The sequence below is a fragment of the Leuciscus leuciscus genome (genome assembly GCF_965113295.1).
Source record: "Leuciscus leuciscus genome assembly, chromosome: 7".
Taxonomy (NCBI): domain Eukaryota; kingdom Metazoa; phylum Chordata; class Actinopteri; order Cypriniformes; family Leuciscidae; genus Leuciscus; species Leuciscus leuciscus.
This window is the reverse complement of record NC_138731.1, coordinates 5803785-5875873: the sequence shown is the minus strand read 5'-3', so window position 1 is coordinate 5875873 and position 72089 is coordinate 5803785. Positions and strand designations below refer to the sequence as shown.

Below are 72089 nucleotides of genomic sequence, written 5' to 3'. Positions count from 1 at the left end.
GATCAACCAAAACGCCACTGCCTTAAAAAACTTTTTAGCATTATTAGAAATTCACGTCTGAAAAAACATTGATCTTATGAAAAATGTTAAAAGGCAGATGTGGAGGGTTGTTTTATACCCCTTTATAATTTTTGTCATGACTTTTTAAAATATTGGATCTTTAAATATTAATGGTTGTCGTAGTACAGTAGAAAGAAATGATCTTTTCAATTATTTAATTCTTAAAAAGGCTGATGTGATCTTCAGGAAACACACACAGATTTGCAGAACCAGTCACAGTGGTTTAGTGACATGGCACAAATGTTAGTGCAGGGGTAGCAATTTAGTTTTCACATCGGGTTTGTGGTATTTTAAAGAGTTTTGAGATAATACCAGGGAGAATATTATGATTATGTTTAGGTTTTTCTCTGTTTAATGTGTATGCTCCAAATGATGGCCGGGAGCAAATTGCTTTTTTGGAAAAACTATCAGATGCGTTATCGTACTTGTCCCTGGGATAATATTATTATACTGGGGGGATTTTAATCACACTTTAAATCAGCAATTGGATCGGAATCATAATGAACCACATCCTCCTTCAGCCAAGATTCTGAAAAGTATAGTTGATTGTTATAATTTTGTTATAAATTTGTGGAGAGATGCATTTCCTGGGCTTAGACTGTCATCAATCAGAGTTCCCTCTTTCACAAACGTCCCGAAGCCGATTCAACATGTCGAATCGGCCAAAAAAAAGCCGACGAGGACCAATTTCAGCCGACGGTGCGGAACACACTGAGGAAACTTAGTCGGCCGACACACAAAAACTGCCCGACAGCCGACCGTCGGCTTGATGTGTTCCAGGCTTTAGACATTATTTGAATTCATTTACATCCAAGTATACAATGTCTGGAGCTAGACTTGATCGTTTTTATACTGAATTATGTAATGGGGAAGGTTTTTTAGAAATTCTATTCGCCCACTTTTCTCTCAGACCATCATTATATTTCTATGGCTATTTCTGTTGACTCCACAAATCTTATAATTCACTTTGGCAGTTTGATAACGGGTTACTTCAGGATCACTTCTTTATCCACTCTTTCCACCTCTTTTGGAATTCTTGAAGAGAGGAGAGAGTAAATTTCCCATCTTTGAGTCAATGGTGGGATGTGGGCAAGGTGGAGATAAAAATCTTTTGTCAGCAGTGTACTGCACATACCAGGGGTGCCCTAGTGGAGAAAATGAAAGCCCTTGAACAAGAAATCCTTGGACAAAGCAGTCACAGTGCCACAGGATTCATCTGAGTGATTTACCACAATTATCAAACAGGGACAAGATGGATCTTGAGAGCCCTTTGACAATGGCTGAACTTTCGAGAGCTGTCAGGAGTTGAATCCCAGAAAGTCACCTGGTTTTTGGTTGCAAGTATAAACAGTCATGGCGCGAACAGTGTGTGCTTGCCAATTTTTTAATGGGCCGAGCTAAGTTAGCAATCCTGAAAACACATCAATGTAAAAATGCTGGTCAAGATGTTGATTTGTTGTCTCTTTTTAAATCATTGGTAGAATTTAGAGTTGCAATTGAATTTGCATATTACAAACACACTTATAATTGAAAAGGCTAAGGAACTAGTTGATAGTTGATAGTTGTTGATGATCTTTTTAACCCTGTGCTTCCACTTTCTACACCATCCAAGAGTCACATTATCCAATGTACCACCGCTCTTAAGTGATGAGATATTAGCCAAAACTTTGTCTCGTTAAGGCAAACTGGTCTCTCCCATTAAAAAGATCCCTAATGGCAGTGAATCGCTTTGTTACTGTTTCGTTTAGGCGTTTCGTTTACATGATTATGAATGACGGTGCTGATTTAGATGTTTCCTTGCATTTTCGGGCTGATGAGTATAATTACATTATTTACGTAACAACTGACAAAATTAAATGTTTTAACTGTGGGCAATCTGGTAATTTTATCCGTGCTTGTCTCCCTTGCAATCTACTGTGAGAAATCTGTAATGATACTCAAATGGAAACAGGGCAGGCAGATTTTAATAATAATAATAATAATAATAATTCATTACATTTATATAGCGCTTTTCTCAGCACTCAAAGCGCTTTACATAGAAGGGGGAATCTCCTCAACCACCACCAATGTGCAGCATCCACTTGGATGATGCGACGGCAGCCATATTGCGCCAGAACGCCCACCACACACCAGCTTACTGGTGGAGAGGAGACAGTGATGAAGCCAATCAGTATGGGGATGATTAGGAGGCCATGATGGACAGAGGCCACTGGGCAAATTTGGCCAGGATGCCGGGGTTACACCCCTACTCTTTCGAAAGACATCCTGGGATTTTTAATGACCACAGAGAGTCAGGGCCTCGGTTTAAAGTCTCATCCGAAGGACGGTTAAAGAGGAAGAAGGCTGGAGAAGCATTGATTGTTAAGCATGCAAAGAGAGCAGATATAACCAAGTTAAGTGATGAGGATGAAACGGAGAGTGATAGTGAATCGTCCGATTCAAGTGTTAGTCTTTCTCAGAGTGATTTTTTTGGATGTCATTATGAGGTATATGACATTAAACTGTTCCTTAGAGCTACTAAAAATAAGAGAGGAATGTGTGTTAATGAATACTTTCTAAGTGCTTCATGATGGAGGGCTTATAAATAGGTCTATCGGCTGAAAAAAATAGAGAGGAAACTTAACTCTGAGCTTTTTTTATACGTCTGCGTCGAACTCACGCCATAGCTACGCCGTAGGCTGTGTGTAGCGTACGTGTACCCTTATTTTTGGAGAGGCGCCTCTCCAAAAATGTAACAACGTGTCAATTCTACACGGACGCAAGCGCTGTGATTGGTCTGCTAGAACCCCTCCCTCAGGTTTCACATGCTCCCTCTCCATGTGTAATTGCGCGTCAATGCGGACAACAACGCAGAAGTATAAATGAAAGCCTCTACGCTGTAGGCTACGCTTTGGTTAACTCTGAAGGACTCTAAGGTCCAATGCAGAAGTATAAATCAGCCTTTAGATAAGAAATCACATTGAACCTCATTTACCTTCACGTCAACGTCTTGTTCAGCTAATAAAAACGGTATTGGGAGACAGCTCATTGGAGAACAAAAACAATACACAATAAACATGATTTCATTGGTAGGGGTGGGAATCTCTAGGCACCTCACGATTCGATTACGATTCAGAGGGCTTCGATGCATCTTTTTTTGTGTGTGACTGTTTGGTACTTTTAAGGCAAAGTATTTATAATGACCCATAAAGAATTTACTTCCAATATATTTTATTAATAAAACAAATGGAAGTGATTTTGCGAGTCAACTGTAAGGTTACATTTGCCAGCATATGTCCCAACATTGCAAAGAACCAACAGGAATAGCCTGTACTATCAGCATACTTGTAGTAAATGAATACAAACTTCAGCATATTCTGAATCTCTAATATAAAATAATAGACTTCTAACCAACATCCTCCTGTAATGTGCAATGAGCAATATAATCCTTCAGACAAAAATAAAATAAAAAATAGAATCACAAGAATAAAATCACAAACAGCTTTCATACAAAAATATAGAATTATGTACCAGCAGCTCTCATACAAAAATAATGTTTGTGGACTTCCGCATATTCTGAATAATTAGTGACATACAAAGCTGCGCAATAAAAATTGAATCTAAGACTTTTGACTTGAAATTGTTGCAAACAACAATCAATCAAAAATCAAAAACAGCTTATGCAAAAAAAAAAAAAAAAAAAAAAAAGTACATGATCATCTGTAGAGAGCACAGTCAAAATGTAACTTTTTGTGACTGGCATTGCACTGATACACACTGTGACTGTGGAGGGCAGTACAGTAAACCTACGTATAAACGTACGTATAACAGATATTTTTACAGCATATTGATGTGAAAACTAAACAATAAAGAAAGCAGCACTTCCGCGCTTCAGAGTTCCGCCTTTTACATTTTACATTCTTTTTTTTTTTACCCCTATTCATTGGCAAGACTGGATAGGTTTTATGTTTTTAAACATCATGGTAGTTCTGTCAGGACCACTATCATCAAATACGATTGACAATTAGCATACAGTTTGGATTGGCAGTATGGTTCTGTTCTGGGCAAGAATTCCCTGCGCACCCATGCAGCCTAGCGTGGATAAGAGCAGGGAGAGAAGCAATAACCCCCCTTAGGGTAAACAGAACAGAACCAACATGAATGTATTGCAGATATCATTGATTCAAGATTTTAAAATACAACATAATTCGAGAATTTATTCTGATTCAAAGGGCACTCAGAAGGCCAAATCCTGACTGACGAGAGGTGGAGCTGGGGATGGAGAAGGGTAATTCGCTGCTGAGAAACGCTATAGCTGCTGATAATACTGAAGGAGTTTATATATGTATACAGTGCTAGGCGTCTTATTCCTATAGGTAGACATGGATCAGCTGATGCGAGCTTGACTAACGTGACCTGCCAGAACTGACGCTACGCTTAATTATTGTTTTATATTGTTTAATAGTAATATATATTTATATTGTTTTATTGTTTAATAGTTGTTTTATTACTCCATCATGTCTTTCAGATCATAGTATGGTGCAGTGTCATATCTTTTTAAACTCTATTAAGCCAGAGAGTGCTTATTGGCATTTAAATACCACTTTATTTGGTGATAAGTGTTTCAAAGAAAGTTTTACATTTTGGGGGGGATATTTTTAAAACTACAAAGAATTATTTTAGAACACTGCATCACTGGTGGGATTTCGGGAAATTCCGGATAAAGCAGTTTTGTCAACAACACTCTCATAATGTCACTAGAGAGGTAACTCTGAGATTGAACACCTTAGAGACTGATACTTTTAAAACTACAAGAATTGGCTTACTTGCCTGGAAATCAAAGCGATGTGGATTCTCTCATGAAAAATAAGAAGACTCAGTTATCTGACCTATTAGGGGTTAAAACACAGGGTACTCTGGTCAGGTCCCGATTTTTAAGTGTAAATGTGATGGATGCACAGTCAAGGTTTTTTTTTTTTCAGTTTGGAAAGAAAAAAATGAACAGAACAGGGTCATTCATTCTTTATGTTCTGAATCTGGAGCATTATTAACTGACCCCAAAGACATTCATAAGAGAGAAATCATTTTCTGTGAGTATTTATATAAAAATGAGCTTGGTCCAGATTATTTAGTGTTTTTTTTTTATTTATTTTTTTTATAGTCATCCTCAAGTGTCAGAGGAAGTCAACGCAATGATTTCATGTGCTTTGACTATGGGGAACTGTGTAAAGCCCTCCAAGGTATGGAGCTGGGAAAAGCACCAGGGATTGACGGTCTGCCAGTTGACTTTTATAAGTCATTTTGGTCGGAGCTTGGAGAAGACTTGCTGGAGGTACTGAATGACAGTTTAGCCGGAGGGCTACTGCCGTTGAGTTGCCGAAGAGCAGTCTTGACTCTCCTACCCAAAAAGAGTGATCTGACAGACATCAAGTGCTGGTGGCCGATCTCCCTCCTCTGCAGTGACTATAAGCTAGTATAAGGACTTAGAATACACATATGACCAGAGAGCGGGATGCATATGGAAAACTCAGAGGTACCCAGCCCGCAGGGTGGAATGTTTCAACCTCGAGATGGCAAGAGGGGTCTTGCCGAGGGAAAACACGTGCTCGGAAGAGACTTACCGTGGAAATAAACATGTGGGGGTTGCCCAACAGGGGAACCATGTACAGGAGGAACCATGCACATTGAGCACCTAGCCAATCACGAGGGCTGACCAACTGGGCATGCACGGTATCAACCGTGCCGGAGGAACTCAGGGTCTAAGGAGAACTCATCTGAGTGAAATAGTGCACGTATACAGTCCGCGGAGTGGAATGGCGCAGCAAGCAATGACATCGAGCAGGTCCTACTTACTGGCTAGTGGAAGCAAGTAAATGAGAGGACACTGGCTCTACGTGGAGATTACAGAATCTCGTGAAAGTGTTGGGTGTCGCCCAGCCTGCAGCTCTGCAGCTCTGTAGATGTCTGTTAGCAAGGCACCATGCGCTAGAGCCCAGGAGGAAGCCACACTCCTGGTGGAGTGTGCCTTCACCCCTGGGGGACATGGTCGACCCTGCGTCTGGTAAGCCAAGACAATGGCGTCCACTATCCAGTGAGACAACCTTTGCTTGAGGAGAGCCTTTCCCGTCAGCTTCCCACCATAACAGAAAAAGAGCTGGTCTGAGGTCCTGAAACACTGCGCTCAGTCTATGTAAGCACGGAGGGCGCGTACTGGACAGAGCAGTGCCAAGGCTGGGTCTGCCTCCTCCAAGGGCAGCGCTTGCAGGTTCACCACCTGATCCCTGAAAGGAGTGGTGGGAACCTTGGGCACGTATCCAGGCTGGGGTCAAAATTCTAGGCACGCTTCGTCAACAGAAAATGCCTGCAGGTCCCCTATCCTCTTGATGGAGGCCAAAGCGACCAGGAGCGGTGTCTTCATTGACAGAAACTTAAACTCCACTGATTGCAATGGCTCAAAGGGAGCTCTCTTCAGGGCTGATAAGACCACTGCGAGGTCCCAAGAGGGTATAAGGTCGTGGTGCGCAGAAATGGCAGTCACGTAAACCTTCAGGGTGGAAGGAGACAGCCTTCGTTCCAAGAAGAAAGGAGAGCACGGACAGTCGATTTTCTGGGGTCTTCTCCGCAAGAAGAACACCAGGTGATGAAGAGGTTCCACTTCAACACATAGGTGTGTCTCGTAGGCAGGGCCCTAGTGGAAGTGATGGTAGCCACCACCTGAGGTGGTAGGGTATAGAGGGCTGCATTGGGATTGAGTCCCGCCGGGTCCCGCGGGACCCAACGCAAATCTCACGGGAGCGGGCGGTTTGAACTTTGCTGCGGGCGGGAATGGGCGGCTAAAAAAAACACTGCGGGATCGGGAGGTAGCCTAGCGACATGATGGAGATGTCAATAATGGCGCTTTTCCACTACACAGTACCAGCTCGCCTCGGCTCGACTCGACTCGACTCGCCTTTGTTTGGTTTTCCACTGTGTAAAAGTTGTAACTGTATCTGCTTCCAGGTACTTTTTTTCGTACCACCTCCGGCGAGGTTCTGGGCGAGCTGAGGCGATACTAAAATGTGACGTGAAAACACGGCAGACTGCTGATTGTTCAGAGAGAATCATCACTATTCACTGTCATCATTGCACGCGCCAGACAGAGTATCCTGAATAAAAAACAGCAAAAACGAAAACAAAACCATCCAAAAACAGCATACACTCGTTTTTTCCTGCGGGACGGGAGAAGACACAAAATCAATGCATCTCTATTATTGTGCGGGAATAAATTCTCAGAGTTTTGCGGGTGCGGGCGGGAGGGGACATACATATTGCGGGAGCGGGCGGGAGTGTAACACATACGTTGCGGGAGCGGGCGGTAATGGTCAGAAATTCGGCGGGCGCGGGCGGGAGCGGGATGAAGAAAACAGTCCCGCGCAGGGCTCTAGTAGGGTACTCAAACCTGACGCGTCCCGTCCAGAACCCACACATGCAGGTTCCACAGATCGGGACGTGGGTGCCAGAGGGTGCCCCGTCTCTGAGAAAGGAGGTCCTTCCTCAGAGGAACTGGCCAGGGAGGGGCTGTCGCGAGGAGCACCAGTTCGGAGATCCAAGTCCGGTTGGGCCAGTGAGGCACAACCTAAAGGACCTGCTCCTCATCCTCCCTGATCTTGCACAAGACGTGTGCAAGAAGGCTCACTGGGGGAAACGCATACTTGCGGAGGATCCGCGGCCAGCTGTGCGCTAGTGCATCCGTGCCGAGGGTCCCCTCAGTCAGGGAATAAAACAAGCGCCAATATGAAGAGTCTAGGGAGGCAAACATATCTACCTGTGCGTCGCCGAACTGTTCCCAAAAAACAAAAACATAATGCGAGATTGCCGCGCTGCTCCTTTTATACCCACGCAGTGGGGCGGAGTTGCGCTATGCAAATTCCACAGACCCATGGCATTTCCCTTGCCATTGGCTCGTTTTGTAAGAATTCGAAGGTGATAGGCTTCTAAACGAAACCCCCATTTCGTCATTCATTGACGTAACTCGTAGTGACTGAACAAAAGGGAACAATAAAATGATGGATGTTTCTATTTTATCTGTTGGGTTTTCAGATCACCATTTGATATATGCTTTGAATATGTAAGAACTGATTTTCCTGCTAAGACAAAAGCTGAGATAAAACTCACCCTGCAATAAAGCAATAAAACGCACCATGGACAGAAGATCGCAAAGAAAGAGCATAGGACATTGTCTTCCCCAAACTTATCTCCTTGTTTATATATGCATTCCCCCTCTCCCTACTCCCCTCCTTTTCCCCTTATTCAAGTCACTAAACGTTCACTAAGAATGTCTATATATCACATATGATGTATCTTGTGAATCTATTGTTTTCCCTTTAATGTTTGGTATCATTTTAAATGTCTCAGTGCGATTGGTAAAATGGTCTTAATTTCATTGCAGTCATTGGTATTATGAGAAAGATTGAGAACTTGGGAAATTCCTGTTCTCCTCTTTGGGTGATGTCTCTTCAAGATATCTCCCCTCTCTCCCGAAACCAGGTGTTACCCCCTTGGGTACATGAATTGACCCAAAACAACTCAAAAAAATATTTGTACAACCCTTTTGTTCTGGTCTGGGTATTTAAGGGTAAGTGGCAGAGCATTCTTGAGGAACCTGTAACCAGGAAAACCCCCATACAGAATCTGGGAGTTGGATACGAGAGCAAGTTTTGTTTTTCAACCCAATAATTCAGACAAGACTTTTGTCATCTGTAAGTGTGTGTGCATGTTTACAAAGACATGGAATTCTGAAGCTGGGGCAACTTTTAAATAATGACTGATGGAAATCCGTGGAAACCTTGAGAGAAGTAACAGGTTTAAAGTCCTCGCACTTGACGGAAAAGCTGGTGGAAGAAATTGTTAATGCATTACCAAGCGACTATAGGAAAAATATTGGACAAGAATTTCCATCAGAAATGAGAGTTGCTCTCAAGAAATGAGAGGATGAATCAGCAGGTTCAATTTTGTCTTTTAAAACTCCACAGCTGGACTTGTTTGAAACGACATCAAAGAAAGCCAAATATATCACTGAGCGAAACTTGATGCAAAACTTTAACTGCAGAGAGCAAAAGATCTCAAGGTGGCCAGTTTTGTTGAAGCCAGAATTTCTCGTAAGAGATCTTCAACGGAGAAGAAGAGAATTTAGAACATTTGTTTTTAAAATGTAAAAGATTGGAAGGTCTTTTTGATGTTCTTAATAGAATATATAATTTTTCAAAAAGAAGGAAGTTGTGTCTGTTAAATTATTTAAAAGGAACTGCGAAATTGGCAATATGGAAATCCAGAAAAAATCAAGGGTTACAGCTTAATAGTATTAATGTTGAAGTGATGTTAATGAAATTAGTAGCTGATAGACTAAAATGTATATATGTGTGAATTGTTGAAGTGTTGTTTTTTAAATAAAGTTTTGTAAACCTCTCTCTCTCTCTCTCTCTCTCTCTCTCTCTGTGGACCTAATCAGTGGAGCTAGAAGCTCCAACAACACCCTACGCTCCACCCCTTAGATCCACAGAGCTCCCCTTTGGCTCTGCACCACTTGCATAAACACATTCAATGTTCAAATCATATGTTAGATCTCATTCTGAACAACTTTCCCTCAAGAACCAGTGGTGTCAATCAAAATTTGAAATAAATATTTGAAATTATATATATTTTTTAAATATAACCAGTGTTGAAAAAAATCGTTAGCCTATATTTTCTATATTTCTATAAATCAGCCTATCTGAAATTGCTAAAAAAAAACGTTCATTTAAATCATTCTTAATGGTTTAATCATTATAAATAATACATTATACTATGCATGCACTTAAAGGTCTTAATGCGCTTGAACCTCGACAACTGGTATTAAATACATTTTAAAGATTGTTTGTAAAGACATGTTTTTCAGAAGACAAAATAAGAACAATTGTGGACTATATATAAAAATCTGTTCTGTAAAATGGCTTATTTATATTTGTGCTAAATAAAAACAACAACAACAACAATTATGATCCCTCTTTTTACTTTTTAAAGAAAAATACATATTATTAATGTTATGTTGTTGAGTTATATTATAGTCTATTACATTATAGTATTATATTATATTAATAACATTTAAAAAACGTTGTACTTCTACATGCGGTTATCTCCTACCTTCAGTGGTCCTGATGCAGAGTGAGTGCAGAGTGATGCGATCAGGAGGAGACTGATAAAGCCTCTCTAGGTTTCTGTTCACTGGAAAGATTCTGTTTAGCACAAACGAAACTTAACACTCCTCCTTCACTCATAGTTCAATCAATGACTTGTCAAATAAACCATTTTTCATTCAAAATAGCACAGTTTTTAACTAAACCAGACACCTAAAGTAACTGTTGCAAACCAAAAACAGGATACTTGAAAATCATGGTTAATTTGTGGTTACCATGGTTCCCTTTTCAGTCCCTGATGGTAATTATAGGTGTGCACAATGTCATTTTACAAATAAATGTCATACTTTTAGCCATCCCCATTCTGGGAAACAGTTAAAAATTAAGGGAATAATTTCGTGTAACACCAAAAATGTAATTTATATGATTAAATGCCCGTGTGGTTTAGCATACATAGGTAAAACTCAGCGTTGTTTGAAAACGCGCATTGCAGAACATAGAAGCAACATACGTTTGAATGACCAAAAGAATCCCATTGCTGTCTATTTCAATGCCTTTAAACACAATCTGTCGACAATCTGGTATATAACTAGTAAGAGTACCCAGAAGGGGTGGTGACATTAATAAGATCTTACTTCAGAGGGAAGCTTTTTATATACATACACTTAATACTCTTTCTCCAAAAGGTTTAAATATGGAGTTTGACTTGAAAATCTTCTTGTGAATATCTTGTGTGTTTTGTGTGTGTTTTTTTCCCCCTCTTTCTTTCAATCATGTTGGTTCATGATCATGTATCAAGTGGTTACAGTATCTGTGTGTGATTAAGTCATTACTGCACAGAATGATTGAGTAATTAGTTCATTAATGAGGTCAGGTGTGATGGTTCACACTGATATAAATTGTATCTGTCTATGATTGTTGCTTGCCTGACGAAGACCCTTTGGGTCGAAACGTTGCTCTTTTTAATAAATCTTTGGGAGCAGAAGTAGCAGTGTGCAGATTTTTGTTTATTTTGAGTTACCATGGTTTAACAACCATAACCTTATTTTTTTGTGTGTGTAGTAAAACCATGGTTAATTTTGGTAAGAGAAATGACACCTAGATGACTAAATGGAAAAGAGCAGAACATATAAAGAACAGGCCTATACTAGTCACTCTTCAAAATCGAAAAGAGAAAGAAACAAAAGAAACAAGGATTCTGAAAGCTTTTTAAAACGTTAGAAGGAGATCCCTTTTTAATTTATTATGATTTACCTTGCAAAAAATACTGTAATAAATGTAACATGCTGGAATCTTTACTCTAGGGGATATTTCATGGTGCCATATTCTACATCCATATCTGTTCATCTGTGGTGAATTAGCTTATCTCACCATAAGTCTGCATCTTGTGCACTGAATAATGTAACGAGATACTCTGTAAAGCTTCAGTTCAGGGAGTGATGATGTTCTGTGAGGAAACTGTGGTGAAAGCGGTGAGTCTGCATGTTTGCATTATTGGATGTTGCGTCATCACGAACAGGGTGAAATGAGGAAATTATATATTCTTCTGCTGAATACAAAAGAAGATATTTTGAAGAATGTCAGTAACCAAACAGTTGATGGACCCCATTGACTTCCATAGTATTTTTTCACTCTCTGTGGTCATAAAAAATCCCAGGATGTCCTTCGGAAAAAGAGTAGGAGTGTAACCCTGGCATCCTGACCAAATTTGCCCATTGCCCTCTGACCATCATGGCCTCCTAATCATCCCAGAATATATATGTATATATGTACATTAGGGGTGTAACAATATATTGTGTCACAATATATCGCAATACAAAAATGTATCGTGGATAATGACTATGTATTGTGATTAATTCACCCAAAAAGTTTGCAGAGTTTTAGTGTCAGTACTACATTAAACTACTATATATAATATTGAATATGATGTATAATAATGCAATGGGGGAATATTTGTGGGTCCTGATAATGCCAAATGTCTTATATTACCAGTAAAAAGTGTCCTACATTATTTAAATATATCTAGTCAGTGACAGAGAACAAGCATATTTATCTGAAATAATTCTGTTTTTTTTTTTAGCTTCAGAATCATTAATAGTTTAATTCTGTTGTCACCATTGTCCTGTGCATTGGGTATATTGCATTGCATTATAAAGCGCTTTGAGTATCGAAACTGTCAGCACTCAGGACTCTGCAAGTTGGTCAAAATGTGCTTGCTAGATATTAAAGACAATCACACCCAAAGTTGCAAACCGGTACAATATTGTCTAAGACTGGATCTCTCACTTACACTGTACGAGTGGGAACTAACAGGGTTTGGCGTAGAAACATTGATCAGCTTTTGGACGAAACCGCAACACAGGTTAACTCTTCTCAAAACACCACAGAGAGTGCAGAAACCTCCCAGTCCTCGGACGAGTATTCCCTTATGACACCAGAGGCTCCATCAACAGTCTCAGCTCACCATCTCTTCCCCAACATGTAGAGTCTCAGGCCAGACGTTATCCTGAGAGTGTTCGTAGACCGCCTTATAGGCTGGACTTGTTGTATACACGCTGTATATGCCATGAACAAAAAGCAAGAGAGGTTATATGAAAATAATGGTCATAATTGTTGACATAGCTCAATAAGCTGTTTTGTTGTCTTGTAGAAGAAAAGAAAGAGACTGTTCTGTATACCAGTGTTCTTTGTGTTCAAAGTAATTCTGTGCAAGTGAAGTGAGTACATCAAGGCTGGAGAATGGTTGTGTATTGAGACAGTAATCAAAAAGTTACTCTGTATTGGCGCGCTCTAGTGGAGACTGCTGTAATTGCAATTGTGCAGTAAAGACGTGTTCAAGTTAAGCTCTGATCTGAGTGACTGTCTTATTGTTGTGTAACTGTACAAACATAACAGAACTGTAAGCAAAATACAGAACAGACAACAGGGTTGACATTTTATCACATCACTTTATTAACAAATCAATTCCAACACATGAGATTTGGTGAAAATACCTTATTTTAAATAAGGAAAAACACTGAATACCTTCAAAAAGTCTTCTGCATAAAAGGATGTCTTGACGTGGTTAGGAAAACCTTCAGAAGCTTCAGAGCTTGATTTTCATAAAATGTTAATATTATAATGACACGTGCAAGTGTCTGACCATAGCTATATAAAGCCACAATACCAACTTCGATGACAGTGTTTGATTAAATACGAGGTTTTCGCCCGACAGCAATTTGTAAATTTGTTGTTTTATCATCAACAATATCATCATACTTATTGTGTTCCTGCCTGACTTACACTTTTACATTAAATGCGAGTACTACTTTTAATATAGCCTAATATCTAGATTTATATGCCACTTGAAGCAATGTGTGTTTGTGAAATTGTTATATTTTTATATAGTGGTGTGCCGTGGGATTTTTTACTTAGAAAAAAAGGTTGGGAAACACTGGTTTACAGCCAATATATATCCATAAGTAGACTTCATATGGCATGGAAATGGTTGTAACTGTGCATGCCCCAAATTAAATTTGAAGGATAAAGGTACATTTAATTGTTTGCGCGCCAGACATGTCAAGTCAAAACTTGTAAAGTAAAAAAAAAATTATATATTTATATATACTATATATTCAATCAATTTCAGTTTACCGGTAAATAGTTCATAAACCACCGATACACAAAATTAATGCAGTCCAATACCCACAATAACACAAAAGAATATGGACCTAAATTACACATTCACAAATCAAAGGTTTTTGGGTAAAAAAAACGATATTTAAGGAAACAAAATGTTCACAATGTTCACTTTACAAACAACATTTGTATTTTTTTTCTTTTCTCAAATGACAAAACAAACAGTACCATTGATATTGCTGCTTAAGTTTAGTTCATACTTTCATTTGATTTCACCAAAAAGAGTCATTGATTCACAATACATCTCAACACAAATTAATTTCCTTTTTTCTTCAAACTCAGTTTATACAATTAAAAAAAAAAAATCCAACAAGCGATTGGTGAGTGTTGTGTGTATGTGTGTGTTGACTGCGTAAAGCAGGCGGCGTATTCTTCCATCACTTTGCGATCACACCCGGTGCTCTAAATGGCAGGGACTGGACTTCAGACTAACGTATGTCCCACTTGGCATGTTTTGACTTTCTTCGCTCCCCCTCTTCCGTTTCGCTCTACCTCTTTTTTATAATTTTCTCTTTATTTCCTCGTTGGTTGTTTTTATTTGATCATCGTTTTTATTTTTCTGTATCGCCACATGGCCTTATTCAAATAGCTAGCTATCTATGTAGAAACGGGCTGTAAATTGAAACGACTCGCTGGATGACACGGTTTCAGGTTCAGACAGACCATAACAAACTTTTCTTTTCAGCTTTTTTGAGCTGGAAGACATGGCAGAAATCTAACTAAATAAAAAATAATAAAAAAAACCTTAAAAAAAGAGAACATTTTATCCGATGTCTCCTTTAACTAGTGATGGCAATTTCAAAACACTGCTTCATGAAACTTCGAAACCTTTACGAATCTTTTGTTCTGAATCAATGGTTCGGAGTGTGTATCAAACTGCCAGAGTCATGAGTCTTCAGTAAACGAGGCTTCATTACGTCATTACTGTTTCAAAACGTTTCAAAACACTTCGAAATTTCTACGGTTCACCACTGGGGGTGATGATCTCGGTCAACCCATGAATCATGAGGAGTCACTGAAAACCAATGAACAAGTGTCTGTGGGTAATTATTTGATCTCTGATGAGTTTTATACATTTGTAGACATTTAAATTAGACATTAGTATAATTAAAATGAATAATGGTAGTTAATTCAACTGTTTCAGTGTTCCACAAAGCCTTGATCTGCCAACCACTACCTTTAACGATGAAAGCTTGAATAAACTGGGCTTATATAGGCAGAGTTAACAAGGTTAATGATACACAGCTGACAGCAATCAGAGATGATGAGTAGTGAGTTCTGGGAAATGTAGTCCATGTTAGAATGACAATGAACAAGAGGAAGTGCTTTCTGGTGGATATCAAGGGCACTTCAGCTGCTGGTTGTGACAACAATACTCCACTAGATGGCATTGGAATGTCACTGGCAAAACTTCTTATGGGAACAAGGTTGAAAACCAAACTGCCAACTTCTAACAAAATTGTTACGTCGAAAAGAAAGAGGAAAAGTTAAGAAAAAAAAAAAAAAAAAAAACTCAAACAGGGACAGTCAAAGCAAAAATGTTACTATGACAAAAACAACAGACTATGTCGGAAATATCGCCAGAAGACAAAGAGAGAGTACAGCCAGGACTAATCTGAAACCCTGCACCAGTTCTGAAGAAACATGATTCGCCAAGATCACACATTCTTTGCACACCAGATGAAAATATCTACCGAAGAAACAGAAAGCATCTGTTAAAGACAAAAGAACAAGAATTTCCATTAACTAGTGATCAAGATGACTTAAACACTGAACAAGAATTTCCATTAACTAGTGATCAAGATGACTTAAACACTGAGTCAAACACAAGTGCAACACTGGAGAGAGAAATGGACCCAGACTCGCCTGTTGTGGTAAAGCAAACATGTCAAGAAGAGTCAGAGCAAGCCAATCATCATCACCACAAGATCAGGAAGAGAGGTTCAAATTCCCTCAAGATTTAGAGACTATACAATGCACTAGAATAGTTACTGAGTAAAATGCATAAGAGTAAATGTTTATTGACATAGTTGAGTAATAATGCTTATGTTGGTGAATGCATTATAGAATGTTGAGATAATAGTTGAATTTCAAAAAAATTAAATAATAAAGGGGGATGTATGTATTCTAGTGTGTATTATGTGATGATGTAAGCTGTACGTTGTACAGAAGTATGTAATAAGGAAGTATGTGATATACACGTGTTGAGTGAGTGCTAGATAAAGCATGTCAGTCTAGTAACCTCCTGTGTGTCATCTGATCTATTCATGATAAAAATACAACAATGCAGATATCAGGCACAGGTACACCCCCCATAGGATGGCCCTCAGGTGGGTACAGTTATTGCAGGACCATTGAGTCATGCACCAGGAAAGCCTACAGACATCCAATAACTTTCATTGGTGGTCACACACAGCCTGGCACTGTACTGAAAAGAAGAGTTTCTTGTTGAAGTAACAGGCGGAGTTGACTGATGGGGCTTAATTGAAATTAAATGAAAATCTTTTATTGTTTAATTTTATATTAAATGCAATTAGCTGAACTTTAGAGTGTGTTTTGACCCAATTAAGCAGGACTAAAGTACATATGTATATGATATACAATATGTAAATCATTTCATAATTATTTTGTCTTTAAAATATGGTTAAAGTGTGCTGACAAATGTTACAGCTGACAAAAAGTAGACAGTAATGAAAAGGTATTAGCGTATGCCGTGTGGTTGATGTTCTCGCTAGTTGAGCAGAAATACATAATCATGCTTCTCTTGGTCTCCTCAAAGTTGCGTTGGATTTTCTCCTCAGCGTAACGGTTAAGAGGACCATCTATCACTGTTTTACATGTTCGTAGAGTTAGTTTCTGGAGTAAATATATAGGCTATAATCTGTGTGTTTACACAGCTATTTTAAAATGGCGGGTGCTGGTGTTTCACGTGCGTTCGGCCAATCAGCGAACACTAACGTCACTGTAGTGCCTATAGTGCTGGTTTAGAACCGATTCTGAAGTAGGAGTAAATTAGTTCCCTTAAAAGGAGTTCCTAGGACTAAAATCGCTCCTAGTTCCTATGCGTCACGACTAAGCGTTTGTTTGTGTTTGGAGCTCCGTCGAATTGATTCCTAATCCTTGATTTTCTTCTTTCACGTTTATTTATAAATCAAAATTTTCAAATTTTACAAGCATGTGAACATATCTCCGATACTATTCTTTATTAAAAAAAAACAATCAGATTGCTTTGATATCGCTACTTATATCCAACTTTCCGAACTTCAGCTACTAGCCTTAGCCCGCTAGCATTGCACGCGTGGTCTCGCCTATCGATCGTCTTATTTACAGAGCTCGTCTACTCCGTGTGTTTCTCTGCACAGGACCCGAGCACCCAGGACGCAATCATCCCTGGTTTCATTCACTCCGGCACCGACACAACACCATGGACCCTGGGTGATTCCACAGCGGAAGACGCGAGCCAGGACCAGAGCAAGGACCTCTCCGCCCCTCCCGGTCTTCGAGATCTCCACCCGGAACCGCTTCTCCCCTCTACGCGAGACGGGACACGACGCTGTGATCATCGGCACTTCCATCGTCCGGCATGTCCACGCTACCTCAGGTAAAGGTAAGGTGCGCACTCACTGCTTTCCTGCTGCTCGTGTTCTCGATGTGGCTGCGCAGGTACCCGAGATCCTGAATGGTGGCGATCGGGTCGGAGCTGTCGTGCTGCACGCGGGAACGAACGACATCAGGCTGCGGCAGACGGAGGTTCTGAAGAAGGACTACAGGAGCCTGATCGAGACGGTATGCAGCACATCGCCTGAAATCATCGTGTCTGGACCGCTTCCCATGTACCGACTAGGACATGAAAGGTTCAGTAGATTATTTGCTCTAAATGAATGGTTAATGTCATGGTGTAATGAACAGAAACTGCTCTTTGTAAATAATTGGAATCTGTTCTGGGAGCGACCTAGGCTCTTCTGTGCTGATGGACTTCACCCCAGCAGAATCGGAGCGGCTCTTCTGTCGGACAACATCTCCAAGGTGTTACACACCATATGTCCAAATCACAGTCTTTGCTGTCTCAACTTAATTGATATAAGTACCAATGTAGAACATTATATAGAAACTGTGTCTATTCCTCGTTTAGTGAGGTCAAACATTAAATCTACTGTAGGATCTAGGAAAAATCTAATTGCGATTAAACCAGAAATTCTCAATATTAGTGAACAAAAACAATTTCTAAAGCTAGGTCTTCTAAACATTAGATCGCTCACACCTAAGGCGGTTATTGTAAATGAAATGGTCACAGATAACAGTTTCGATGTACTTTGCCTTACTGAAACCTGGCTTAAACCAAATGATTATTTCGGTCTTAATGAGTCTACTCCATCTGGATACTGTTATAAACATGAGCCCCGTCTGATTGGTCGTGGCGGCGGTGTTGCAACAATCTATAGAGAAATGCTTAATGTTACTCAGAAAACAGGTCACAGGTTTAATTTGTTTGAAGTACTTGTGCTAAATATTACGCTCTTAGATGTAAGAAAGAAATCCCTATTATCTCTAGCCTTAGCTACTGTATATAGACCTCCAGGGCCCTATGCTGATTTCCTAAAAGAGTTTGCAGACTTTCTCTCAGATCTATTGGTCAATGTCGATAAAGCATTAATTGTTGGAGATTTTAACATACACGTAGATAATCCAAATGATGCGTTAGGGGCTGCGTTTACAGATTTATTAAACTCCTTTGGGGTCAAGCAAAACCCACTCATCGTCTTAATCATACACTAGATTTAATTATATCACATGGAACCAATCCAACCGATATAGATATTATACCGCAAAGTAGGGATGCACCGATACCACTTTTTCCAGACCGAGTCCGATACCGATACTTTCATTTTTGGTACTCGCCGATACCGATACCGTAACCGATACCTATATTTTTAATTTTCAATTAATTTTTAATTCATGCATTTGTAATTTTTAAATGTATTGGTAGAGAAACCAAAAGAATATCAATCATATTAGTCGTTTATTAAATTTAAACTTAATTTGTTCATCAAATATATATTTAATGCACTGAATTATCGTTACTGTATAAATTAAATATAGATGGATCTTTTTGTAAAGTAAAAAAAAGGTAGCCTATTTAGTCAAGAGCAGTGAGTAATTTATTTGTCCTTTGTTTGATTAACATTAAAACACAGCAGCAGATTAATTAAACTGCTGCACCTTTAATACAGAACGCACGGACCCCATTTGAATTATACTGTTTACGTTCACTAGAGATATAACAGACTTTGTTTACTAGGATACTCGCCAAGAGTGAAAAGTGAATTCATCCATACAAGCGCAAGACGTGAAAGACTTCCATTCAGTATTCGCGTGCTGTCTGAGGCGATGGTTTTCGGGGCGCGCGCTTTGGATGTTTGAAGTTCATGTAACTTCTTGACCTGCAAATGTCCTGTAATAATGTAGGCAACCACTCGTTAGACATAAATAAGGTAACAGTTCATGTTTTACTTGCATATACGATTTAGTTTTAATCCAAATAACACGTGCTGAGTGAACGATCAGCAATCAAGAGCATTCAACAGAAGTGCTCTCTCTCTCTCTCTCTCTCTTTCTTTCTGGTCAGTTAACGTTATTAATAAGCTACATGCCTCGTTTTACTTTCTTTGCCATTGACATCCGACTGAACTACAAACTTTCCACGGACCTCTGATGTGCTCGACCAGCTCGCGCGTCTGTGCCGCTTGCACGCTCAATCCACTGCGCGTTTTTCTCTTATCAACTCGCGCACCACAGCTATATAGGCGAATTTTGAATTGAATTGAATTGAATTGAATTCCTGCGGTGCGAACACGCTGAAAACCGGGAACTTCCGCCAATAGTTCTAGGAACTATGAAAAGGTTCCTCCGGTGCGAAAGCCCCTAATGGCTCTGACTGCCACACTGAAAACAGGAGAGCCTCAAATCCTGCACCCAGATCCTCTAGTTCTTCACCTTGAGGAAGCCGAACAACTTTTCTTAGAGGCCGAGGACAGATACCTATAAGCCTGTGGGCCGAGAGATGTCAAAGAGTGAAGCGACCATCCTGTAGGATGCAGCATGGGCCGGCCAGTAGATGAACAATAGCACCTCACTTTCTTTTGACCATCCCTGTTGAACCTCACAGGGGATTGCAGTTATCAGGTGCAGTATGGATGTGCTGCAGAGATGCAGATCAGGAGGTCAGACTCCCCATCAAAATACTGCCTCAGGATGAGGACAGTGCCATTAACCTGAGCGTCTGATGTTGGGTTTCCACTCTACAAAACCACCAATAAACAACACAGTGTCATTCAAGTGCCCTCTCTTTCCTTGCTGATGTACGATGTTTAATTAAAATTATTAAATATTTTACAGTGTCTTTGTTTTACATATTGCATGTAGTTACTATAATATATTTATATATAAATAATGCATAATTATATGCAATACGGAAAAGTGTAGTCTGGAATTGGCTATTTAGTCAATAACAGTAAAAGTAAATGAGAGTGAAATCAGTGATATATGCAATGTCCAAGAAGTGTCCAGTGTCCTCAAGCTGGTGGTCAGGTCTTCTGTAATGCTGGGAGAAACTCTGAGATGAAGGAGAGCAGGATCCAGAAGTAGTGAAAGTTTTATTCAAAATAAAAATAAAGATAATTCAAATCAGGAACATAATCCAAACAGGGGAACCAGGAACCAGGAAACCAGAAACACACCAACAAAACATCTTTGTCATGCGGTTGATTACCACAGAAAATGTGTACTCGTATTAAAATACCTGTTTATCTGGAACAAATGCTGTTGTAATTTGTCATCTGTAAGCTCTAAAGAAACTTATGACAGAAAACTACATGACTATTGGCCAGTCAAACACACTACACACCAGCTCTAACACTGATAATCCCTCGTGAAAAGAAGTATACTTTAGCATACTTTTTGAAAATAATACAATAAGAACAACCTAGTGTAAACTGAATGTAATGTTTATGGACACTTAATTTAATTAAATGAAAATCTTTTATTGTTTCATTTTATATTAAATGCAATTAGCTGAACTTTAGCGTGTGTTTTGACCCAATTAAGCAGGACTTAAGTACATATGTATATGATATATAATTATATATAAATCATTTCATAATTATTTTGTCTTTAAAATATGGTTAAAGTGTGCTGCCAAATGTTACAGCTGACAGAGTCAAATGTTAGAAAGAGTTACACAGATTCATTGAAGTTGCATGTAAAATAGATTTGGTGTTGGCGAGAAACTGGTGAGACTTGATGTAATCTGGGCGAATCAAAAACACTCTCTGCATATCACAAAAGCTGTTGATCAAGCTTCACTTAATAACTGGAGGCATTCTTTAAGACTTCCTTAAGATCGTATCTTCTATATCTTTCCGTATGAAATTTGACTAAGTACATTTGTTTCACTGGTAGATTTTGTATTTGGTTTATTTTTCCAACAGCCATATTCTGATATGCATATATGTAGATATGCTGCTTTTACTACATAAATACCAGTTGTATGTGGTGGTGTTTTAAAATGAGGAGGCAAGTATGCACAGTTTTTATATACTGTATATCAAAAGTAAATTTATGTCAGTTACACTTAATTTTCCTGGTTAAATAATCATTATAATTCTATTTTGTTTTTTTGCAATTAATATTCTAGTATAAATTTCATCAAGTTTTATTTACGCATTTTACATTTATTCCAAAATAATAACTAAAATGTAAACAATATATTATTTGTGAACTAATGTTCAGATTTTCTTTTTAATAGTCATCTTATTTTCAGAAGTCATCAAGCTTGAAGATTCAACACACTGATCACAGACACGAAGATGTAACGTTAATTTCCCTAAGCTGATTTCTCACTAAAAACCCCCACAGTCATTACGTTTTCAGGCAGTGGCGGCGCTGGGAATCATAGAATATCATAGAAGCTCCTCATCAACAACGATCATATTGGAGAGGTATTGAAATATGAGGAAAAAGACCGCAGACTTCAGACACATCTCATCTCATCTCATCTCATCTCATCTCATCTCATCTCATCTCACATTGTCCTCTTGTAATCTGCTCTTGTAATCCATGAGTAATTACCCTGATCTTTTTGAACATTCACTCACATTATAAACAGAAAATAATATAGATTTTAATATAAAGTCTTGCACTTTGTTCACCCTAGCTAGCCTGATGATGAAAAAAATAAAGAGAAAAGGTTGTTTTCGATCTAAACATATAGATTAATGCGTTAAACAGGCGTCTTTGACTGCTGCAACTCTGCTTTTTCAGTTTCTCGCGTCATGTTTTAAAATTCTGTGTCAAGTTAAAAGTTAAACTTTTGAAAACACGTCTGGACACCCTGCTATCTTTTCCATTTTGTTTGTTTTAATAGCACTGCATCAGTTATTCTGTTATCTGCGTGCTGAGTTTCGATTTCATAGACTTTTAGTTTGCATTCATCAGTTCCTGTTTTCCTTCATTCAGTTTTCCCACTACTTCTTTGTTGTCATGGTAACTAATATGATTTGCGATCATGTTCAGCAGTGTAATCGTTAATCACCTCGTTTGCCTGTGTATTTAACTCCCTGTGTTTTTTAGTTTCAGTTCAATTTGCACGGCCAAGAAAAAAAAAATACTAGAGCCGTCACTGTTTTCAGGCTATTTCAAGTTTGATGTTGACATGAAATGATACGGTGATATCTGAGTGGCTGAGTTGTTTACTAACTTTTTAATTAGTCTTCCCATTAAAGGCATCATTGTCTTCATTCAGGTCGATGCGAGAACACCCATGAAAACAAGAGGCAGGATTTATCGCATGAACCAATCATACCCAATCACAACCGATCATATCCAATCAAAGTGCAATGGAGGCATAGCCGATCCTCTCATGTGACTTTCCCCCATTCATTATCAATTACCCACCACTAAAACCACCTCATGCTTCACCGCCTGTGGTGAAAATCCAGGTTTTAATGTTGTAACGTAAATGCCTCTGGGTTAATGTGAATTAGCTCAAGAATATAGGGAATTTTGGAAATATTAATATTTATGACTTATGGTCATAATTCACAAGTCGCATGTACATTTATTTTATCAATTATCGAGATTACCTTGTTCTGTACTGTCTGATCATTACAGTTAAGAAGGGGTATCCCTTTTAAACTCCACGAAAGTTTTATCTTCTGGCCGCGAATATCAAACTTTCTGAGTTTATGAATTAAAACTACTCAAGGTAGTCAATATCGAGCTTGTAGCTTAGATCTTGAAGTTTCATTGACTTTTATAAGGTGGGTTTTCAAACACAGAGACAATTAAAAGTATGAATGGGTTTATTAATAAAATGGCACACACTAGAGATTATATAAACTACAAACATAAACGTACGTAAAAATGCAAACAAACCAATAAACATTTAACCGAACACAGAAACATGAAATGAAAGAAAGAAAGATATAGAGGGAAGATAGAGGGTAACTTAGTCCACAGACCTAAGACCTAGACACCTGGAACAGCTTTTATAGGAATCAATATACTTGCGGGTGCTCTTTTTGGTCAGGCTGAAGCTGATGCAAGAAGCGAGGATGGTGTCCTGTTTCTGCTGCGTCTTCCGGTGTCGCGGGAAGCTTGAAAGGCTCACTGAATGTGATGTTACCGAGAAAGTTCAGATTCGTCTCCCGGGATGGGAGAGGCTGGAAATCTTAGTTGCAGAGACCGGCAGCTACGACTGGAACATGGGTTCGTTCGATGGAGAAGGCCAGGGCCTCCTTCGGATGTTCCTTGGAGAAACGCTGCGCCGGGGAGGAGGGTCCAGAGAAGTTGGATGAGTTGAGTTGGAAGAGATGAGAGAGCGAAGAGAAGAGAGAATCTTCCTTTTAACAGACATCTGTTTACGCCCTGTTTTGGGGACAGAGCGAATCAAAACTTCTGATCTGTAGCGGGAAGCAGTCTTCTTTGTGTGAAGAAAAACACGCCCCCTTTTACCATATGTCTTATGAGGGAAAGGATTCATACTTAGAAATATGATATTTCCTGGAATCAAATGCATATTATTGTACCTTGCAGTCAAGATTCGTCTCCGTGAGATGGAGAGGATTACAGAGATATAAATTATGACAGGTAAAGATTGGGGAAACATAACGTTACACTTATATGCATAATTACACACAAATAAAGTTTGATTAAACACACAATAAAGTTGTCAGTGTTTCCGTTATGGCAAGTGACGACACTTTGAGAAACATAGGAATACATATCAACATTCAGTGGCTTGTTATGTGGAAGAATATCTGTTTCCAAAGTTCCAGAGTGTGTGTGTGTGTGTACGTGTGTGTGTGTTCAGAGCGGGTTTTCTGTTGAGATCGGAATGTCAGTAATGTCTTTGAAGCTCACACTGTCGAGAGGGGGGAAGCGAGTCGTAAACGGGGGTTCAGTTACAGAGTTCGCCAAGTCTGTGGGACTTAGAAAGTGTTTTCACTTTTAATTAGTATATAAATATAAAAGTCAATTTTTTACCCATCGAGCCATAGTCGTTACATATCCCCCTTTTTGTTAGATAAAGACCTCGGAAGGACTTTATCGAACAACAAATTAGCGCAATGGTCGATGGCAAGCGGCTGATGACTGAGGACTCAGGTCAAATGAGGTTTAGGCGAGCCCCGGATCGGGACCCCCTTTTTGCGGTTCCATAGGAAACCACCAGACACGGCTTTGTGAGCTTTGCTGTGGCTGCTCACATTTGGTAGGGTCTGGTACAGGGTGAAAGCCAAGACGGGAGTCAGGGCGTGGTCGGTTGCTGTGGAGGTACACAGCGCAGCGTCAGCTGCGGTCCAGGTATGGACACAGGTGAGGTGTTCAGGCTGGGCGGTTGCCCATGCTTGGAGGGACTGTGTTGAGTGCGAGTCCTGCCTTGGTGTTCAGGACTCAGGGTTGCTCTCTCCGTGCGATGCCGGATGCCAGACCTGGTGAGTGTGGCTGCTTTCTCGCGAACCACTGCGGCCTGCATCCTGTTAGAGGCGATAGGGAGAGAGAGAGAGAGAAGGAGAAAAAAAAAATTCCAGCGATGGAGGTCCTTAGTTGGTTTAGGACAGTCTTTTTGGTTCGCTGAGGTTGGTATGCCACATGCTTTGATGTCCCATGCATGGCTTTTTGGCACATGTGGCGTCATTGTTACGCCTGCCCCCCCCCCCTTTGTGCTTTGTGGCTTTACGAGCTGTGGCGCTGTGATGGCAACAGGTGCACAATGCGTATTGAAGTCTTGTGAACGCAACATGTGCGTGGTGGCAGACAGCTGTCTGAGGCACTGGTTGTCAGTGAGCTCGGATGGCCTGCGAGGGTGGTGGAGGGGTAAGTGGTGGCATAGGAAAAGTCTGTTCATCAGAGGCCCGCATGACTTTTTTTTGTACACAGCGGAGGTAGCGTTTGGCGGCTCTGAGGCGTGCAGTGTAGTTGGTAAAGTTCGTTCGTGCTGTGTGGTCACTGCAATCGTGATGGTGGTATGTATGTGGCGCAGACATTGGTCTGGTTACTCAACTGCAGGTCAGTCAGGACCTTGAAGCAGTAGGTGTCAGTGTTCGTTTTCTGTGTCTGTGTCAGACGTGGCTGTACTGTCTTCATCTGCGATGTAAGAAGACTCTGCCTCACCAGTGTTCTGGAGAGAGTTGTTACAGGTTCGACGGTCTGGGCTTGGAGTTCTGGACGGCGGGTGATGCTGGTTCCAGAATCTTTCTGAGCGGTCGGTCCGACGCTTTGGACGGGCACCGTCACAGTCGTGCCGCCACCTGCTGGCCTGGAACGGTGTTGATTCTCTGTGGTAAGGTCTGTGTGCCGACAAAGATCGTCCAGGGCATTTTGAAGTCTTTCAACTTCCTGTTGTAGCGTTGTGTCCGTCTCGTCCTCTTCCTCGGTCAGGAAGATTAGCTGGTCTAGCCGACTCTGTGTGTGGGCTCGGTCCTTCCGGGCTTCTGTGGCCTGGAGCTGTAGTGCGGCTGTCTTTTGCTGCAGGTCGGCGTTGCTCCTTTCGCTGTCCCGGGCCCTGGCGACGAGTTTGAGTGCGAGGTTTCCGAAGATTTTGGACAGCTGCTCGTGGCTGTATGTCTGGGCTGGATCATGGGGCTCGAACTGGCTCAGGTCTGTGTCCCGTTGCTCTTGGCTCGAGCGATGTGGGTCCTGGGGCAGCACGGTCTTTGTTATGTCCCTCAGCCATGCCTCAAGGTCGTCCCAGCGGACTGCAGGACAGGGTGAGCTCGACATCTCGGCTTACTGTTGGCGAGAGAAGCACAGCACACACAAAAAGAGACAAAATGCAAGTTTGTTTTAGGGTCAAATGAGCTATACTCATACGGGCTATGCCGTTTATGAGAATTTCGGGGCTAACTGATGCCGACAGTTAGCTGAGCCAATTTCGTGGGTATGGATGAAACCCACAATAGAAATTTGGACAGGCGGTAGCCTGGGGGTCGTTTTAGCGACGCCCGCTTTGATCGTCACTCTATTATTCAGCTTTTCCTGGGGTCTCTCTTAGGTTCTGTGTCTTAAGTGAAATGAAAGAAACAAATCACAACAGAGTGGAGAAAGAGACAAGGTTGAAGGTAGGGAAGATCAGAGGGAAACACAACACAAGGAAGTGAATTGGTCTGCAATGAAATGTCACAAACAATAACACGGGGAGCGTTATTTAAGGAAAATGAATCAAATAAGATAAAATAAAATAAAATAAAGAGGCCTAAGCCTTATTAACACTGCGAGAGTTCCTGATCGGGCCAGGAGATGCGTGGGTTATCGGGACAGGACCTCGAAAGAAAGTGTGTCTTAGAGAGAGAAAGGTGAGTCCAAGCACTTAAAATACACCCGAAGGAATAGCTAGTATTCTGTGGTTCCTAATAAGTGGATGGGTTCTATCAAATTTTAGTTCACCTGGGGTGAATAGAGGTCATCCAGGTGGAAACCAGCGGGCGCGGTCAGACTCTCCGACGGTCCCAACACCAGACAGAGCGCAGTGTCAGTAACGCCGGACAGATGATCCCGCCCACCGGAAACCACCAGGGATGACTTTTGGATTACCACAGTGCACTGACTGGGTCCTGCCAATAGATACACAATAAGGGATTGAGAGGTTAGACTTAAAGTGAATTAAGGCTTTCTGTTTTCATCAAATTGAGTAAATATGTATGCAGGGGTCAGAGGCAAAGGCTTTACTAAAATAATGATACAATGCAAAGGAATTATGATAACCGATGGTTAATTATCGGAATAACCTACCCCCCCTTTGAAAAGGCTGGGGAAAGAGAAAAAAAATTATCAATGAAATAAAATTCAAATAAACAACACAGGCTTGGGACGCAGGCAGAGGGATAGGCCCTGCAGTGGGTTTGTGCCACAAGGGAAAGGGGCGTATTCCTTCTCCGTGGTCCACCTGGTTGTTAGTGAACACAATTTAAATTAAAATTCAAACTAGTTTAAATTAAAATTCAAATAAGCATGCAAGGAGAGGTCCAAAATAATAATAATAAGGAAGGAAAGAAAATTAGAATGATAACAGTGATGTATCAATACTAAAAATAATCAAAACTGAAATTCAGAATGACTTCCTATAATCCTTACAATAACACTGAGGTTATTAGTATGGATCATAAAAATAATCAAACGAAAAGGGGAGCAAGGAGACACTTCAATTGCAGACTGGGGGTTAAACAGATATTGATAAGTCGACCCAAGCTCGCCACACGGTGGCGTGCTTCTTCCTAGGCGGACCTATCAATGAACTGAGTGAATCGAATCTAAGTTTTTAATTCGAAAAGTTTTCCTTTTTTTTTCGAACTTAACTTAAAGTGTGACCGTCGAAAACAGAAAAAGGAATTGTCTAACTCCAAATAATATCAGCATAAGCTAAGCTTGAATGCAGTTAAGTATTTGAGAGAGAAAAATGAATGCAGAGAGAAAAAGAAATTGAAAGCAAGTATTATCTTAGAACGCCACGAGATGGCGTAGTTGCGCTCGCGCAGGCTGACGTCAGTGGGAGGCGACGCTCACGCAGGATGACGTCGGTTGGGGGCGCGTAATTTGAGAACTGCCCCAGACCTAGAGGCTGCCCTCTAGTGTCGGTCAGTGGCGTAATTCAGCAGATTTTTTTTTTTTGGAATCACGTGGTGTTTTGCGCTTCTGTTGCATGCGGAAGACTGACGCGAGTTTCACAACATGTGACTAACAGGAATTACACATTATGCATTACACATTGAGACGGTTTTAGAATAAGAACAGGGATTATCATCTTTTCTTAATTCATAAAACTGGTCTCCAATTTACACATTATATATTATACACATGAGACGGTTTAAAGAAGGAGAACAGGGATTATCATCCGTTTTCTTAATTCATAAAACTGGCCTCCAATTACATATTATACATATAAAACGGTTTACATAACAACAGGTATTAAAACTTCGTGTTTTAATCACTAGAAACTGTGAGCAAACAGGCGTTGAACATCTATTTACTTAAGCTGTGAGCACACCAGGCATCAGAACAGCTGTGAGCAGGACTTATCATCTGCTCATCTCCCATAAGCATTAATCAAAATAGCACTTTTATGATTTTTGCGTAGGTTTACGAAATTGGATCGCGAGGCCAATTTCTGACCAGGAGTTATCGTTAACGTATTGTATATCATAAGGCCTATTACGACTGACAACTATCAGATTTACGTCTTCGTCCTAAAAGAGATCCTTCGTCTTCATTTAGTCGGTTTAAATCATGTTACATGTATCAACTGCAAAGAGTTTTGCTTCGTCTTTACAGAGACAGATGTAATGTCATGGACTGCAGTTTTAGCAGAGCTGGGCTGGCTTTGTGCCCGCGATCAGCTGGGTGAGTTCGCCTTGGCGACTTATCTCACACTTCAAAACGCGCGTACAATTATTAAATAGCCATAACACATTCAACTGAAACTGAATTTGTCCACCAAACAAAGTTTGAAACTGCTTTTGGATTCTCCACCATAATAAATGTAACGTAAATGCCTCTGGGTTAATGTGAATTAGCTCAAGAATATAGGGAATTTTGGAAATATTAATATTTATGACTTATGGTCATAATTCACAAGTCGCATGTACATTTATTTTATCAATTATCGAGATTACCTTGTTCTGTACTGTCTGATCATTACAGTTAAGAAGGGGTATCCCTTTTAAACTCCACGAAAGTTTTATCTTCTGGCCGCGAATATCAAACTTTCTGAGTTTATGAATTAAAACTACTCAAGGTAGTCAATATCGAGCTTGTAGCTTAGATCTTGAAGTTTCATTGACTTTTATAAGGTGGGTTTTCAAACACAGAGACAATTAAAAGTATGAATGGGTTTATTAATAAAATGGCACACACTAGAGATTATATAAACTACAAACATAAACGTACGTAAAAATGCAAACAAACCAATAAACATTTAACCGAACACAGAAACATGAAATGAAAGAAAGAAAGATATAGAGGGAAGATAGAGGGTAACTTAGTCCACAGACCTAAGACCTAGACACCTGGAACAGCTTTTATAGGAATCAATATACTTGCGGGTGCTCTTTTTGGTCAGGCTGAAGCTGATGCAAGAAGCGAGGATGGTGTCCTGTTTCTGCTGCGTCTTCCGGTGTCGCGGGAAGCTTGAAAGGCTCACTGAATGTGATGTTACCGAGAAAGTTCAGATTCGTCTCCCGGGATGGGAGAGGCTGGAAATCTTAGTTGCAGAGACCGGCAGCTACGACTGGAACATGGGTTCGTTCGATGGAGAAGGCCAGGGCCTCCTTCGGATGTTCCTTGGAGAAACGCTGCGCCGGGGAGGAGGGTCCAGAGAAGTTGGATGAGTTGAGTTGGAAGAGATGAGAGAGCGAAGAGAAGAGAGAATCTTCCTTTTAACAGACATCTGTTTACGCCCTGTTTTGGGGACAGAGCGAATCAAAACTTCTGATCTGTAGCGGGAAGCAGTCTTCTTTGTGTGAAGAAAAACACGCCCCCTTTTACCATATGTCTTATGAGGGAAAGGATTCATACTTAGAAATATGATATTTCCTGGAATCAAATGCATATTATTGTACCTTGCAGTCAAGATTCGTCTCCGTGAGATGGAGAGGATTACAGAGATATAAATTATGACAGGTAAAGATTGGGGAAACATAACGTTACACTTATATGCATAATTACACACAAATAAAGTTTGATTAAACACACAATAAAGTTGTCAGTGTTTCCGTTATGGCAAGTGACGACACTTTGAGAAACATAGGAATACATATCAACATTCAGTGGCTTGTTATGTGGAAGAATATCTGTTTCCAAAGTTCCAGAGTGTGTGTGTGTGTGTACGTGTGTGTGTGTTCAGAGCGGGTTTTCTGTTGAGATCGGAATGTCAGTAATGTCTTTGAAGCTCACACTGTCGAGAGGGGGGAAGCGAGTCGTAAACGGGGGTTCAGTTACAGAGTTCGCCAAGTCTGTGGGACTTAGAAAGTGTTTTCACTTTTAATTAGTATATAAATATAAAAGTCAATTTTTTACCCATCGAGCCATAGTCGTTACAATGTTGTTTATATGTCTGTGTTGTTTTTATAAATCTTTAAAGTTTCTGACGTCACAAACTACCTTGTAACCAATCAGATCAACGTGTGATCATCAACAAGTGGATCTCTGAGCTGTGAGTGAGTGGAGGCGGGGCTCATTTGCATATTCATAGAACCGCACATACTAAATGAGGCAAGGGTTACATTCGAGTTACATTCAAGCTATTTTAAGGCATGGAGACTTTTAGTTTTCAAGGAAAACTTTTTTAAATATGCAATTTGGGTGATACAAAATGAGTTTTAAGGGATAAAATTATTGACTACAGGGGGACTTTAAGTCAATGGAGCTCAGAGAAGGCAAGAGAGAAGCCTCCCGCTGTAACTTCACCTGCGGGTGTCGCTGTTGGACACTGTTACTTTATAAATACAAGTGACTTTTACACTTTTTAATATCACATTTTGTAATATTTGTGTTGTTTTATTTTTTTGTAATATCGATTATTTTCTCATCAATGGGCAAAGGACCGCCTGATGCCAAAAGCAGGATCCAGACATAAAATGTGTAATGCATTTCATTTCACAGCATTACCTTAAATATTTTCATATCCCTTTGGATTGTTTGTAATTTGTATTTCAAATTCATTCATTTTATTTGCAGTTCTGTCATTTAGTGAATATTTGGTTGACTTCTGTTCATATTTCTTAATAAAAACCATGCTTTTAAATGACTTACATTGAAATTTTAATTCTAATGTCAATTATATTGCACATTTTGCAGACATGTTTATCTAAAGTAACTTACATTGCATTCAAGATATACATTAATGTAATGCTTTCCCTGGGAATCAAACCCATTACATCGGCATTGCTCTACTGTTTGCTACAAGAATGTCCAGTATACAATAATATAAATGCTAAATATAACAGTAAGCAAGAAGAGAACCAGACTTAGAATTATCAAAACATGATTACAAAGATATAAGAATTTCCAGTATGCATGGTAGCAGTACTAAACAGATAAAAAAAAAAGAATATCAGCATTGTTAATTGAAAAGTTCCTCATGATTGTCTCAGTGGAACATAGTCGTTCAGTTCAAGCTACTTCAAGAAATGTATTCTTCTATCTTTTCTAAAAGCTTTGTTGCAATATCCAGTGCACTTCTAGCATTATCAACGCTGAACTGCTTGTTTGGAATGTGAGGAAATGGGTGATAGTTCGGATACTGAGTTTTTTTGCCATCAACACCAAGTTCAGTCAGTTGCTTCACAGTGTTTGGTAAAGAAGTCAACTGTGGGCTGTAATGGGACACCTGCTGAGCAAGGCTAGTTATTGAGCAGTTGTTGGAATGCTCTCCACTTCTCCTGTACATTGCTGCTATCAGGGCTTTTTCCACAGCCTGATGCACCTTAAACAGACACCACTCTGAGCAATCTCCTCCAGTGGCATTGTGAGCTGCGCTGATGTCACATTGAGCCTGTTCATACCAGCGTTTTGCCTCTCCTCTGTTTGGCCTTGGTGTTTCTTTGTGGTATGACCAAAAGTTATAGTGTCTTCTGGAGTAGTTCTGATAGAACCTCTCACGTCCCCTCCTGTGGCTTCGTGCCTCTGTGTTCCACGTGTCATAGAAATCTCGAAAGTCTCTACAGGTTGAGGATGTGCTATGTGCAGTTTTCCCTTGTTGTAGTTCCTCAATTCTGTTTTGCATGTATTTGAAAGCCTCATTGGCAAGTTCTTCGTTGCCTGAGTTCTTGTCTGGATGCCACCGGAGGTAGAGACGCTTAAGGGCTTTTTGTTTGTCCTCATTTGACATATTCCAGATTTCATTTAAGCTTTGGTCAATTTCTCTTTTGATCTCTTCAAATGTCCCCGGAAAGATTCTTTTGGGTGGAGGCCTGGATGTCAAAAGACGTTCTATATCTGTGCAAGTGGACCCTGTTGACACAGTTGCCTTCTTTTCCTGTTTAAATTGGTAAAGGTCAAGAGAGCTTACTTCAATGAAGTCATCACTGCCAATTTGTATTTTATATCTGGCAGGAAATTGTTTCATTTGTCCCAGTGGATCATCCAGTCGGTTGATAACAATGGCATAGAAATATTCACCAGATTCGTCCTTGCTGAAGCCAACATACTCTCCACTTTCAAAGTTGTTGAGGAAGTTCATATCAAGGCAGTCATGCCATTCTTCAGGTATAAGACATCCAGGTTTCGGTAAGGCATCATGTCCTTCCTCGAGGCCACTATTATGAATTCCATGATTTGCCAAGGTTTTCTCAACATCCTCCATGTTTTCACACAGCAGAAGATGCCCAAGGACTAGAAGGCTTGCGGTGGTCAGACAGTTCTTTAGAAGAGCATTGATTTCTTTAGTAAGACACATATTAACTTCATTCACTACTTTGTGGGTCATGTCATCATTGTGTTTCAAGTAGAATCTGCACCCATCTTGCTGTTTTTTCACATAAACATCTGTTTCAACCTTACTACCTTCAAGTGGCTCATGGTTTAACAGAAGTTCAGTCTTAAGAGTTTTGCAACAGATAATCTGAATCTTAGAAAAGATTTCTTCACACTTTCCTGCAGCTTCAGACTGTGAAACCCCACCTTTGCTGTCTTCTCTGATGAGACAGACTAGTCCATGAAGAAATGCAGCAGAAGACAAGTGTTTGTCGAACCAGCCACTAAATTCACATTCCCCTTCATCACAATATTGAACACTTGCTCCCTCCAGATTTGCAGAAATTACATCCGAGAGAAATTTGGGGCGAACTTGCTGTGGAAGGAACTGCAACAATGTTTGATGTTCATAGTGATCATTTTTGAGATGACAGTAGTTTAATTTTTCCAGCAATTTCAACTTGGTTTCCAAAGGACCCTCGAGTCTTGCAGGCTGGAAGACTGTGTCATTGAAAAACAAAGTGTTGGATTCATAGAGTCTTCCATCTGTTGATGGAAGATAAAGTGGGTCGTTTTGGAAAGAGGTTTTGTTCTGTTCCTCTTTCAGCAGGCAAAACATCTGTTGTACAACACGCTTCACAGTTATCTTCTGATTTGCCTGAAGGCTGTCTTTGTCAGAACTATCAGAATAGATTTCTTGAAGAACAGTGATATATTGATTGATGTTGGGCCTCTCCTTTACACCAATCTTCTTAAAGAAGTCTTCAAATTTCATATAATTTGGGGGAATGCGGTACAAATAAGGCCTAAACTCAAGATCATCATTTATTACAAGTGCTGTCTGCTTTTCCTTCACAAGTTTTGTCCCGTTTTCCACCAAGATAATGGGGAGGTCTGAGAATAAAGAGGCATCTAAATTTATTGACTGCAGGTATGCGTATGATTTGCTAAATACTGCGTTTCTTGTTTCCAGCAATGTGTCAGTGTCACACTGAGACCTACAGATGTTTTTCAGATTAGCAGCTATTTGTCCAAGGGGTGGAGTCTCCAAGGCTCCGACATCCTTCAGTTTCATTATGAGATGTGAAAAGTGTTGCTCTGAAGGCAGGATTGGCATAGATGTCCATATCAAATAATGGTGATCATTGTCTCTGTCAATCAATGATCCACTGATTGCAACAACCTCCCTCTCTTGAGCAAAGGCCTTGTGATAATCACAAAGATTTTGCTGGATTTGCATTGGGAAGATGAATTTCATGTTAGCAACTCTGTTTAGTAAATGTGAGTTTTTTTCATTACTCTTTGACAAAACACTCTTGAGCAAAAGTTTTGATCTTTTCTTAAGAACATCCAGAGGAGTGCTGCCTTTTGTTTCAGATTCAATTTGTTTTGCAAACTGAATGATTTCCTCATCAGACACTTCATGTTTCAATCCAAGGCCCTTTAAGAGACAATGTGCTTTAGTAGGTTTACTTTGGAAATAGCCCCAAAACTTTGCTTCAGTGAATTTATCTCTGAAAATCTCCCAAAACGTCTCTGGCACAAATCTCTCTTTTGGAAGCATTACCTTGTAAAGGGGTACACTGTCATCATAGAAGTATGAAGCCACCTGAAGAGAGCCATGGATGTCTCGAATAAATCTGACGTCTCTCAATGCAGAGACAATCCTGGGGTCCACTGATCCAAGTTCCACTAAAAAACGCATTAAATCAAGAAGCTTGGCCTCTTTCATCATGTGCACAGAAGGAAGAATAAACTGTACACAGAACTCCAAATCATCTATAGTCTGTATGTTTAGACATTTTGCCAAGACTAGGTTGTCCAAGGTGTTCTTCAGGAAAATACTGTCACATCCATCAACATGGTACAAGTTTGGGAAATCATTCTGATGCTCAGAATTCAGAATGAAAATCATTCTGTGTAAGTCAATCCTTTCTCGTTTTCCAGTTATTGACTCAAACAGGGGCAAGGACTTGAGCATCTTCACATGTTGACTCTTCTTTTTGGAATCTCTGATCCCATTCTGTAAGAAGCATTGAAGATCTACACATTCATCTGTAGAAAGCTCCTCAAACTGTGAATGAGGTACATGATAAACCTCTTCTAAAACAGCACTGCTGTCTCCTGTTTGCAGGAGTTCTGGATTCATATACTTGAGACGGAAATCAAAAATGAAACCAATGAAAAAGTCAGAGTCTAATTTCATGAACCCGAGTTTTATGAGAATGGAAGCTATTTTTTCATCTGGCTTCAGAATCACTTTTGATATGTTCCCCAATGTTTGTAAGAAATGTGTGTTATTTTGACTGGGACAAATGACTGGTAAAATAGGACTGTCATCAAAGTGCTTTTTTATCTCACTAAAGACATTCATATTTTCATTTTGGTAGAATTTCCCTTGATCCTCAAAGAAGCTCCATAATGTTTTCAGCCATTTGATCGTCTCTGCCTCTGCTTTGTAAAGCTGGCACCTTTGATCAGGTAATGACTGACTGAGGAGTTGAGCAAGTTCTGGTTTCAAATACTCTGCTGCTATGTCAATTGTTAAGTCCTTAATTAACTTTCCCTGACACAGAATTTTGACATGACTTCTATTGACATAACTGTCTGCAAACATTTCCTGATGTCCTTGGAAAAGACTGCTAAATCTTGATATCAGCTTTGGGGATTTAGAGTCGAAGACTCTTAACATCTGATCTTCTGTGAGGAGAAGAGGCAGCCCATTGAGGTCATGAACATTTTTCTCATTGGCATTTGTCAAGCAGAAGCTCAGAAGTTTTGAACATCTTGTTTGGTCTTTGATCCATGTCTGGTTGATGGGCAAAGGCAAACCACTAGTTGTCTGGGAAGGATCATTCAATGATCTTTGTTTCAAGAAATGTATCACTGTTGAAGCGCTGACTTCTGTCACATTCACACCAGCTGATTTGAAATTCTCTTTTATTTCATTCATTTTACTTGAGTTTGGCACTAATTTCATCCCGGTGTCATCTAAAATTTTGAAAATTCCATCTTTGTCAGTACTTGTAAAATATGGACTATTTTCTAAAAATGGTTTAGATAGACTGTACCAGGTAACTGTGTATTTTTGTTGTGAAAGTTGTGATGACTCAACAGAAACAGCGTGTACAGTGGGTATGACAGGAAGATCACGTTGGCTGATTGATTTATAGACCTCATGGATCATCTCATGCCAGACTTTGTTTACGTTCTCTGAAATGCATGGAAAGTAATCAAGGCAAGAAGTCTCCAGTTCTAACTTGAGGGATATAAGAACTTTAGGTGTATCCTTCTTCATGACTGAACACAGATGTAACAGGAGATCTGCATAGAGAGGTGAAATGATGTTTACTTTCAGTGACTGGTTCCACTCTGTCTTCAGACTATCACCATCCTCTTTCCACAAGTCCCTTCTTGAAGAATCTACTTCAAAATTTGCATTCACATGAACTGGTAAACCAGTTTCTCCAGGTAATGGCAAAGAACAAAACGCCCTGCCAGTAAATTTGTAGTTAAATGAGCATTTCCTACATGCAGCCAAAGCAGCTTGAGGAACTTTCAAATTACCTTGCTTGGTTTTTTGCTCATAGTTTTGTCTTGAAAAGCTAAAGCACTCTGCAATGACCCACTGACTTTGGTTATTTCCAGATGAGATTTGAATGTCATAGATGGTTTTGCAGGGTTCTGCTGTTCCTGACGTGAGGGATTCTCGAACATGTCTGTGAAAGTTTTCCCTGCTTACTGTGTTCTTCTCTGTTTGTTTTTTTTCAATAAGGAAAGGAACTTTTTTCCCTTTTCCATCTTCACCGATCTCCAAGAACTGAATTTTTGTGATGTGTTTCAAGAAGAGAATTAGTCCTTCAGGATCTTCAGTCAAGGCAGAGTAAAGTTCGTTCATGTCACGATCTGTGACGGTCTGTCTAGATATTTCAGATTGTTCTGCCATTTCCTCTGTTCTGAGAGGGAGCCTGAACATGGTTCCAGAATTGAGGGCAAACATTTCTGGAAGAAAGGTATGATAAACATCCTCAAAAGATTTTTTTAATTCATCATCAACTGAAAACATGCAGCCTGGGGACTGTTTTGTTATACCTTCCACATATTTTAGATTTGGATCAGAAATGCAGAGCCATTTGTCACCGGTCAGTATAGATGGACAATCTGTCAGATGATACACGGAATTGAAGCCAAGTCCATATTTTCCAGTTCTCCCTAAAGTGCCATGTTTTCCTCCTTCCCCCAGCTGCTGAATCCCCTGCAGATCATCATCAGAAAATGTTCTGTTGTTGTACACACAAAGAGCCGGGCCTTGAACCAGTTCCCATTCCTTTCCAAATATTTTTTCACTCTTATGTTTTCTTTTGTCCCACACAAAGTGAATTTCTGTTGCCTCTGCATCATCAGCATTTTGTATGAGCTCTTTCAGAACATCCTTTTTAGAGGGATATGCATCAATTATATTTTTTATTCGGACAGGTAGTTTCTCACTTTGTCCAAATTCTTTGGCATGAAGGGAAAACTGACTGACCAAATGTTTATTCAGAGTATGGTGTCTTGTTGTCTTAACACCAAAATGACAGGCCACAGGCCGAGATATCAGATCATGGACGAGCTTGACACCAGCTGAGACAGGCATCCATGGGCTGTCATTAAATCTCAGCTCTTTAGAAGATGTCAACACTCCTCTCTCATCAGGTATGAGACAGTTTGTAAGATTTTCGTCTTTGATTTTGTATAGCCCATTTATGAGTATTGTGACACACTTATCGAGGTCTAACGTGGAAAGAGGTTGAGATTTATTTAAATTCTCAATTTTATTAAGTGCAGCAACAAATTGCTCTTTTGTAAATTGTTTGGTGACACCAAGGCAGTCCCAGAGCCTCTCAAATTTGGAGAAGATGACTGGAAGCACATAGAGATATGGTTTCTCCTCAAATTCTGTACTTCTGGCCACTGACATCACATTTACAAATTGATCCTCAATGAAAATGATTGGAAATGATTTTGCTTGCTCAATAATGGGAATGGGATCTTTCTGTTCCAACAAGTATTTGTTGAGATATTCATAGCAATACTGGGCAATGTTGAAGAGATCTGTCTTTTCAAATGCTTTGAAATGTTGGTGTGCACTTAACAGCTGCTGAAGAACCGTCTCAACAGGTGGATTTGTCAGTACTCTCAATTTTTGGAAAACTGGATGATAATTGTGTATTTGAAGGTTTGAATGATCAACTGTGAATTCTGTCATGCTTACTAAATTGAGACAACTGTCACTGTAAACTTCAGAGGGTTTTTTAAGAACGGTGGTGTTCTTGTTTTGCTGAACAAAAGGAACTAAGGCAGGAAGGAATGGTATTTGAGACAGTGTGTGCCAGTGCAGAGAATTCACATCTTCTGAGGAGTCTTTCACTGACTCCACAAGGCACTGAAGACGTTTACGATATCCAGATTTATCCTGTTGCCAAACACTGGTTATCTTCTCTGCTCTTTCTATTATGTCCTCTAAAGGGAGGTGGTCACTCAGCATTCCCAAATCTGAAAGCCGTTGAATCCTTTTTGGTGAGAGAAAGTCATTTTCTGTTCCTTCAAGAAAGCGTCCTTCCTTAAGTTCATACAAACAAGCCATTTTGCCAGAAGGATTCACAAGTCGCTTGATTAACTGAAGCTTCTTACAATTCTGTGTTGGAATACAAGGGTAGCTTTGCAGTAGGTCATCAACAGCTGGATCATTCAAGTCAATGGCATTCAGCACAAGAGTATTTCTGCTGTGTGTGTCCACAGAACTCAAGTTCTCAAAAACAATTTTGTAAAACTCAGGCCAGTTGATTGTTCTTTGTTTGATCTCTGGCTCAAAGCCACAATCGATGAAACTCTGTCTTACCCATGATGGGAGAGAAACAACACTGGAATATGAAGCTCCCAAGCTCAAGAACACTTTCATGGCAATGTCTCCGATTACTCGGCTCTCCTCAATTTTTGGATTCAGAAATCTCACGTTGTCCATAGAACACCAATTTTGTCCATTGCTGAAAAGCTCCAGAGATTTGCCATTGGCATTCTCCACAACTGCTGAGTAGAATGACTCAACCATGGGTAAAAATGTTTTGCTTACTGTCTCTGTGTTAGGCCAGAATGTATGGAAGGAATAGTTCTGGATATGTCCATTTTGGGCCATTTTTTTCAGCTCAAGCAGTGTAGTGATGTAAGCAGAGGTTACAGCATCTTTCAGTAGAGCTTTGTTCCACTCAGACTTCACTCCTTTTTCCCAAAGACCTTTCCTATTAGATGTGACTGCAAAAGTTCCATTGATATGGACTGGAAGACCTGTCTCAATTGAGAGAGGAAGAAAGCAAAAAGCCTGGCCTTCATGCTTCAGGCTTTCATCAGGAGACCATGAATTAGTTTTTGCCTCTTTATGCAAAGGAACAGCTATACCTCCAATTGGAAATGAAAACACATGTTCTTGTTCATTTCTTCTCTGGAACATTTGGAAAGAATCATGCGTCCCAAAACAGGAGTACAAAAGCCAGTACTGGGTGAGGGATTTATCTGAGTTCTCCTGAACTATTTTAACAATGTGTGCTTTGTTGACATCAATAATGTTGAGGGATTTGATATCACTATTTCTGAAGGTGTTCGCGATCTCTTGGAGACGTGTGTCATTCGAGACAGCAATTGAATTCATGACTTCTCTGGATATTCTGAGAGGAGTCTGAATCTGATCATTCCATGGAGGAGTCGATGCGTTTTCAGGGACAATTTGAAGGGACATAGATGTAATGCTCTTCAGAAATAGTAGGTGTGTTTGTGAATTGTCAGTCAAATGATTTTTAAAACTCCTAATTCGCTCTTCATCATATACCTTTGAACTGATCTCTGACTTGTTGGCCTCCTCCTGAGTGCGAAATGGTAATTTAATCAAGGTGCCATTGTAAGCTTTCTTGCTGTTTTGCACTGACAAATCACAATCAAAAATTCCTTCATAAGATTTCAACTGTCCAGGAAACCTTTTGTACAGTCGTTCCTGGAATGGGTCAAGTTTAATTCCTGGGTTTCCTTTGCTGAGAATGTGCTTTTCCAAATGGGTGACATTTGGATCAAGTATGAGAAGGGTTTTTCCACTCAAAATTGAAGGAATATCACTCACATGGTAAACAGCATTAAATCCAAGCCCAAACTTTCCAATCATCTCGACTTTTTTTTCCTTTGATGCTGATCCCACTTTGACAATGTTTCTCCAGTCTTCTTGTGAAAAAAGCTCATTGTTGAAGATCCAAAGGCATGGTCCATTGCAGAGAGCCATTCCATGATCAAAGAGAGTTTCAGGGGGGTCTTTGTGTTTTCTGAAGTCAAGGAGGAATTTACATGTGGTTGCCCCAGCATCCTCAGCATTTTGTAGGAGTTCTTTGAAAATGTCACTTTCTTCATCATACTCTTTCAGAATGTTTTTAATTCTTTGAGTAATTGGTTCAGATTGCCCACACTGTTCTATTCCAAAGGACTCTTGCCCTGCTTGTATGAGCTGTGGTTTTAAGATGCGAGTACTTAAGGATGGGACTTTCAACCATTTTGCAGTGATGGGTAGAACTTCTTCATGAATGACATAGAACTCCTCATTGTCTTGTTTCAGGTCATCAAGTCCTTCAGCACTGATGTCACAGAAGACTGTTTTGGACAAAGACTGCAGAGTAAAGTTTTGATTTTGTACCATGACAGGCACAGGGGTACTGTCCTTTAAAAGCTTCTCATTCTTTCGCATCCAGTCAAGAATGGCAATTGACACTTTAAGTTCTGTCAAGTCTCCATGAGGAGGATACCTGCAGTCAATTCTTTGTTTTATGCCATGGAGTATATCTTCAATCTCTTCATCGGACAGAGTTTTCTTCACCCCAAATTTTGTTAGCAGGTTTTCATATTGCAAAAACTCTTCAGACACTTTCTTGATGTAGGGGTTTAGATCCAATTCAGGTGGATAGGCTAAAACTATATCTCCTGGACAGACAAACTCACTTTTATTCCATATCCAGGGGATGCTTTTTGTGTCCATTAAATCTGTGAAATTTCTCACATTGTCTTGCATGAATTTGTAAATACTGTGCAGCTCGGTTTTAAGCTGAAAATCTGAATTTGGGTTGACCATTGATCTCAGTGCAGAGAGGTTCTCCAAGACTTTTTCTGCAGGAGGGGGTTCATACAGTCCAAGATTTCTGCAGACATGTCCTGTTAGCTCAGAGGTAAGTGGCATTACATATCCAACAATTGAAGAATACTTTGAATCCCTTACTTCAGCTGGCTTATACAGACCTCTCTTGAGATTTCTACAAATGCTTCCATTCAAGAACTTTGGATTTTCACAGGGCACCCACTGCCTTTGCTTCAGCTCTTCTATCTGCGCCTTGGTGAATTTTGAAAGGAAATCATTCTCATTCAGGACTCGAACAAGAGTATGTGCTTTTTTGAATGCCTTATCTGGTGAGTGGACAAAAAGCTTTTCAGTATGATTTATGACTTGGAGTATGTTTTCTGTTGATATTTGTTTTTGCTCTGTCCTTAGGCCAAGGCGCCGCAAACTCTGAAGCATTTCCTCTGTCTTTGTGTAAATAGGTGGGGGAAAGAAATCTGCCTCAAAAAGGTCCTGAAATGTCCTTTTTCTTGGATCAAAAACGTTTGAGGCTCGTTTGCGTTCTCCTTGAGTTGTCTCAATAAAATTGAGACGTTTCGTTTTCGCAAGCAGCTGCTCACTTTGTGAGAGTAAAATGCTACCATTATTCAATATCCAGGTCATTACTGTCTGTTCCTCACCTTTTTTGAAAGAGGCTGTCTCAATAGAGTCAACCAAACAAACAGCCAACTTAGCGGCATCTAAGAGTTTAATATTCAGAAGAGTCAAAAGTCTGCGATCAGCTTCATTTGCACACTTTACAATGGCCTCAGGCATTGGCAGATCATTTGGAATGGCTGGTTTGACAGTTGAAACAACTGCTTGCTTTGATTGAACTGCAACATATTTCCCAGACATCATTCTGAAGATTGGCAACATGGAAAGCAGGATCTTTTCAGCATTTGAGAGAGAATCCAAAGAAGAGAGGTACACTTTCAACTCCTCTTTTTCCTGTGATGAAGCAGAGGCAATTCCTTTGATGACCTGATCTCTGTGTGAGTTCACAAAGACTTGTAGAACACTTCTTGGTGAAGCAGGAAGAACATACCTCTCAATGTCATGATGTCTAAGACATTCATCTCTTTTTATGACTGTACACCCCACCATTCCTAACACTTTCTGAACATGATCTGACAAGCTAGACACTGTGCTACTCTGAAAAATCAAAGTTGTGTTACTCTGCAACCTTGCTAACAGTACAGAATTCCTTGAACTCTGTAGTGGCTCCAGTGGTATTAAAGGTACATCAATAAAGTTGTTTAACTCAATCAATTCATTGCCAAGAAATTTCCAGAATTCAGCCAGCCAGGTCTTTGCTGGATGATGATTTTCTGCTGTTTTCCATGTCACATGACCTTGGGTCACCTTCCAGTCCATGGGCAAGTGCTTCTTGGTGAGTGCAACAACGTCTTTAGCATCCAAATTGATTATGTTGTATATGTCTGAAAAAAAGTGAAATGATCGAGACCAAATTTCACAAACATGCATGATATTAATTCAATATTTTATAAGCAATCCCCATAAAATATATGAAACAGTTTTCTTACTCTTTGTTGCTAGTTTCCTTAGATGCATAGTGCAAACATGGCTCAGATCGTTGGGTATAAATCTTTCTTTACAAAATGGCAGCAATGTTCTAAACATAGAAAAAAATTATTATTAGTACTTTTAAAACACAATATAAACACAGCAAAGAATTCAAGTAGGAAAGAGATAACTGTATCACACCTTACCTTGGAAACTTCCCATTGTCGATCAAAACAGTGTTCTGCACTTCATTGCTAAATGAAGTGAAGGTTCCATCACTGAGAGGCAGAAGCTTAAGACCTTGTAGCTCTGTGTACTTCTCATCACTGAGAGCTAATTCAAGAAGAGAGTATCTGTCACCTTTGGTGAGGTTTTCAGCCTTACTTCTGTGAAGGACATCTCTAACATAAGATGGAGTCATCCATGTCAAGGTATCATTTTCAGGGAAGATTTTTCGAACATCTTTCAAAATATGTTCTGGGACTGTGACCAGGTTCTCTCCTTCAGCAATCAATAATCTTGATATCGCAGACATTGTGTCACTACATATATTGTTGACTGGAAAAACCGCATCTGAGGGAGAAACCCAGATTTTCTCATCTCCGGCAAGGTGAAATATCTTGTATTCAATTAGACCCTTCAGAGTGTCTGTTGCAACTTCATGCCATCTGTCTTTATGTACAGTCTTGGATAGGTCAGGCCAAAGATTGTACACAGTGGCAGCAGGCAGGGTCGAGTTTCTGGATAACTGAATGGCATCCAGGATCATCATAATATATACATGAGGAAGGATATCTTTTATAAGTAGCTCATTCCACTTTGCAGATTCGTCATTCTTCTGATCCTCCTCTTGCCACTTAATGAACCTCCGATTATCTGTCAGGCCAAAGCAAGCATTGATGTGAATGGGAAGCCCAGTTTTGTTTGAGTCATTATTTGGAAGTGGCAGAAAGCAACTTAGTCGCCCATTGCAAAGTGATCTGTCTTCATCTATTTGAAAAGCTGCATCAACTTGAGGATAGAAGCTCAGCTTACTGGCTAGAAAGTCAATCTCTGGTTTATATCCATCTTTCAGAAGGCAAGGTGTCACAAGCCATTGGGACTTTGTTTCTTCCATTTGATGGGAAATGTGTGACACCGTTTTCAAACAAGTTTTTTTGTCAAACGATTCCTGCTTGACATGAGAAAGGTCAGTGTAAAATTGATTTGACGCTGAAACTTTTAGCCTATTGCTGCAGAAACCATTGGTGTCAATATGCATCAAAGTAATGGATGACACATTTCTCAGGAAAAGAAGACTGATGTCTGCATCAGCAATGAAACTGTCAAAAAGCTGTGTAACTTTTGTGGAGTCATACAAGTTATCGGAGATCTCAGAAGCCTCATTGCGCAGAGGGAAGCGGAAAAGCGTTCCTTTGAAGTATTGCTCCTCACTGATGACCTTCTCCCAGGAACAACTGATGACATGACTGACTACATTTTGAAAGGGCTGAAACTGATCTTTCAAGTTCAAAAGGCTCTCTCTGTCCTCTTCATCATCTAAAGACCATCGATAGCCTTCTTCATCATCTCCAAACACCTTCTTTTGTGGGTCAAAAATGGCCAGGTGTTCAGAACTGAATACACATGGCAAGTCTGTAAATAAACAATAATAATAGTTATAAATATTGTTAGCGTCGCCAGTTTTGTGCCAATTTACATGTCAGAATCCGACACCACAAGTACTCTGATGTTGCAGCTGATTAGGGGTGTCATTTATAAAACTGTGTGTAGGATCCTTACTAAAAGTGTACGTGCCTTCTGTGTGAACGCAAACATGTCCCAGGATTGATGCCGGGATCTATGCCGGGATTGGGACCTATTGTAACATTGCCGGGATCAGTCCCGGAACACGCCCTGTGTGAACAAAAGCCAGGACCAATGCCGTAATGGGTGTGGCGTAGTGATGACGCTCGCACGTGCCATCGCAATGACATCCTGATGCCACGTGTTTTTATGGGATCTTTACGGGATGTGTGTGAACGCACTCACAGATTCCGGAAAATCACTGGCAGTGTGAATGAACCAAAATCAAACGATCCCGGGACAAATCCTGGGACACATTATCCGTGTATTTTCCGGAATCTCTGTGTGAAAGGGGCTTTAGAAACACAATGAAGCTGAAGCCACAAGTTTACTTGAGTTTACTTAATTTAAACTAAATTAATAACTTTTTTACAACAAAAAAAGAACCATAACTAAACCTACTTAAAAGGTACAATATGTAAGAATTTTATATCAAAATATCCAAAAACCACTTGCACAGTTTTATATATTTCTTTCAATTGTGTACTTCCATTATCCTAAATGTTTCCAAGAATTTGTAAATTCAGAGAAATTCACAATTAAAAAAATTGCCCGTCCCTGTTCACTGTCAATGACGTAATATCCGTGTTATCCCTGGTTTCCACTCGTACTGCCATGGCGACAGACGTGGACAACTGCGTAGTGCATTACGTCTAGCGGCACGCTCACGCTGTTGTTGTTTCGTTCAAACATTATGGACCATGGCAGACTTGGACAAAAGGAGAACTAAAATGAGGATCAATATCAGCGTGGCGTTTTCGAGATGCTGAGAGCTTTACGTCCACGAAAAACTTGGACTTGACAGAGACGCCGCTCTTGCATGTACTTTATTAGACAGGTGAGCAAATGTACATAAAACTAATCAATTTTATATCTCAACATGATGAAATGTTAGAATATGATCAGTATGTTGATCTAGCTTACTGCTAGTCTCATACAGACAAACTAACACATAAAACAACATTGTAATTTGCTGTTTAATATGATAGTGTAACGTTAGACTAAGTGAAACAGTGTTTCAAGTTTAATTCGTCAAATAAACTGACCTGTGTGAGTAGTAATTCAGCACTTGCGGGTAACTTAGTTCGGCAGAATTAAATGTCCTTATTACTTTATATCCGCGGGATTCGCGTGTGGTGCTGATATCTGTCTCTTATTAGCAATCGCGCCCTGCTTCATTCCACAGTCATGTTAAAAACTTCAATGTATTCACTCATCCATAAACATTATTAGATCCATCAGCATGACGGCAAGTTCCATGACTCCACTTATCACTGTGTCATCAACCTACGCCTTTGTTATTGTAAGAGGTTAGCGACCCCTAGCGATGAAAAAAAATGACATATTGTTGCATTATTTTACTGTTATCTCTGTAAAGCTGCTTTGAAACAATCTGTATTGTAAAAAGCGATATATAAATATAGGTGACTTGACTTGATTTGACAAGTGTGGTCATTCATTTCAAATCTGAGGATGTTATCTCTAAAACTATACATTTTATTAAACATTCTGTAATACCATGTCATGTGTTTTTTTAGAGAAGGCAAATAAAAAAGTGCCCCCTGTAAGATCCCTGTAAAAAATAAATCTGCATTGTTTATCCTTTTGATCTTTAATTAAAAAAAATTGCAAAAAAAATGTATGGGCAATTTTGTCCAAAACCTACTTTTGCGAACTAGTCCCTGGTTTTTCGCCCAATCGGAACCAGACCAGTCTAGGACAATTCTCTGGACTCTCTAGATCAATAATTATCGAAAAAAAAGTTGAACTTTTGCATTTGCCTGGATGTAACAGGGTCATTTAGGAAAGGGGCGGGACAAAAAAACACTCAAACTTCACAAAAATCGATGAACATATGTGTCATAACATGGTGAAGAAGCATGCTGTCTATCTTAAGCATGCAAGTTTCGTGAAGATAGGACAATAGGTGGCGCTATAACTGTCCAAAACGTCTCTTCTTATTAGGGGTTCAAGCACAAAGTGCTGAAACCCTATTGTAATTGTAAGGGTTTTTAGGGGAAATCACATTATGAAATAAATGTTTTTCTCCAAAACACGTTGGCCATAATTATTGGCACCCTTAGATTTTTTTATGAGTAAAATATTTCTTAAGTATATTCCCATTAATATTTACCTTTATTTTGCACACCAGGGTGACTAGGAACATGAAATTGTCTAGCTATGACTTCTTGTTTCACAGGAGTTTAAATATGAGGAAACACAAAGGCCAAATTCCCTTAATCATCCATCACAATGAGTAAAACCAAAGAATATAGTTCTGATGTGCAGCAAAAGATGGTTGAGCATCACAAAATAGAAAGTGGATGTCAGAAAATAGCTAAAGAATTGAAAATCCCCATTTTGACCATCAGGGCAATAATTAAGAAGTTCCAATCAACTATAGGGGCCCTATTTTAACGATCTGAAACGCAAGTGTCAAAGCGCAAAGCGCAAGTAACTTTGTGGGCGGGTCTCGGCGCTGTTGCTATTTTCCCGGCGGGATAAATGACTCTTGCGCCAGGCGCAAATCTAAAAGGGGTTGGTCTGAAGTAGCTTCATTATTCATAGGTGTGGTTTGGGCGTAACGTGAAATAAACCAATCAGAGCGTCATCTCACATTCCCTTTAAGAGCAGATGCGCTTTTTCCATAGCGGATTGCTATTGTAACGGCGGATTTGCCAGGCGCGCGCCAGGAGCGGTTCACAGCCAAGGAGAGCAACGCTCTCGTCACGACCGTAAAAGAGAGAAGTTACATTGAAATGGAGAAACCCACCCAAATTAACTTCGGTTAAACAGGCGTATGATAATTTGGGTAAATGTGTAAGCTAGATATATGCTTTTATAATAAATTGTCTATCTATCTATCTATCTATCTATCTATCTATCTATCTATCTATCTATCGTAATAATGTATGATTTGCAAAAATGAAAACTGCTGCTTCTGTGTAGATGAGAGAATCAAAGTGCGCGTTGTACACACGCTACATTGATTATGGCCAAGCATGCGCCCTTAAAATAGCATATGAATAACATGCGCAACGCGCCACTGACTTTAAACTATTTTTTCCTGGTTAGTGGCGCAATTGTTTTCTAAACCTGCAAAATAGCAAGAAGGAACGTTTGCGCCGGAACACGCCTCCTCTTTGCGCTGAACCGCCCCCGGGAGCGCAAGTGTATTTCCTAACTCACCGACGTGCTTCTGTGGAGGGAAAAGTCCGCTTTGCGCGGGTGCAAAATAGGAATGATACATGCGTCGGTGTACAAAGTCACTTGCGCTGGGTGCAAGATAGGGCCCTCTATGTTACGAATCTGCCAGGAAGAGGACGTGTGTCTATATTGTCTTAATGCACGGTGAGGAGGAAAGTTTGAGTGGCCAAAGACTTTCCAAGGATCACAGATGGAGAATTGCAGAGAGTACTTGAGTCTTGGGGGTCAGAAAGCCTAAAAAAAAATTATCAAACAACCCCTACATCCCCACATGTTGTTTGGGAGGGTTTCAAGAAAAATGCTCCTCGCTCCTCCAAAAACAAACTCCAGCATATTCAGTTGTCAGACACGACTGGATCTTCAAAAGGGACCGGATTCTGTGGTCAGATGAAACAAAAAAAGGGCTTTTTGGCAGCAAACCCACCAGATGTGTTTGGTGCTGTAGTATCCTGATATTTATGTATACTTACCTGCAGTTCCCCTCCACACCACAGAAGGTGCAGTTGACCTCCAGGACCATGTGGGTTCGGGGAGTCGATGTAAACAGATAGAGGAAGTGATAACTCGTTGGATGAATGCTCTGTTATGTGATGAGCCAAGCAATAAAATAATCAGTACGGTCATCTTGAGTGATTTAGTCTTTATAAATCATCTTAAGGCGCTCCCGCCTTGCCTACTGAGACCGTCAGTGCATACGTAGCAGAACTGAGACGATTAGCACATGATTGTAACTATGGTGTTACGCTGGAACGGATGTTAAGAGACCGACTTGTGTGCGGTATTAACGATGACAGAATTCAAAGACGCTTGCTATCTGAAACAGACTTGACTTTAGAGAGAGCATTCAAAATTGCAGTAGCTGCAGAAGCTGCTAATAAAAATGTTCAAGACCTCCATAAAGCACCGTTAGTAGCATGCAACAGAATGAGGACGGAGGGAACACTAAAAAAGGAGGGAGAATGGATAAAGAGAGATAAAGAATGCTACCGATGTCATGGAAAGCAACACAGCGCAGCCGAGTGTAAATTTAAGGACGCAAAGTGACACTGCTGCGGGAAAGTAGGACATATAGCTAAAGCTTGCCGAAATAGAAATAAAGAAGGTGCACGTCCCAGTGAAAAGAGAGCATACAGAGCAGAGAAAACATACAGAGCAGAGCGGCGTTCACATCCACATCGATCACATAACGTAGACTGTGAAAAGCAGGATGGTGATAGATCCGAAGAGGAAGCATTCACATTAAACTGCATGGAAACGGAGACATCAATTCAGAGAATAAAACCGTTTAAAGTGACGATGGAAGTGAATAAGAAGGCAGTACCTTTTGAGATTGATACAGGATGCAGTGTAAAGCCTGGTTCACACGGGACGATTTAAAAATTGTCGGCCGATTTTCCAAACCTGAGAGACCCCACACACGGGGATAAAAAATCACGGGTCTAACAGTTTTGGTCGTACAGTGTGTGGTGCGCAGCCACACGGCAATATCAACACATCACACACGAACCGATTTGACTCCCGAGCATTCCCAGATCAGACGGGAAATCGCGCAAAATACCTCGAGATCAAACGTGACTTCAGAGTAAACAATCATGGCGGACGAAGAGGATGCAGTGGCAATAGTTTGTAGTTTGTTTTTAACCGAAAAAAAAAAAAAACGTTATCAAAAGAAAAGGCGATGATCTCTGATGTCCACCGGACTTTCTGGTGCGCCATGCCGCCGGCTGTTTTGATTATATTTCCCGGTGTTTCCTCGCCGCCTCGTCACCTCGCTTTCTGATTGGCTACACTCCACAGTCCACAGGCTGCGTGCTCGGGGGACACCACACACAAGAAGAAATCGGGCCAAATAAATCCAACATGTTGGATATCCCCGATTTGAGATCGGAGCGGTCCCGACGTCCTTCCGAGCAGACGAGAGCAGCCTTAACACACCACACACGGCAGGAATATCTGATCAGATTATTTTACGATAATCGGAGCATCCTTAAGATTGTCGGAAGGGGTGAATCGGGGATAAAATCGGCCTAATTATCCTGCCGTGTGAACCAGGCTTAAACATAATGAATGAGATGAAGTTCAATGAGATGTGGAACGAAAAGCAACGTCCCCAAATAAGACAAACTAAACTTCTACTGAAGTCGTACACAGGGGATAAAATCAAAGTAGTGGGGGTAGCCAAAGTAGAAATCAACTACGAGCAGCAAGTAAAGACATTGCCCCTTGTGGTGGTTAAAGGTACAGGACCTAGCTTGTTAGGAAGAGGATGGCTAGAGGCTCTAAAGTTGAAGTGGGAAGAAATCAAAAATGTGAGAACAGAGGCACAGAGTCTACCAGAAGTGCTCATGAGAAATGAGGATGTTTTCAAGCAGGAGTTAGGCATGTTGAAAGGCATGAAAGCAACAATTCGAGTATCTGCTGAAGCACATCCTAAATTCTATCGGCCCCGCTCAGTCCCTTATGCCATGAGGGCAAAAGTAGAAGAGGAGATAGACAGGCTGCTGAAGGAGGACATCATAGCTCCCGTTAAATACGCTGAATGGGCCGCGCCCATAGTTCCTGTCTTGAAGCCAAATGGGTCGGTCAGAATATGCGGAGATTACAAACTAACCGTTAACAGTGCCTCCTCACTAGAACAATACCCTATTCCCCGTGTCGAAGACCTGTTCAACACTCTGTCGGGAGGAAAACAGTTCTCCAAGCTCGATCTAAGCCACGCCTACCAACAGATCGTAATGGATGATGCCTCAAAGAAATACCTCACAATAAACACACACCGAGGCCTGTTCACCTACAATAGGCTACCTTTCGGAGTCTCGTCAGCTCCCGCCATCTTCCAGCGAACGATGGAAAACCTGCTACAAGGCCTCCCAAGAGTAGCTGTGTACTTAGACAACATTATTCTGACGGGGAGAGATGAAGTCGAACATCTGAGCACGCTGGATGAGGTACTTAGGCGACTGAAAGACGCTGGCCTACGACTTCACAGGAGCAAATGTGCGTTTCTACAAAGTGAGGTGGAATATCTAGGGCATGTAGTTAATGCTGAAGGCTTACATCCCGTACAGAGCAAGGTGAGAGCCATAGAGGAAGCTCCATCGCCCACCACAGTAACTGAGCTAAAGGCCTATTTAGGTCTTTTGAATTACTATAACAAGTTTCTCCCTTGTCTAGCTACACATTTAGAACCGTTACACAAGCTACCGAGGAAAGATGTTTCGTGGGCCTGGAACAAGGAGCAGGAAGAAGCTTTCCAGAACTCAAAACAGTTGCTGAAATCAGCTAAAGTCCTGGGTCACTATTCAGCGGACAAAGACTTAGTGCTTGCGTGTGATGCCTCTCTATACGGAGTAGGTGCCGTACTATCACATGTCATGGAAGACGGTAGTGAAAAACCTTTAGGCTTCATGTCATGCACGCTAACACCAGCAGAGAAGCGCTACTCACAGCTCGATAAGGAGGGGTTAGCCATCATTTTCGGGATCAAGAGGTTTCACAAATACATCTACGGACGAACATTCACAATCACCACTGACCACAAACCACTGATATCACTTTTTCACAAGAAAAAGCCAGTGCCACAGATGGGGTCACCAAGAGTACAGAGGTGGGCGACACTCCTCAGAGCTTATGAGTATAAGATCATATACAAACCTGGGCAAGAACATGCAAATGCAGATGCACTGAGCAGGTTACCACTGCCACAAACAGAGGAAGAGGACGAGACAGACCAGGTCCTCATGTTGGAGGTCATGGAGGATCCACCAATCATGACAAAACAGGTTAGACAGTGGACAGCTAAGGACAAAATACTCCCCCAAGTGCTAGTCTGGTGTCTGAAAGGATGGCCAAGAGAGGTGGATGCAGTGTACAAACCCTACAGTCAGAGAAAACTGGAGCTGAGTGTGAAAGATGGGTGTGTGCTCTGGGGGACAAGAGTGGTCATTCCGCAGAGGAGTAGGAAAGCCATTTTAAAACAGTTACACCACACACACCCAGGAATATCGAGAATGAAGGGCTTAGCACGTTCATACGTTTGGTGGCCGGGGATGGACTCCGAAATTGAAAAGGAAGTGCAGTTCTGCCATACATGTCAGGAAAGCAGGAATCCTCCAGCAGGAGCACCGTTACATCCATGGGAATGGCCGGAGACACCCTGGAGCAGGCTGCATGTGGATTACGCCGGCCCTTTTCTAGAAAAAATTTTCCTTGTCATTGTAGACGCACACTCCAAATGGATTGACGTGCACCCAGCAAGTACAGCAACAAGTCAAGTGACCATTGAAAAGCTCAGACAGTGCTTTAGCATACATGGCTTGCCCCAGACCTTAGTATCAGATAATGGAACTTGCTTCACAAGCCAAGAGTTTCAAGCATTCCTAAAACAGAATGGCATACAGCACATAACATCCGCTCCATTCCACCCGGCATCGAACGGCCTAGCGGAAAGAGCTGTACAGTCGTTCAAACAAGGAATAAAGAAAATAAAAGGAGACACTCTGGAAACAAGAATAGCTAGATTTCTGTGTAATTACAGAATCACACCGCAAACCACGCTATGATGATTGTCACCAGCTGAAATGCTCATGTCCAGGAGATTGCGCTCAACACTGGATCTTCTACTGCCTGATGTGAAGTCAAAGATACGTAAGAAACAACTCAAGCAGAAGGAACAACATGACGCATACAGTAAGTGGAGGAGTTTTTCTCCTGGGGATGATGTGTACACCCGAAACTACAGTCATGGACCCCGTTGGGTACCAGCGGTCGTTGAAGAGAACACCGGACCTGTATCCTATACAGTACAAACAGGAGACGGACGAGTCATGAGACGTCATGTCGATCAAATAAAAAAACGGCATACCATAGTGACTGGTGAAACGCCTATGCCCGAGAGAACAGAGGAGCCTACCAGCCTTCAGGTCTCTGATACAGTATTGGAGGCCCTGCCTGCAGACTCTGCCATCACCACTTCGGTCAGAGAGAGAATGACTGCTTCTGAGACAGCCCAAGCACACCCCTCAGTTGTTGAACAGACAGAAGCAGAAGTAGGTCCACTACCTGTGCTGCGCCGCTCCGAGCGCACAAGACGGACTCCTACTTACCTGAAAGACTTTGTGAAATAGTAGTGAGATCCCTCAAGTCAGAGCAAGAATGCGCTCTGGGACTCAATGGAAGGATGGCAGTCTACCCACCTTCCTAGTTCGTTTATTTGTTTTAACTCTGTTCAAAGCTCTGTTGCAACAATGTGATCAGACTATCTAGAAGTGTTTACTGTTGATTTGGGTTTGTTTCTGTGGGTTAACAGGAAAGTATAATGTCACCCTTACAGTACTTTTGGGAGTAGTTTGGGGGAACATAGGATGTTTCATCACTGGAGTAGTTTTTCTCTTAAGGGGGGAGGGATGTAGTATCCTGATATTTATGTATACTTACCTGCAGTTCCCCTCCACACCACAGAAGGTGCAGTTGACCTCCAGGACCATGTGGGTTCGGGGAGTCGATGTAAACAGATAGAGGAAGTGATAACTCGTTAGATGAATGCTCTGTTATGTGATGAGCCAAGCAATAAAATAATCAGTACGGTCATCTTGAGTGATTTAGTCTTTATAATACTTAAGTTACCACAGGTGCAAACAGGGATAAAAAGTACCCCATGCCTACAGTTAAATAAACTGCTGGATCTTATATGTTGTGGCCTATTTTTTCTGCTGGAGGTCCTGGACTTCTTGTTCAGATACATGGCATCGTGGATTCTAGCAAATACCAACAGGTAAAAAATCAAAACCTGACTGCCTCTGCTAGAAATCTTATAATGGGCCGTGGTTGGATCTTCCATCAGGACAACAGTCCAAAACAAACATCAGAATCAACACAAAAATGTGTAACTGATCACAAAATGAAGCTTCTGTCATGACTGTCCCAGTTCCCTGACCTGATGAGTGGAGTGAACTGAAGAGAAGAAGCACCAACATGATCTTGTGAATCTGAAGGATCTGGAGAGATTCTGTCTGGAGGAAAGGTCTCTGATCTCGTGTCAGTTATTCTCCAAACTCATCAGGCATTATAGGAGAAGACTCAGATCTATTATCTTGGCAAAAGGAGGTTGCAAAAAGTATTTAATAAAAGGGTGCCAATAATTGTGGCCAGCATGTTTTGGAGAAAAGCATTTATTTTATAATGTGATTTACCCCCCACTTTCAATTCTTTTACTTCAATGAAAGGTTAGATTTTTGCGCATTTTTTTAATGAAAGATCAAAAGGATAAACAATGCATATTTATTTTTTACAGCCATTTTTTTATCATATTTACCAGGGGTGCCAATACTTCTGACCACCACTGTATATATTTCTAATGATGCTCAGGTTGTCCAGATCAAGTAAGAGTGTGATGTTTTAATGTGCAGTGAATGTTGAACAACAATAATCTGCCGTCCTCTGCGATCTTTGTGTATAACGTTTTTTTTTTGTTTTTTTTTGCTGGCAGAGAAAGTGTTACATTTATTACAATTCTCCACTATTTTGCCTAAATAGATTAAATATAAAACTAATATAAAACAAATCGTTTAGATTCAAGATGAATGGCGTGCTCAATTCCTTTTGAGTTTGATTTGGGTGCTCTTCGGTCCAAGGTAGAACATCTAAGAGGCAGTGTAGAGAAAGAATTCTCTGATAACCGAGGCACTCCTTAATTAAAATGTCTTTATTACAAAAATGACATGTCCTAACTGGACAACTTTAAAAAGCCCACGCGTAGCGGCATGTAGCCTTCTTCAGAGCCTTCAAATCGTTTGTAATGCTTCAAATGCATTTAGGAATTATATTATATTATATTATATTATATTATATTATATTATATTCAACAGTGTTATGAAATGTATGTTATTTTAGTTTTATTTAAAGATGAACTTTAAGCGAGTGTTAGATGATGGAAAAGAAAATCTAAATGTAAAAAAAATGGGAAATAAGCATACACATTTTACTATTAATAATAGACTTAGCATTAAAAAAGGTTACTGTATTCTGTAAACAGTCTCTTTCTGTACATCATTCTATGAAGGTTTGCGTTTTAGTAACTTGTTTAAGCTGTGCTAATTAGCAATTTAATTTGTTAGCATGCTAACCATTAGAAATCGGAGAATACAACTAACACAGAAATTACAAATGTTATTGTGATCATTAGTAGCTTTGTATACATAATGTGATATATAATTTAAAAAGAAATTAACTGGCGTATTGTTATGTTATCGCCACATAAATCAACAAGCGATATTGTAGGATTCAGTAGGCGAAAACGTTATAAGAGCCAATCTGTTAATGTAGTGTATTTCACCTGTAATATGATAAACAGAGTTGAAGCCGATCCCAAATCTCCCGACTTTTGTTGGGTCATCCTGCTTGATGCTTCTGCCAACTCTCTGGATTCCCTCCCAGTCTTCCTCTGTGAAGGCTGCATCATTGAAGGCATAGAGAGCCGGTCCTGCCATCAAATATACAAACAGATGATCAAACAAACATGACCAAACAACTTTAAAAATAACACACTTTGCCTATAGCGCAGTAAAGACTTTCAGTATCTGGACAAATACTGGTCATGACAGAGAAGAATGAGTTATGTCTCCCATACTCTATGTACTTTATGCTCTTATTTTCAGCTCATTTTATTTTATTTTGGGACGAAACTGTGATTTTGACCTGGTTTTGAGATACAAAGAGTTTTGAGACACAATACTGATGACCAGAGCTTTTCAAGAGAGAAGCACAGATGTCAATTATTAATGGCAAAGTGGGTCTAATTTATTATTTTGGTTGCTCCTAAATCAGCTAAGCTGCCAATTATCATCAATGTCCAATCAACAATCAGATAATTTTTTCCCATGTAAATAGTTCTCATGATCCTCACAACATTTACAGAGCTTCAGTTGAGCTTCAATCCACTCCTACTGATATAGTCACATAGAATAAAAGCCAATCATATTAACAGAACACACAGTGCAATAGGGTGATATTTTACACTTATACTGTTATGCACTAAACTGAAAGATAAGCAAATAGCCCATCTTGTGGACAGAGGCCATTTACACTGACTCCGCCCACTGCAAATCACTGCATTACTAACAGTAGCAATAGTGTAGGGGTGAAGTGTGTGGCAGAAAGTTGATGCAGATCACAATCCACCTTTTGCTGAACTCGCTCTACTTCCTTTTCCCATCGCATATCAGATCGGAAAGGCATGTATTTTCAATAAATATGAAGACAACATTTGAAAAGTGTAAATAAAGTGTCTAACTTGTGTTTAATAATAAAGTGTTTAGGGTTAGGGGTCGGTGTAGGGACGGCTTTATTGCCCCAATGAGGCAGCATCCATTTAATCATTTTAATAAATATAATAATTTACACTGTTATTATTGCATATCGTGTAATGTACAACAACACTGAGGTGCAAATGCTATCTGCCACTATTTGAAGTATAAATAGCATCTAACTACTATTTACACTTATTGTAAATATCATCTATCGCTAAGAAAATATGCTATTTTTACTCTTTACTTTACCGCTGCCAAAAAGTTTGGATTTAATATAAAAACATACTGTAAATTTCAGAGCTCAAAACTCGCTTCCCATTAAAAAAAGGCAGAAGGTGTAGTTACAAAACTCTTCATGGTTGTGACATATGAATGAGGACAAATGTAAAACCCTAGACTGTAATATCCTTTTTTACGGGCTCTACAGTAATTTTATAAAGTTTAAGTCTAGTGTGATTTAAATCTGTTTGCAACACAAATACCTTGATACTTTCCGAGCTCTTCAGTCCACAGGCTCTGAGTCTCATAATGCCTCTCATCATGAATAAACACCACACGTGAAGCTCCTGCATCATCTGCATTCTGGATCAGCTCCTGGTACGTTACAGGATTAATATTAAACACAGATACGATGTGATATTTAAGATACATACCATTTAACAATGATGAGAAAGTATTCATGTTTAAACCTCTTTTAGCCTACCTTCAATATTTGTCCTCCATCTGGGTACCTTCTCAAAATTTCTTTCAAGTAATCAATGAATGGTGGAGACGTCGCACCAAATTTATTTCTGCATTGAACAATGTAAAGTTTATTACAAACTGCACAAAACACAGACAGAGCAAATTCAAGGTTAATGTAATTGTCTCGTCTATTCAGTTTTGTTAGTTCTTAGTTTCTGTTTTCCCAGACTTTTAGTTTGTTTTCATCATTCACATGTGTTTCTTTGTCTCAGTTTCCCGCCAGTTATCAGTTGTCATGAACAATCATCTAATCATCACACCTGTCCGTTATCATCTCTTATTACATGGCTTGGTTGAATTCCAATGTAGAATGCGGTGTGTTATTTCTTGATAATAATCAAGCTTTTAGCTTACAATGACTTCAGTAATTACTAGAGAGTTATCATGCTTTTCATTTTAAAATACTGTTACAAATAATTATTGATTAACTTGTCCACAATAATGTATTAGTTAAGCACGGACACACTAGTAAATAATGATTAACTTAACATATTATAAGGACATATTAGTCATTATTTACAATTTATTAAACATTTAAAGGATCCACATAATAAGCTAGTAATTAATGATTAACTGAATGTACAGTAAAAGCCTTTTAGCCATTATTTACAACTTAGCAAACCATGTATTATTTTTGTGCAGTAATGTACTTTATATTTCAGTGATTCACCATCTATGAAGTTAACTGAACAATATGAAGCTAGTAACTATGTTTACTTTGTGCTGCAGTTATTTTATATATTGCCTTTTGTGTCCCACGGCAAACAAAATAAGTATTACATGATGAATAATGTTTAAACGATTACAGAAATGTTATTAATTTTAAGGTTTTAAAGTGTAGTTTTGTTTAACATAATCCTTCGAAACGAGTTTGCAGCAGAAGTCACGAACAGAGCAAAATGTTTTTTATTTATGTTTCAGTGTATGAAAACAGTTAAATGTACGTGTTCCACGCTACGTAAAAATACATATTCTCGTGAGATCATGTTGCAGAATAACTTCTAAACAAAATAAAAGGGTGAATAACAGCCTATCTTTAAAACGTCTTTATTAGTACTGTATTAGTGGCAGTTTAGCCAAGATTATTTGCTTATTCGGGTTGATAAACCAAATTATCACTCAATAAGTGCCATAATTAATGAGTATATAACTTTTACTTTAGAACAGGGGGTGAAATGATCTGTTTATTTTAGAAATGTATAACTGTAAAAACAGCACTAATTAAACATAGTTACTAGCGTCATATTGTTCAGTTAACTTAATAGATGGTGAATCGCTGTAATATATATATATATATATATATATACAGTATATATTACAGTGTTTATATATTTACAATATACAGTACATTACTACACAAAATTTATATATGGTTTGCTAAGTTGTAAATAATGGCTGAAAGGCCTTTATATCATCAATTACTAGTGTGTTGTGCAATTTGCATTTAGAAGATAAAGGCTAAGCATTCAAAATGCCTCGGTTACGACTGTAACCTCGAGACGCTGCGTTGATCGAAGCTTAGGGAGCGCTTCACGTGACGACGTCTTGAAGCACATGTAAAATCAGTCCAATGGTGTGACGGAACGTCAGAGCCGGGTGACGTCATGAACCAGGAAGTGTAAAGCCTGCCCAAAACAGAGCCGCGCTAGCTTCGAAAAAGCCTGAAGTACTCGCTGACAGGCACGTAGGAGATATGGAAGGTGACGCAGTCTCGTTCCCTCTTTCAAGGGAACTCGCGCTGCGTCGATTGACGCTAAGGGAACGTCTATACCAACACCACCATAGCGTCTGTCCAGTGTGAAATCGCGAGAAGCAGCAATAGGACGAGAGCACCTGAGACCCCGGTGTAGAGTCCAAGTCCAAAGAGTAGAACCTTACAAATGTGTGCGGTGAGGACCACCCTGCCGCTTCACAAACATCTTGGAGAGCAAATCCTGTCATTAGGGCCTTGGAGGCCACCATACTCCTAGTAGAATGGGAACGGACAACCATAGGTGAAGGCTGTCCGACCGACTCATAAGCAAGTGAGAGCATCCAATCAAATGCTCTCTAAAATCTGAAGCTCCGCCCCCTACACTATAAATAGATGCTGAAGCTGCAGCACATAGTGCACTATAATTACAGGGGATAGGGAACGATTCAGACTGTGTAAATATGCTTTCCGTTGGGGCGAATGAAGTCTGGTTTCACATTAGTGTCACACACACAGTCTGCTCCGGTCCAGAGACACGATACACAGAGTCGGCACAGACCAGAAAACTTATCAGACCCATTTGAATTCTGCACAGAATGCTGTATTTTAAAGTGATTTGAAGGAGATTAGGAGGAAACTGAGGCTTTGCCGAACTCAGCGGCTCTGGCCGAGCTGTGATTTAAATTAAACACTATTGGCTATTTAAAAAAGGGGAGGAGCTGATCGATATGTTTCAGTGGACATTAGGTCAACACATTCAAGGCACTTCATTGGGCCTTTAACTGCAGACAGGGCTAATTAACATAACCAGGAACACATGTGAACTCAGTCAAAAAACATTCAAACTAGCAAAGGGGAACACAGGCAAACAGGAACAAAACTGGACATAATCATTACAAAAACATGCAGTGAATAAAACCACATACTTCTTTTTCTTCTTTTGCCTCGATGCTGAACTCATTGTTCTTCTTTTACATTCTCCTGTGTGGATACAATTTTAACTGTTTAAAAAACAATAATTTACTTTAAAATTCTCCAAATTATCAAAAGAAGCCACCATACACATACACATACACATTTGTGTTTATCATACACATTTAAGTAGCTAGTTTGCCTTGCTTTCTTGGGTCTCCTGTGGCCTCCAGATAAAACACAGTTCTGCTTATAAGATTACACACACCTCGCAGAATCTGCTAAATGTTAATCATTCAAATTAGAGGATCATAAAAATTGCATTTAGTTCTTTATTTTGTACTGCCCTGAATAGGCTAAACAGCATAACAGATTTTTCCATATAGTCCACAAGAGAAAAAAAAAGACTGAATTTACACAACTGAACCAGTTCAGAAGTTTACATTCTGCACACTTGAATCTTATACTGTGTGTTGTTGGTTGATCTATAACTGTTTTTGATTTCCAACATTTTCTGATTATTTCCACCTTTCCAACAGTGACTGTATGACTTTGAGATACAACTTTGTGCTCTCTCTCTCTCTCTCTCTCTCTCTCTCTCTCTCTCTCTCTCTCTCTCTCTCTCTCTCTCTCTCTCTCTCTCGACCTAATCGGTTTACAACAACACCCTAAGCTCCAGCCGTAATATCCACAGTGCTCCCATTTGGCTCTTTACCACTTGCATACACACATTCAATGTTCAAATCATATGTTCGATCTCATTCTGAACAACTTTGCCTCAAGAACCAGTGGTTTCAATCAAAATTTTACATTTTAAACCAGTTCTTCTCTGCAAAACCAGTGTAGTACAAATCATAAAATTTCTGTGGTAAATTAGCCTACCTGAAATTGCTGAAAATTTTGATTTTAATCTCTGATTAATGTGCTTACATGGTTGCTAAATACAATTTTTTTAAATATTTTTTTTATGCATGTAGGCCTACTTAAAGGTCTTAAAGCACTTGAACCTCGACAACAGGTAGGTGCCTATTAAAATCATTTAAAGATGGTTTGTAAAGACATGTTTCCAGAAGACAAAAAAAACAAAACAATTGTGGACTATATATAACTATATATCTATATATCTGCTATGTAAAATAGCTTATTCATACTTGTGATAAATAAAAAAACAAAATGCCATTTTTATGAACCCTCTTTTGTACGTATTAAAAAAAATACATATAATATTGTTGAGTTATTATTGCCTATTACATTATAGCATTATTAGTAACATTTAAAAAAAAACTTCTAAACTTCTACATGCGGTGATCTCCTACCTTCAGTGGTCCTGATGCAGAGTGAATCCAGCGATCAGAATGAGTCTGATAATAAACCGCTCAGCGCGAGCAGATTCTCTAGGTTTCTGATAGAGTCTGATAAAGCCACCCACTGATTCTCTAGGTTTCTGTTCACTAGATGGATCCTGTTTAGCGAAAACGAAACTTACACTCCCCCTTCACAATGAATGAGTTGTAAAATAAACCAGTTTTCACTCAAAATAGCTCAGTTTTTAACTAAAGCAGACGATTAAAGTAACTGTTGCAAACCAAAAAAACAAGGTAGCCAGCTTGAAAACCATTAATTTAGTTACCATGGTCCATGTTTTTTTTCTGTAGTAAAACCACCATAACCGTTTTTTTTTTTTTTTTTTTTGTGTTGTAGTAAAACCATGGATAATTTCGAGGAAATGAAACCTAGATGACGACTGAATAGAAAAGATAAGGTAAAATAAAGAACAGGCTTATACTAGCCTATAGTCACTCTTCAAAATCGAAAAGAAAGAAACAGGGATTCTGAAAGCTTTTTAAAATGTTAGAAGGGGATCCATTTTTAATGTATTATGAGTAAGCCTACCTTACAAAAAATGACTGTAAAAAATGTAACATCCTGGAATCTGTATTTACTCAAGGGGATTTATAACTAACGTTACCTTAAATATGATTATAAATAATTAGGCTACTTTTATTTTGATAGCAGTGACCAGGCTGCTTTCTGTATGGCTTCCACCATAAAACAGAGAAACTGATTTCCCTTTGTTTACATCTTCTGATAATATCGCTGTCAGCTCGTGTGATTTTCGCCAAAAACCTGAAAATGCTGACGTGTATTTCATGGCGCCATATTCTACATGTCTGTTCATCTGTGGTGAATTAGCTTATCTCACCATAACCAGAGTCTGACTCTTGTGCACTGAATAATGTAACGAGATACTCTGTAAAGCTTCAGTTCAGGGAGTGATGATGTTCTGTGAGGAAACTGTGGTGAAAGCGGTGAGTCTGCATGTTTGCATTATTGGATGTTGCGTCATCACGAACAGGGTGAAATGAGGAAATCTGTATCAAGTATTTCAGCCCTCGAGAAATGTTTCCTCTGGCGTAAGTCATGTTTGCTTGTGTTTTGTGGGGTCAACATCTCGGTTGGGCATTCAGACTTTATTCCACGCCCAGTTCATAGCGGATATACTCAGCTAAGGTTATTTGCTGCATCATGTTTTGGATGTGTGAAGACAGTCGCGGTTTTTGAGGCAATTTTCCAGGAAGGAAATGTGTAAAATGTTGCTCAAACCTGCTGTCCTCAACCATATACAACTATAATATGTTTTTAAGGCCATTTTAATGATCTGTTTTTGCTACAGATTATTCTATAAAATATAAATAATGCGTTAAATTATCTTTACAAGTTTCAAACATGTTTCCAAACTTAAAATGAATGGAGATCCTCATGTAGACTATGTGTAGAGTAAATTAATTCTACCCTCCTTTATTAAATAATTTATACATTTTTAGTTATTCAGTGTTTTAGCTAAATTTGAAATAAGAAAGTCTATGTAATATATGAAACTGCTGCCATTGGCAACAAACAGCTGACGTCAAATGAAGTAGATAAGGAAAAATATGTCACACTTTTAAGAGCCCTTCATAAAGTTGAAGGCCACTGGTTAAACATCTGCTATGTGATGAAATAATTGCAATTTAAATGCAATCATAATACAGTTACATAAATACCAAACCTTACGTTTACATCAAACTGATTGGTTGGAAAGATTTATATCCACCAGCTAACAAAAGTATGTCCTAAGAACGTTTTGCTAACATTCCCATTAAGAATAAACTTTATTTATTCATTTTCTCTGAACATTCAAAACATCCAGTTTTAAAAAAATGTATTTTCTTGGTTATGCGAACATTCAGAGAACATTACATTTCATCACTTTTCAAGCAGCGTTACTTTTGAATGTTCTCTGAACGTCCCGAAACAAAAATGTTAGACAAACGTCCAACCAAAACCTTTTAGAGGAAACGTTTCATGAATGATGTATAAATAATGTTTTTGCGCTTATGTTTTGAGAACATTATTAAAGACCAGATCAATTTAAACTAACATTCTATTAACATTGGAAGAACGTTTGTTCATAACTTTGAGCGAACCTTGCTGCAACATTAACCAAAGTTCTGAGAACGTTCCCTGTTAACTGGATTATTCCATTGTTATTAGTTATGGAAATATGAAAAGGATATCTGTTTTCTATTTTGGCAGAAACAAATGATGTTGCCTCATTTGCATATCTATTTAAATCATTCTTATAGTGTTGTCAAATAGTACTGACTTCTTGGTACTGAAATTAAAAAATGCGATGATACCAGCATTTCCCTCTAGCATTTTGAGCACTGTTTCTTAAACGCCTCTGATTGGCCATTACGTTCACATGCTCAACATATGTCTCTGATTGGCCATTGCGTTCACACGCTCAACAGATATGTCTGTGATTGGCTACAATGATCAGGGAATAACATCTTTGACGCTCTTCACTGAGCGCTTACACAGATACAGGAGCGTTTAAACGCAGGTGTCTATCAGCTGATCCCCAATATATCTACTGATAGACGCCGCTTTCAAACGCTCCGGTGTGTATCTGTGTAAGCGTCAAGGACAACATGTTTTTGAAGCGTTGATCATTGTAGCCAATCACAGACATATGTTGAGCGTTTGAACGCAATGGCCAATCAGAGGTGTTTAAGAATCCGTTCGACAGCGCTCAAAATGCTAGAGGGAAATGCTGGTATCGTCACATTGTTAAAATGTTAGTGCCGAAGTCGGTACTCTTGGCAATTCTAAGTTCTTATACAGTTGTATACATTAGTAAAGATTTGATTATTCCATTTGCTCTAGTTCTCAAACATGTTTAGAATAAATTAGTGGACAATTAGACCGCCAATGGATGCTGACTCTCAATTACACCTGTAATACATCTTGAACTCACTGTATAATCATTGGTTAACTCAGGCAATGTTTTTGTCATTAGGTGTGATGGACTTTTGAATCATTCGGCATGTCCCACTCGTCCAAGCCTCGATCTCACCCTTGTGGCCTGTGTGACAAATCTTTTACCCAGATTTCCATGCTCACCAAACACCAGCGAATGCACACAGAAGACAAGCCCTACAAATGCCCCTACTGTGACAAATCTTTCTCTCTTTCTTCTCGTCTGGTCCTGCATAAACGCAGCCATGCCGGGGAAAAGCCTCACACCTGCCGGCTTTGCTCCAAGACCTTCATCTCTTCGTCCCACCTGTCTCTGCACATGCGATCGCACTCCGGAGAGAGGAAGTACAAATGCAGTGTGTGCTCCAAAATGTTCATGCAGTCGTCCCAACTTCTGCGCCACAAGACCATCCACACCGGCGAGAAGCCCTTCAAGTGCCCCGACTGCAACAAGAGCTTTGGCCGTGCCTCGCACCTGAAGACCCATCGCAGGCTCCACACCGGCGAGAAGCCCTTCAAGTGCACACAGTGCGATAGGGCTTTTACACAAAAGGCCGGGCTTGTAATACACCTGCGCCTGCACACAGGTGAGCGCCCTTTTAAGTGTGACAAGTGTGGGAAGGCCTTCCGCACGTCAGCACACCTGCTCAACCATCAGGCTCTGGAGTTGGGTGAGGGCAGGTTCGTGTGTGCCACGTGTCAGAAGGGCTTCCGGTCGGTGTCCATGTTGAAGCAGCACGAGAAGAGCCACCAGGGCGGCGGGACGCTCTGTTGTAGCGTTTGCTCCGGGACCTTCGCTCAGTCCTCTTATCTGCAGCTCAAACTGCACTTACACAACGGAGAGCAGCTCTTCCACTGCAAGGTGTGCAACAAAATATTCGTGAAGATGTCCACCTTTGAGAAACACTGCACAAAACATCAGATGGAGATGGAAGACGAATGTGAGGACGAGACCGTAAAGGAGGAAGATCCCCCATTTGAGCTGCATTCTGCTGCGTCCCCGACACCATCGACATCAGAGGTCAACACGCGCTCCAAAACAAGAGCCAAAATTAAGAGTACAATGGACAACTCGTAAGCTTTTTGCAACATTAAAGAGGACCTATTATGCCCTTTAAGTCTTGATGTTGTTTTTGTCTCTACTAGAACAGGTTTTCCTGCTTGAATGTTGATTATTTTCCTCATATTCTCCATTGTTGCGGCTCGTCTCTTCCCAGTCTGTCAGTGATGCTCTGTTTACTTCCTGTCTCTATGAAGCCCCTCCTTCTGAAAAGCACACTGTGCTCTGATTGGTCGTATGGAGCAGTGTGTTGTGATTGGTCGAGCGCTTTGAGTGTGTTTGGGAAATGTCCCGCCCCTTACCATAACCACCAGTTTAACACACTACTAACTAACTCAACCAGGCCCCGCACCTCTATTCTGCGTATGAATTATTATAATGAGGAATATTGTGACGTGTTCGTTCCCGGAAGAAACTCAAGACTACAATGGAGGCGTTTCAGGAGTTTAGAAACACTGACACTGATATAGAGAAGAACTCATGCTCAAACAGCAACATTACACACTAAAGAGAGATGAACGTGAAAAGGCATAAGAGGACCTCTTTAACATAATGCCCTACTGTATTTATGATTTATGATTTGCGCATATTTATGAACATCTCTCTGCACTCATACAGACCTGTGGATCATGTGCAGGTGTACAAAAACTTGTCTTTTTTGCAGAGATTTTTGCACTTAATTTAATTAGTTGTTTTTTTATCCATCATACTTATCAGAAAGTGGTAAAGCACTATAGGAACAAGCTCAGTACAGGTATAGGAACAAGCCTTGGACTCTGCATGGCATATCTTCAAAGATGCCATCACTGCCATGCATTATCCAACTGAGCTTGCCTTTTCTATTCCTATCCAATTCCCTCATATTTAATTCCTTGAATTTGAATTGAGGTGGCAAACAGATTTAAATTCTACCTTAGTATTTGTATTTATTTTGAATGTTGTCTATAACCTGAGGGTGGAAGGACACTTCTTTTCTATGTTGAATTTTACTGCATTAGAACTATGATTTTTGTTGCACATTTTGATTCAAATTCAATCTCAATCTAAACTGGAACCAATTCTTCAGTTCTGAATTTTGCACAAACCTGATTTATACAAAAACGTACTACCATACATACTATATCTAAAAATACAGACACATGTAAAAGAATTGATACATTCTACAAATTTCCACTCCTGGAGAGACTATTTATTTAAAATAATAATAAATTTTTTTCTAAGATTGTTGTAATCTTGGCAACAAACTAATCTCAATTAAATGTGTGAAAACATTCTGTGTTTAGTCATATTGCACAAAGCACATCTTAGATGTCATAAAGCACATGAGGTTAAATCTGAAGTCAAGGAGGATGATAAAAGAAAATATAACAACAGTAATATGATTTTTATTGCGTAATTTGAAAGAGCTCAAGTAAGGTATTATTGACAGTGGTCAGTTGCATTATGTAATATAATATGCAGTCAGCTGATTTCACATCCACAGAGGAACTCACAGTACATAAATGCTTTGTATATTTATGCAGAGTTGTCATATTCCTGAAGTCTATTATGAAAGTGAACAATGCTGTTGATTGGATTACTTGTGTTAATACTGTGTAGATGTTTATTTATTTTCTTAGTTTAAATGTAAGATATTGTTAAAAATGTGTATTCGATTTATTGTTAATTTTATATTATATTATTATGTATATGTTGTTATAAAGCAATGCAAGACAACATCTATGATTGGCACCTGAAATAAAACTATTCATTTCTTTAAAAAAACATCGTACTGACCCCGGACCTTTGAACAGTAGTAGTGTACAGGCGAGAACAGTTTCAGTCGCATGCATTCACCATGGTGTCTAACATTAGGACAGGTGTGTAGATGGAGTAGCTTTAATGGTGGCTACTTCTTACTCTTATTCTAATGAGAAAAGTGTTAACAAATGCATTCTAAGGGCATCAAAGATGAGCGATGTCCTTTTTGCAAATGTATAGTGTATTGTGTTATGCACTAATAATGTTGTTGCTGTATATCAACACTAGATGGCGCTGTATGGCTGGTAATGGGCAGAGCTGAACTGGGACTCGCTCTCTCTGCTGTACTCTGGGTAAACTGGTTTGCGGTGTTCTTGTGGTTTATCCAGTGCTCTGGTGGTTTAGTGCTTATTTAGACTGTTGCAAACAGATCCTTTCCTCGCCTTGATTAACAAGCCTGTGACAAAAATTGTTCTCAGTTAAAATTCTGTAATGTTTTCACCCTCATGTTGTTCCAAATTCAATTGATTCTGTCTTTAATGAAGCATGGGGATGTTTGCAGAGGGTTTTTGCATATTTTGCAAATAAAGTCATGGTTTTATATCAGGGGTATATCAGCCCCTTCAGCTTCAACCTTAAAGGGTTAGTTCACCCAAAAATGAAAACTCTGTCAGTAATTACTTGCCCTCATGTTGTTCCAACACCGTAAGACTTTCGTTCATCTTCAGAACACAAAGTAAGATATTTTTGATGAAATCTGAGAGCTGTCTCACTCCTCCATAGGCTGCAAGGTAATCTCATCCTCCGGTGTTCTGTTGATAGCATACTTTGTCAGAATAGCATACCGGAAGTTGAGTTTTATAGCGGGGTCTGTCAATTTAGACTACTTTGTCAAAACAGCATACCAGTGTTTGTGAAGGGTATGCTGTTTTGATAGCCCCTGGTTTAATAGAACCGTGGCAGCTCGTGTTTTTAAGGTTCCTGTATGTCCTCCAATAGGTGAGGCATGAAATTCTTTAAATAAACTCATAGCCTCCTCCTTTGTCTTTATGACTCTTCTGTGACTGCCAAAGAGTAGTTCTCCATCTTTAAGGAATATTGACATAACCAATAATAAATAATACAAAATATGAACACGTGCATATTCCTGTCAGTATTATAGACGTAATTTGATGGTAAATACTGACCGTGAATCCTGAATTTCGAGGAGTATTTCCTTAGGCTTTGCTTCTGCCCTTTATTTAGCTCTGCAGGGTATGAACCCTTTAAAAGGTAATTGAAAATTTCCTCCCACTTATTTTCCATGGTTAAACTACAGTTAGCAGAAAAATAAGCATTAATCATTTAAAAGCAAAACATTAGTCGATGTGTTTAATCTCGGTCAGATGGCGCCAAACGCTAGAATCTCGAGTTGACACCAGATTTAACGTTTTAACACGACATTACGCGACTTTACGACTCCACTTGCTAAAAATAATATATTGAAAACGTCTGTCAACATTTCTTGTGATTGTACAAGGCATGCAATTAGGTAATGTGTATATAATATGCGATATATAATACACCAACACTTACCGCTTGTAATCTTAGGTATGCTGAAATGGTTTAAATTTAACGCATGAGCAATTCCACAAATTTCACTGCAGCGCATGCGCATTAACCCCCTGAGGTCTACGGTATCGCCGGTGTCGTGCCGAAAAGTGATGGTCCGCCGAAAATTGTTTGCCGTCCGCGGGAGCGCGCGCAGCGTGTTAAAGCTGTATCGCCCAGTCTCTTTACGACTACAGCTGCTTTTATGTGGATCAAACAGACATGACTTGCAAATAAACATCAGCTTATGTCCGTGGTAATAGTGATTGAAGCCTAAAAGTGACTGAAGCCTCTACTTATTGATTGAAAGGTTTTTCTGCCCTGAAATTAGTTGATTATATTCATGAGGGTTATATTTGACTGATTATAACTCAACTAGTACTTTTTACCTCTTAAAATAACTTTAGATGGCCAATACAACCATTATAATGCAGTATTTCACCTGCCAAAAAGTGATTGAAGCCTCTACTTATTGATTGTAAGGTTATTTCTGCCCTGAAATTAGTTGATTATATTCATGAGGGTTATATTTGACAGATTATAACTCAACTAGTACTTTTTACCTCTTAAAATACCTTTAAATGACCAATAACCCATAAAATGCAGTATTCTAAAAGTTTATTATTATTGTTATTATTAGCCTATATACACATACTTAGTGTGTGTGTGTGTGTGTGTGTGTGTGTGTGCGTGCGCATATGCTATATGCTATATATATATATATATATATATATATATATATATATATATATACATATATGGGTAATTCTTCAACTATGGTACTCTTTGAGCTAGACAGTTTCAGAAAATAAAAACATTTCTACAAACAGTTTTTTAGTATCAGTTGGTTTCTCAATCTGTCTAGAAACCTTCCCTTAAGTTGGCTGTGATGATTTGTATTGAATAATACATATATATTGCCATTTTTATCTGACAGTCCAAGAAAACCGTCATTTCCATCACATAGCAAAACATGTGTTTTGAAGAGAAAATAATTAAATATCTTCTGTTATAAATATATTTGATTAAATAGCACACACATCTCTGATCAAATTTGTAATTTATTTATTTTTCAGAAATGTAACTGTAAAGATTTGACAATGTTTACACTAAAAAACACCTAAAACTAGATCACTGGAACATTTCATTTACTTATCATAGCTCAAAATCATGTATTTCTCAAAGTGTATACACATATCTTACCCATAACTGCACAATTATCAACACCACTGAATATAGTTGTTTTGATTGTATGTTTTTTATATGTTTTACTTTAAAATATGTGTTGTGGTGGAAATGACATGGCGTGGCGGAAAAGACAGTGTGTGGCGGAAATGACATAGATAGGCAACTTCCAATTAAAAACTATTTTTCTACTGCTCTATGTGGTGAACCAGAGCAAATCAATAAGCAACAGCATTAGTGAACAAAAACATATCAATATTTTTAAATGAAAAACAATCCAAAAAATGAAAAAAAACATGAATATGTGTTAAAAATCAGCAAATCATTTCTTCACTGCTTTCTACATGCTGAACTAGGACTGTGTTTTTTTTACACATTTTTCAAAGAGATTTTCAGATGTCCACTTGAGCTGACAGCATGCGTTTATAGTTTAAACTGAAGAGATACTGTATTAAACATACCGTAATACAATAATCAAACAGATAAAGTATATGTATTTAACAAACTAATCAATAAAATTATATCAAATCATGTGAAAACTATAAAATATATACAAAAAATATATAAATGTGAAATATTGCAAAGGCAATTGAACTTCATAGTTGCACTTCGCGTGTCTTTTATATCAGAACATGAAGACGTGATTCCATCTGAATTTTCTACAGCCTGTCAAAGTACAACTGTGGAAACCACTCAGATGCTCCCTCCAGTGCACCAGAGTATGGAGATTTACCCTTATTAGCTGAGAATTCTGATTAAGTTCAAGACGGACACATTTCTAGCTCTCCTCTGAGAAAACCTAGCGATACGTTTTTTTCAATCTCATCTGAAATGATCAGTGTTGGGGGTAACGCATTACAAGTAACATGCATAACGCATTCAGATTACTTTTTTGATGTTACAAGTAAAGTAATGTGTTACAAGTAACATGCATTACCTAATCAGATTATTTTTTGATCTAACAAGTAATTAACTACAAGTAATGTGCCTCACCTAATCAGATTACTTTTTGATGTTACGAGTAAAGAAACGCATTACAAGTAACGTGCATTATGTAATCACATTACTTTTTTGATGTCAATGAAAATTACATTCTAATAATACAAAAACATTTATTTACAAAAAAGTCACTGCAAATTAAGTATTTTCAAAAACAATATTCACAGTATAAGTATGAACTGTAGCTGAAATATAGCCATTGATGCATGAGGTCCACTACAGTGGACAGATGATTAATCAGATTTTTCTAAAATCTAAAATCAAAACTTGGAAAATGTAACTGTGATAGGACTCATTAGATATTGCTTGATGCTGCAATATATTTTTTTACCTACAAGAGTCTCCTAGAAGGAATGGGTGGATATTCCAGAGCATCTTGGCATTTCTGACTGACCATTGGTCATCTTGGCTTGGAGGGGGAAAAAATCAAAACACAACGGCTTGCCACTTGGTTGCAATGTATAGGATGATGCACCAGGGTCCAATGAAGAGGCTGATGTGCAACTAAGCCATCAAAACCCATGCAAATAGTATTATAAATAGTATTATAGCCCAAATAATTTGCTGTTTAGCACGAACAATGTCATTTCCACCACAACCTGTCTTTACCACCACAATGAACACCGTGGTGGAAATGACTGTGGTGGAAATGACATTTCCCCCTTTTCTCTCTAAAATATCATGCTATGTTAGCCTGCTAATATTAGTTTTAGAGTTAGCATTAAATATACACAAATTACACATTATTAAATTAAATTTATCCAGTTATTTGTACGTCCATGTGAAATATGAGCCGTTTGGAAATGATGACTAATAAACATACTCTCATACCCCTTTTCCACCAAGGCAGAGCTGGTGCTGGTTCGGAGCCAGAGCCTAGTTTCAAATCGGTTCTTTGTTTTTCCACCGCCAAAGCACCAGCTCCGAACCAGTAAAACTGGTTCTTAAGTAGCACCAATCATTGCAGGGTCTAGAACGGAGCCAAGAAAGAACCGCTTGCGTCAGAGGCTGGGGGCGGGGTTACCGTGGCCAACAAGACTGAAGAGAAACTTGTGACCGCCATTTTTAAATAGCAGCTAGTCGAGCTAATAGCGGCTCGATTATAATATCCGTCTATGTAAGTTACGGCGAGCTGCACGAACGCGTTGGATTCGCCGTGTTTGGATGCCGATTTATTTTCGCAAACCCATGAGCATCCATAGTAACGCAACGTCCATTATTGTTGATGCCTTGTTTGAGATGCATCGGAGCAGCGTGGACCGATCAGAGCTGCGGGAGTGTTTGGAGATCATACGACTCCTTGTGCTTTTTGATCGCTTTCGCAGTGCTTTGATTTCATGTACTGATCGTTCTGCGAGAAGCCGATGCATCTCGAACAAGTCTGGTGTGTTTGTGTTTGGCGCTGCCGGACTAGCGTTGCTGGGCAACATAATACGTATGCAGTGACGTAAGATATAGCTCTGTTGTGGCTCTCTGGCCGGTGGAAACGCAAACCGGTTCGTCAGTCGAACCAACTCCGAACTGGCAATAGCTCTAGCTCTGAACCAGCACCCGGTTCTTGTTGGTGGAAAAGGGGTATCAGTTCTCTTACGAGAGGTCTCTCGTACTGCGTAAGATATCTTACGCTAGGGGAAAATCCTTTTTCCGCGAGATATTGAAGCCAAAAATTATCCTTAATTTTGTAATAATGCAAAACGCGTTGCGGCAGCATGCAGACATAGGCGAGGCAGCTCGCGCGCCTATTGGCTGCTCTGCGGCAACTGCAGCAGCCTATCGAGCGAGGCCTGGCGTGACGCCAGACCCAATCAGGGCACTTCGCGCCCGCTGCGTCACGTCCCGCCGAAATGGGCGTGGTCTAGGCCTATAAATACCGCTCGCAGGCAGCTATTATCTGATTTTTCATCCTTCAAGCGAAGCACACGCATTGCTGGAGCTGGAGAAGAAGCCGCGCCGTCTGAGAGAGAGCACCTTCAGCGGGACGAGTCAC

At 39.7% G+C, this 72089-nt stretch overlaps 3 protein-coding genes and 1 long non-coding RNA gene across 4 annotated transcripts; 1 reads left to right on the top strand and 3 right to left on the bottom strand.

The window, feature by feature from the left end:
• Positions 1-20502: 20502 nt before the first annotated feature.
• Positions 20503-22871, bottom strand: LOC309503551. Its single transcript, XR_014207720.1, has 2 exons — positions 21953-22871; positions 20503-21922 (listed from the first exon to the last, which is right to left on the bottom strand). It is a non-coding gene; the product is annotated as an uncharacterized lncRNA (long non-coding RNA).
• A 576-nt stretch (positions 22872-23447) lies between these two features.
• Positions 23448-26372, bottom strand: LOC309503458 (uncharacterized protein). The gene is made up of 2 exons (XM_082176291.1): positions 24411-26372; positions 23448-24288 (listed from the first exon to the last, which is right to left on the bottom strand). Exon 1 carries the CDS (start codon positions 26145-26147, stop codon positions 25371-25373), a length of 777 nt encoding a protein of 258 aa, XP_082032417.1. The 5' UTR covers positions 26148-26372; the 3' UTR covers positions 23448-24288; positions 24411-25370.
• Positions 26373-31154: 4782 nt separating this feature from the next.
• Positions 31155-60623, bottom strand: LOC309503288 (sacsin-like). Its single transcript, XM_082176013.1, has 8 exons — positions 60543-60623; positions 59241-59295; positions 56581-56668; positions 56360-56471; positions 54905-55051; positions 42726-44154; positions 42540-42628; positions 31155-42434 (listed from the first exon to the last, which is right to left on the bottom strand). Exons 2-8 carry the CDS (start codon positions 59273-59275, stop codon positions 31540-31542), a joined length of 12795 nt encoding a protein of 4264 aa, XP_082032139.1. The 5' UTR covers positions 59276-59295; positions 60543-60623; the 3' UTR covers positions 31155-31539.
• Positions 60624-61239: 616 nt separating this feature from the next.
• LOC309503438 (uncharacterized protein) lies at positions 61240-65279 on the top strand. The gene is made up of 2 exons (XM_082176269.1): positions 61240-61535; positions 63569-65279. Exon 2 carries the CDS (start codon positions 63596-63598, stop codon positions 64604-64606), a length of 1011 nt encoding a protein of 336 aa, XP_082032395.1. The 5' UTR covers positions 61240-61535; positions 63569-63595; the 3' UTR covers positions 64607-65279.
• Positions 65280-72089: the final 6810 nt, after the last annotated feature.

Excerpts from the sequence above, each read along its gene's own strand:
- LOC309503458 (XM_082176291.1), bottom strand. The coding sequence starts at position 26,147 with ATGTCGAGCTCACCCTGTCCTGCAGTCCGCTGGGACGACCTTGAGGCA.
- LOC309503288 (XM_082176013.1), bottom strand. The coding sequence starts at position 59,275 with ATGAGTTCAGCATCGAGGCAAAAGAAGAAAAAGAA. Across the intron at positions 44,155-54,904 it reads CTCTGTTTATCATATTACAG|ACTTGCCATGTGTATTCAGT; the intron begins GTGAAATACACT and ends GTTTATTTACAG. Across the intron at positions 42,435-42,539 it reads AAGGAAACTAGCAACAAAGA|ACATATACAACATAATCAAT; the intron begins GTAAGAAAACTG and ends ACTTTTTTTCAG.
- LOC309503438 (XM_082176269.1), top strand. The coding sequence starts at position 63,596 with ATGTCCCACTCGTCCAAGCCTCGATCTCACCCTTGTGGCCTGTGTGAC.